The 64675-nt window shown below is 37.6% G+C and overlaps 1 protein-coding gene, 1 long non-coding RNA gene and 2 pseudogenes across 6 annotated transcripts; 2 read left to right on the top strand and 2 right to left on the bottom strand.

Annotated features, from left to right (window-relative positions):
* The first annotated feature begins 14270 nt into the window (after nucleotides 1-14270).
* Nucleotides 14271-20677, top strand: LOC149388523 (uncharacterized). Of its 5 annotated transcripts, none has more exons than XR_016301007.1 (8): nucleotides 14271-14400; nucleotides 14568-14696; nucleotides 15115-15245; nucleotides 18578-18657; nucleotides 19128-19297; nucleotides 19608-19657; nucleotides 20185-20246; nucleotides 20319-20677. It is a non-coding gene; the product is annotated as an uncharacterized LOC149388523 (long non-coding RNA). The 5 variants fall into 5 exon arrangements; XR_016301009.1 differs by having other exon boundaries at nucleotides 19595-19657; XR_016301010.1 differs by lacking the exon at nucleotides 19608-19657.
* An 816-nt stretch (nucleotides 20678-21493) lies between these two features.
* LOC149388522 (uncharacterized) lies at nucleotides 21494-23619 on the bottom strand (annotated as a pseudogene).
* A 20835-nt stretch (nucleotides 23620-44454) lies between these two features.
* LOC149388521 (protein argonaute 1D-like) lies at nucleotides 44455-45066 on the bottom strand. The gene is made up of 4 exons (XM_089623411.1): nucleotides 44978-45066; nucleotides 44800-44894; nucleotides 44680-44711; nucleotides 44455-44586 (listed from the first exon to the last, which is right to left on the bottom strand). The coding sequence occupies exons 1-4, from the start codon at nucleotides 45041-45043 to the stop codon at nucleotides 44468-44470; spliced, it is 312 nt and encodes a 103-aa protein (XP_089479537.1). The 5' UTR covers nucleotides 45044-45066; the 3' UTR covers nucleotides 44455-44467.
* A 3803-nt stretch (nucleotides 45067-48869) lies between these two features.
* On the top strand, nucleotides 48870-58916 carry LOC149388520 (laccase-11-like; annotated as a pseudogene).
* The last annotated feature ends 5759 nt before the right edge of the window (nucleotides 58917-64675 follow it).

Genomic DNA, 64675 nt, shown 5'->3' with positions numbered 1-64675 from the left:
AGCGAAGAAGAAGGCGCCAAAGGCTCCGAAGGTGGACAAGTCTAAAGACAAGTGCCACCACTGCAACGAGCCTGGTCACTGGCGTAGGAACTGTCCCGCCTACCTCAAAACCAAAGCTAAAGGTATTGTACTTGTTACTGAAGCCTGTTTAGTAGCTGATAATGTATCATCGTGGATTATTGACTCCGCTGCTACTAACCATATTTGCTGCTCCTTGACTGGTTTTAGGAAAAGCAAAAGCTTAGAGGATGGCGACTTATGCTTCAAGTGGGGTGATGAGAGCGTGGTGTCTGCGAAGGCTGTGGGATCCGTGACGCTATCTTTTGAAGATCGAACTTTAAATTTGAATAATGTTTATTATGTTCCTTCCTTTGGGAAAAACCTAGTATCTGTTGCTCAACTTTTCGAGCAAGATTATTATTTAAAGTTTATAAAGAATGGAATTCGTATTTCTTTTTCTAATTCTTTTGTCACTGATGCATGTATGAAGAATGGTCTTTTTTACATCTATCCCACTCAACCTTCTCTTTTAGACACCGAAATAGATAACGATCTAATTAGGGAGCCAAAGAGGATCAAACTTTCTGAATCCTCCGATCTAACAAAATCAACATACCTCTGGCACTTAAGACTTGGTCATATCAGTCTAGATAGGATTAAGAGACTTGTGAGGGATGGTCCACTCCAAGCCTCTGCAATAGGTTCACTACCTACTTGTGAATCCTGCATAGAAGGAAAAATGACTAAGCGACCTTTCTCCGATAAGGGTCGAAGAGCCACTGAGTTGCTGGAACTAATACATTCTGATGTATGTGGTCCGCTCAACCAACAGGCACGTGGAGGATACGAATACTTCGTTACCTTCACTGATGATTACTCAAGATATGGGTTTGTCTATTTGCTTAAACACAAATCCGAGACCTTTAACGTATTTAAGGTCTTTAGGGCTTTAGTGGAAAAGCAAACTGGCAAAGTGATCAAAACCCTTCGATCTGATCGAGGTGGTGAGTATATGTCTGGAGAGTTCGATGACTTTCTTAAAGAAGAAGGTATCGCTTCTCAGCTTACCGCGCCTGGCACACCTCAACAAAACGGAGTGTCAGAGAGAAGAAACCGAACTCTTATGGAGATGGTTAGATCAATGATGAGTTACTCATCACTCCCGCTTTCCTTTTGGGGATATGCCCTCGAAACAGCCGCTTATATTCTGAACCAAGTTCCGTCCAAAACGGTTCCTGGTACTCCTTATGAACGATGGACTGGCCGTAAAGTGAATCTTGGCCGCATCCGAATTTGGGGTTGCCCTGCACACGTGCTAAGGCAAAAGACTAGCAAGTTGGCTAGTAGGTCAGAATTGTGCCTGTTTGTAGGATATCCGAAGGAAACCAAAGGTTTTACTTTCTATAGTCCCGAGGACGATAAGACTTTCGTTAGCACGAATGCTCGTTTCCTCGAGGAGGACTTTATGAAGGATGCGAAACCTAGAAGCAAAATTGTGCTTGAAGAAAAGTTGGGTGAGGAAGCTTCTACCTCATCTGTAAGAACTGTTCTTACCCCAACTGAAACACAACCTAACTCGTCAGAATCTCGTCAAGTAGTACTTAGACGTAGTGGGAGGGCTACTCAAAAGCCTGACAGGTACATGTCTTATGGAGACTCTCTTGTAGCCGTCTCCGACATGGATGATCCTGTTTCCTATAGCCAAGCAATGGCTTGTTCTGAATCAAACCTTTGGCTTGACGCCATGAAAGTTGAGATGCACTCGATGTATGTCAACAAAGTCTGGAAACTTGTAGACCTTCCTGAAGGGATTAAACCCGTAGGGTGTAAGTGGATATACAAGAAGAAAAGGGGTCCTGATGGGAACGTTGAGACGTTCAAAGCACGACTTGTGGCAAAGGGTTATACCCAACAAGAAGGGATTGACTATGAAGAAACCTTCTCGCCAGTCGCGATGCTTAAATCCATCCGCATACTCCTATCCATAGCTGCAGCTCTCGACTATGAGATCTGGCAAATGGATGTCAAGACAGCCTTTCTGAATGGCAATCTTGACGAGCGCATTTACATGGCTCAACCAGACGGTTTCGTGGATAAAGGTCAAGAGACCAAGGTTTGTGAGTTGCTTAAATCCATTTATGGACTAAAGCAAGCATCTAGGTCATGGAATATTAGATTCGATGAAACTGTAAAGAGCTTCGGCTTTGAACAGTCAATAGATGAGCCTTGTGTTTACAAGTTAATACACGAAGGCAAAGTTGTGTTTCTGGTACTATATGTCGATGATATACTACTCATTGGTAATGACGTGAGTAAGTTATCTGAGGTTAAGGTCTGGCTAGCAAAGCAATTCGATATGAAGGATCTAGGAGAAGCCGCGTACATTCTGGGAATCCAAATCTTTCGAGATAGGAAAAACCGGACCCTGTCGCTCTCTCAAGCATCTTATATTGATAAGGTGATGGATCGCTTCTCGATGCAAGACTGCAAGAGGGGTCAAACACCCTTTAGGCATGGAGTTTCACTCTCTAAGGAACAGTCTCCCAAGACTGCACAAGAGATTGAAGACATGAGGAAAATTCCTTACGCCTCTGCCGTAGGAAGCCTCATGTATGCTATGCTTTGCACCCGACCTGATATATGTTTCGCCGTTGGCGTAGTTAGTCGTTTCCAATCCAACCCTGGACCCGAGCACTGGATTGCTGTTAAGCATGTTCTTAAGTATCTTCGAAGAACTAGGAACTTGATGCTTACATACTCAGGTACTGACCTGACTATGACGGGATATACCGACTCCGATTTTCAAGCGGATAAGGATTCCAGGAAATCCACTTCGGGATCTGTGTTCATCCTTAATGGTGGAGCTGTTGTGTGGAGAAGTATTAAGCAATCTTGCATTGCTGACTCCACAATGGAAGCAGAATATGTGGCTGCTTGTGAAGCATCCAAAGAGGCTGTATGGCTTAGAAAGTTCCTTAAGTATTTGGAAGTTGTTCCAAACGTCGACGAGCCCATGACCCTTTATTGTGATAATAGTGGGGCTGTCGCTAACTCAAAGGAACCTAGAAGCCATAAGCGCTCTAAGCATATTGAGAGGAAATACCATTTGATTCGAGAGATCGTGCAGCGCGGAGACGTGGAAGTGAAGAAGATCTCAACGGTGGACAACCTCGCAGATCCATTCACCAAGGCCCTAGCGAACAAGGTCTTCGACCAACATCGTGAGGGATTAGGCATGAAGGACTACACACACCTTCTTTGAGTCAAGTGGGAGTTTGTTGTCAATGGTGCCCACAAGAAGAGTTGTAGTCTTTATTTTGAACATTTGATGTAATAAAGTCTCATAAAGACTCTTGCTTGTAATTGCCTATTCATTCATTAATAAAGTTGAAACGTTCATTCAATCTTCCTTGTCTGAAGCTTTATGATAAAACCATAGTCTTTTAGTCCATAAACAAACTTAACAACTTACGAAGAGACAAATGTAGATTTGCATGAACAAACTCTTCGTAGTTTGCTTAAAACGATATATTCGCAATCTTAGGGTCAAAGGACTATTGACCTCAGTATGATTGTTAGAAGAATCTATGATGTCTGGTTATGAGGCATTGAGAGTTAGGAACTCTATAGTTCTTCTAGGTATCTTCCGAAGGTACTGAATTGACCAGTGCACTTCTAGAGACAAGATAAGAACAAACCATTTAACCTCTTATGTCTCGAAGTCACTATGTATGAATTGCATCATGCTTACCTTAATCCTGAAATGAGACATGCCATTTCACACCTTAGTATTCTCATTTGAGAAAGTCAAAGTTCGGACTCACTATGTGATTCTGAACAAGGCCTATTGGTGAAGTACTAAGTTGTGAGTCTGTCATGAGTAACTTTGTGAAGTTCTCATAGATATGGAATTCATGTACAAGATTGCTGAAATGCAATGTATGTCACCTCATGCTTTGTTCCTTGGAGTGTGAATAAATGAACTGGCCAGTGTCCAAATTGAGTCTTGACTTTTTTTGGATGAAACAATGTGACTTGTTAGCTCCTCGTCAATACATTGTTTCTAACTTATTCACAAGCGACAAAGGAGTTGAGGAAATAACAGCTAGAAGGGTAAAATGGTAATTTAGTAAATCCCGACTAGCTGATGACATTCATGAAGGGTAAACATAGATAATATTCAGTGGATCCGCTCATCATAATTAGGTCGAATTCTTGAGTAGAAAATAAATTCATTTGAACCGAGAGATTTTCAGTGTCAGCTCTTTAGTGGAGTCAGTTGGCATTAAGCTAAACTTGGAAAAGGTTTGTGAACTTTTGAGTCCAAGTGTTTAGCTAAAGCTTTGTTCATTTGGGTCCATGAGGTCACTGTCACGAATCACATCGATAGGAATAGTTAAACTGGAAGCTAAGCCAAAACAAGAACGAAAATAGTTAAAAGGGTATTTTTGTCTTTTGAGACATAAGGATGAAATGGATGTCAATAAATTTTGACAAGTTCATTTGATGACTTAATGTCACTCGGCCATAATATGATTAATTGGGCCTTGTGAATTAATTTCATTTCATAAGAATTTTATTGAAAACTCTTAATGGGCCTTTTTCATGTTCTCATGAATAAATGAAGAAGCTTCTAGAAGCTCCTTCTAGAAGTGAAATGGGCGCCCATAATACCCAAGGAAAGAGAGTTTATTTTGTGCATAAATGTATTTAGATACTTGTCAAAAGAAAAAGAGGAAACAAATTTCCCACACATGCTTGTAGGAAATTCGGCCAAGAGAGAGACAAGGCAAGCCTTGAACAAAATAGGAAACAAATCAAGGCTTCTAGAAGCCCTAGCTTGGCCGAGTATCTCAAAGGGAAAAAAGAGGAAATTGCTCATGAATATGTGATATTCTATAGAAGAGGAAACTACCTTATTGAAGGTGAGACCTCTCCTATAAATAGGAGCCTCATTTCCTCACAATTCATTCATCCAAGTTTAAGAGATTTGAGAGACTCTCTCTCTAGAACTTGGCCGAAGTCCTCTTCTCTCTCTCTCTAGTTTATTTTCGGTTTTCTCTTGTCTTGGCACCTAGGTCCTCACTCGACCTAGTCTTTAGCTCTGCGACTTCGAGACTCGTTCTCAAGTCGTAGTGTTTAAAAGTTCCCACTCACTAATTCCTTCTTTTCGAGTGATTTAGTGATAGAAACTTTCGTGGTTGCTCGAGTTCCCGAGGAAAGAAAAGAGAGACGTGCTGCGAGGGGAGACGAACGTTGCCAACCTTCCAAAGGCTCATCAACGTTCAAGCATCAAAAGGTTAGTAACTTTTATAGCTCATATTAGTTTTTATTTACATGCATATGCTCTTGTCTAGGTTAGTAAAAACTAGTTTTACTTAAAAAGAAAATTTTTAAAATTCCGCCGCTTAACGAAGCGTTAAACTTTTTCTCAAACCCTAGATCGATTCCAACAGTTAAGTCGTCCATTTGGGTTGTGCTGCTGATATTGTCCATTCTGAGAGGAAAATGATTTCGGACAATCCTTGAGAAAGTGTCTAGGCTGACCACACTTGAAACAAGTCATGGTTCCCTTCCGGCACTCTCCAGGATGCATCTTCCCACAAATCTTGCATACTTGAAAGGTCGTTCCCTCTACCTTGACCTTGTTGTTGGCGTTGCCACCATTTCCAGGATGACTTCTCTTCTTTTCATTCCCATTCCATTTGGGTTGTGCCTTGAAGCCTTGACGGTTATGGTTAGGCAGGGGATTTCCTGATTGGTTTGGCTTTCTGTTGTCGGGTCCTCTGCTTTGACCTTTCTCCTCTTTTCGAGCCTTGTAAAACTGAGCTCGTTCCTCCTTTACTTGTATCAAGTGGTATTCAGCTCGCATGGCACGTTCGAGGCAGTCGGCGACGGTGGTAGGTGGCTGACTTCCACTATCAATGGCTAAGGCCAATTCCGGTCGGAACATCCCCATCATCCTCCTAACTCTTTCTGTCTCTGCTGGAACCAAGTAAGGACACAGTCTGGCCAATTGATTGAACTTACTAACAGCTTCAGTCACAGTCATCGTCCCTTGCTTCAGCTCCGCAAACTCCTTCTGCTGAGTGTTCATCGCTCGCATGTTGAAATACTTACTGTTGAACTCCTCAGTGAAGTCTTCCCAAGACATAGCGCGTGTGTCTCTTCTAGCTGCTACTGTCTCCCACCAGTAGCGTGCATCCTTCTTCAGAACAAAAGACGCACATATGACTTTCTCAATTTCCGAGATATTCATGAAGTTGAAGATCTTCTTCATCTCTGACATCCACTCATTAGCCACTAAAGGATCAGTGGAACCTTCAAAATCTGGAGCTCTCATCCTCCTGAACCTTTCGAAAAGATCATCAGCCACAACAACTTGGCCCATCTGATGTACATTCTGGGGAGGTGCTGGTGGTGCTTGTTGATCCTCTTCCACATTTCCATTGACTTGGGGAAGATGGTTCCTCAACTCTTGTATCTCCACTTCTTGGGCTTCGATACGTTGCAGCAATGCAGTAACGAGTACCGCAAGATCTGGCTGGGCCGCTGGCTGAGGTGCAGGGGCTGGACCGTCGGGATTCACTGATGCTCCTTGTTGTGCGGGATACGGAGCGGCATGATGATCATCTTGCATTGGGACATCAGCAGCAACTCTGCCTCTTCCTCTACCTCGGCCTCGTGGCCTACCTCTACCTTGTCCACGAGCAGCTTGAACGTTTTCCATCTAAGATTTCGAAGACATATTCGCGATTAGGGTTTTTGGCTTCTAAAATTATTAGGATCGATTATAGAAAAGACTTAACATGCCAAAACACCCTCATATAAGGAACTTTATAAAACCATTAAGATAAGAGTAACTTAAACATATAATCCAAAAAAAAAAAAAAAACAAAACTAAAACCTCACAAAAAAATAAAAGGTATTTCAAACTTTAAGGAAAGACAAATAAAACCAAAAATCCTAGAATAGCAAGAAGAATTTAATCCTCGACTGGATCATCCTCAGAAGGATCTTCCTCCGATTCTTCCTCCACCGGGTCCATATTGGAATCGCCCTCTGGAGGTAGGTCATCGTCGACGAGCTCCATATAATGCTTAATGTAAACTCTTCGAAAGTTATTCCAGGCGCGGGTTCATAGGTGCAATACTTCCCTTCCTGTTTTTCAAAATCAGAAAGCCCATTCCAGTACACACTAATCGCGTCTTCATCATCCAAAAGAAAAGGAACGTGGGATAGCATGTCAGAGGTTCGATTATGGTACTCCTTTGCAGTCTCCCCATCTTTCATCTTCCATGACCTCAAAACATGACGATAACGCCTTCTTTCCATTTTCGCACGCCAGCCCTTATTGGTGAAATTTCGTATAACCCCATCCTTCATGTACTCCCATCCAGCTCCGGGGTGATCCCTTAGCTTTTCTTGCCAATACTCCAATACCTTCCAGTGGACCTTTAGTTGTGCAAAGGAAACTTGCAATCTCTCTGGAACTTGCAACACCTTAAAACGGATGTCTATGTTATTGCACCATTCTCGTGTGCCGACGATATCTGTCATCGCGCTGCTAAGAACTGGAGGATTTGTCTCTAAGAATTTGATCATGAGGTCACCATCAGCAATGCGGCTCTGGCTTTCCGCGATCACGTGTTTTGTTACTTCAACGTCCATCTAACAAAGAAGAAAGAGAAAAGCTAAACATACAACATAATAAAACAAAGTTAACTTACTTGAGTAGGGGGAAGCCGTGCGATCGATAGCGAAGAGAGGTCGTAGGTTCGTTGCTCTGATACCAACTGTGACGACCCGACTTTTCGGACCGTCTTACTTATCTTACTTTTTAAAACTTAAGAAAATTTGGGGTAAATTTTTTTTTTTTTTTAACATACTTAAAATATCAAGTTTGAAAACTCATAACAAAAAAAAAAAAAATTCATTTAAAACTTGATGAACGAAAACAACCAAAAAGTCGAAGTTGCATAATGGAAATATAAAACCAACACAATACCATCGTAAAATAAATACCATAAATAAAGTCGTAACCTCTTCTCCCACATTTGCTGATCGCTGATGAAAAAACATTTTTGTTTTTTAAATGACATAGTTTTTAAATGGCTATGTTGTGTAATTATTCTTTTTTTTATCTTATATAATGAAAATATAAAGTAAGCCTAGTATTATTGACCAAGTGTTAAAAGTTCACAATGATCTTTTTAAGCCTCGACGAACATATTTTTTTCATATATATATATATATATATATATATATATATATATATATATATATATATATATATATATGAAAGCGAAGCATATCTTAAGAGAATGTAGATATTTATTTATAATTAAATAATTCCAAATAAAAGTCATTACGATAATAAAAATTAAATAACTCTTGTATTATAAAATTATTACTCAAAAAATTTATGGCCTATCGAAATTTCCAAAGTTAATTTCCAGTTTTGTAAAGCTTCCATTTGGAAATTGAAATGTAATGAAGGGTTTTGTGTGACTTTTCGCGGTTAAGATTGTGGTTGTACGTAGATCGTTTTACAGTGTTCAACCGCGACTTTGTCGAGACTAGATATTTTTATCTTCAAAGAATGAACAGTAAGCTGGTGATGTACAATTGAATCGTTGAAATTTTAAACAGTCGTGACTACTCGCATAGGAAAAAAAAATAAGAACAATAAATATGAACTTTAGAGAATTTCCGTTGAATATGAAAATATGAATTAAGTTTTGTTCGAATGAGCTAGGCCTCTTCCTTCGGACCATGCTACATCTATTTATAGTAAAATTCTAATGTTCACAAAATTAATTCGTGTATAAACGTTCTATCCACATAAATTTTTGGATACGTAACGTTTCTCATGTTATATCGGTTATAATTCTCTAAATCTAATTTGAATCTTCTTCTATCTGGCTGCCATCGAACTGATCTTTTTATTAAGCTTAACATCAGTGGTCATCAATCCTTCATCGAGCTGATTATACGTTTCAGCTTGCTATCGAGCTGACACTTAAAATGGACTGAATTTGCTCTGTTTTCTTTAAATGTCTTCATTTAGGACTTCAAAAAATGGGTTTGAATCATTGTGCTTTATAAGTGGACAAAGTTCAGTACCAGCATTTAGCTGCAACTTGTTGCGACAAATAATGATCGTTGCTAGAGCTACATTTTGTTGTACTGTGATTTCTCCCAGGGGGCTCAATTTATACCCGATAGATTTCTTATATATATATATATATGCGTGAGTTAAATACAAATGTAAGAAAATAACATAATTAAAATAACAAAACTCTAAGTGGTACCTAGGATAGCCTTGGTAATTCTACATCACCTCCTGTGTGGAGGTCGTGGGTTCAATCCCCACTAAAAAAAATAACAAAACTCTAACCTTCAAGTGCCGCTCTTCAATACATTGTCTGATATTGATAGATTCTTCATCAATAACCACGGTTATTATTTGATTACGGTTGATCTTTTTTTTTTTCATTACTTGCACTGTTGCACACACAAAAAATATAACAATATGATTAATCGATGATTTTAAAAAACTTGTTTCAAGCAATACAACATATTTGTATGAACCATAGTTGATTAGTAATATACCATAGATGAGAAATAGATAATTATTTCCTAGAATTTTGCGTTTATTAAATTTGTCAAAAAATATGACAGGATACACTGAGTTAAGATTTTTTTTTTTAAATGAAAATTTATATAAAATAGTTATTTAAAGCTAAAGTAAGTTTTTACCAAAATAGGTAACTGTCAATATGTACAAAACTAAAAGTTCACACTGTTATCATAAATATTGACACTGTATATAAGTAATCTATTACTTTTAAAAAAATTAATTACACAGTTATAAAACTATTTTGCTAATTTTAAACAAATTATAACTATTTTACAAACCCATTAATTTCAGGTTACTATTTAGTTATAACGGTTGGCATTCCAGATAAATACGTTTATTATGAATATTATTGAGGTTAACTCTGAAAATTGCGCCTATCTTCGAACTCTAACCTCAGCCTCGATCTTCGATTGTGAGTACTACAATAAGCAATTAACGAAAACAACAAAGAAATCTTCAACGGAATCACAACATCTAAACCTTGCAGATAACATAAAAACCCCAAGCCGAACGCAAAATTTCAAACGAGATTGAAGAATATGAACAGGATTTAATAATAATAATAATAATAATAATAATAATAATAATAATAATAATAATAATAATAATAATAATAATAATAATAATAATAATAATAATAATAAGAAGAAGAAGAAGAAGAAGAAGAAGAAAAACAACAACGAATTGAAGGGGATAGGCGGAAATTCTAGCTCCACACGGTGCTCTGGCAACTTAAAGGACCACTCCGACAAACACTTACTCTCGCGTGTCTCTCATCCGTCACGTCTCTCTCTCTCTCTCTCTCTCTCTCTCTCTCTCTCTCTGCGATTTACTCTATATTTTTTTTTTCCTTTTGTTTAACGCTTTGAGGGAGGTAGAGCTAATAACGTGAAAAAAAATGAGAAAGAGAGAGGAAGAGAAAAATAGATCCTATTAATTAGGAGGATTTGATATAATTATTTAGGTATTTTTATTTCAAAAATATTTTTTAATCCTAACTTAATAAGGGTAATACGAGTATAAAAAATCTGCCACGTCAGCCTTATGGCTATTTTTTAAAAAGAAAACTAAAACGTTGGATAAAATAAAATCCACACATTTCAAGTGGCTTACTTTGTAACAATTCTCTTTATTTATTTAATTTTTTATATTTATTTATTTTAATTAAAAAATATTGGTTGAAATTAACTTCCAACTATAGTGAAACTAGTTAACTTAAACTTTTTAGTTTTTTTTTTAATGAAGTACTTGGGTAAAGTTTAGGTTTAAAAAAATTAAAAAATAAGGTTACTCAGACGTTGTAATAAAAATTATAATTAATATGAGCACTAATAAAAACTTCAAGATATATATAACAAACAAACTAATAAATTTACTCACGTGAATCATAGATGCCCAAATAATCACTTGACCAGAGTTCACTATTAGATAAAGTAACAAAGACAATAGACATTCGCAAGGATTGTGATACCATTTACTGATATTGCACCACAACTCCGATTTTATCAATAACGCGCGTGTAGCACAGGTGTATTTCGCATCCTATATTATATGTACATATAATAATTAAGATTCATCTTTTCCGTGGTTTTTGCAATTTTATACAATTTTTCGTTCAAGTTTTACCTGTAGAATTCCGGGACGGTACCAGTTTGGTTTAAATTAGTACCCTTCGTGCATTTTTTTTTGCGGAATTTCAAGTGAAAACATCGGTTCTCAAACCATGATAATTAAAAAAATTTAAAAAAAAATAGTACACTTGATAACCATGATAATTAGTACACTTATAGTTGCTAATTAAAAAAAATTAAAACAAATTTAAGCTAATTATTCAAAACGAATTTATGGTAGAAACTAATGATTTTCTTAGAAATCACTTAAATATTTCAAATAAAAGATTACCATACTAGTTTATGCGAAGAAGCTGCGAGAAACAACATAGTACTTATTGCTTTCCCATGTCCCTATATTATCATACAGAAATGTACAATATCAAGTTGTTGATTGTCTGTCGTCTTTGGTAGCCTCCCCAATCATCGTTAGTGTATATTTCTACTCTTCGTGTCTTCTCTTATTTTTGTTTAGAATAAATCTCATTTTTACCCACTGGACTCGTATTTCGGTTACATTACGCCCTCTGGACTCGAAAATATTGCAAAACTCAACTCACAACTCAAATACGTGTTACAAAACCCCACTTCCGTCATTATTTGGACGTTAACTTTCACGTTTTGATGACGTGACAAGATTTTAAAAGGTATAAGAGTATTTTTTATTCTTCTAAATACTTTTAATATTTATCAGATATATTAATTGTTATTAAATATTTATCTATTATTCTCTCTCTCTTTCCTTTCTTCTTCTTTTCTTCTCTGCATTTTTTCCTTCCATCAAAATACAGCATTATCAAATGCCAAACAATAACAATCTTCCTGAACCCTATAATTAATACAGCAAAATTACATGCAAAATCAAAGAGATCAAACTCTCAAACTTTCACAAATCAGAGAGCAATCTCTTTATTTTTCGCAGAAAAGAGCAAGTACACGCTCGTAATTGGTTAGAGAGCGAAACTGTAGTACTCGATACTGATGAATTCATATAACTCACCTTCAGAAGATTGTACTCACCTTATTATTGAACGTTCGTCGACCCAGAAAGTATTAAATACATAAATAAAACATGATCTCTTTTGTTTGGGAATAAAACTCTGCCAAAAATCACTATCCCTTGTACGGTACAAGTTGTACCCTTACTTTTATTTTTACCTTTCTTTAAAGCTTTCCGATTACCGATAAATAAATAATAATAAAATAAATAAAGACAGCTGGCTATTAATTTCAAACTTTCAAACAACACATGGGAACTATTGCTTCTCACGTACTGTAAACTGGTAAAGCTATCTGCAAAGTAAATAAATAAATAAAATACACACATTGGAAACAAGATTCACTCTGAGTTCAATTATTCACTCTCTTTCTAAAGACATCAAAAGAAAAGACTATTGAGTATTGACTACTCATAGCATGACTGGTTTTAACTTGTAAGTACTTTTACCCGTTAATCTCTCCATATTTTGTGGACTGCAAATAATGTGTTGTATATACGGTGTAACTTTTAACAAATTGAATAATTTATAAATATAAACAAGTAGATGTAGACCTCTGAACACTCATCAACTCATAACACGTCTCTCTCTCTCTCTCTCTCTCTCTCTCTCTCTCTCTCTCTCTCTCTCTCTCAGCTCTACGTCCATGAAGAAACTTATTACTTTCTAAACTGCATACAAGAGTTTTTTCAAGTCCATGAAGAAGCTCTGGACTCTACATATAGTCCCTCACAATAACTGAGGAGTGTTATATTTTCCTTCATTAACATTATCTATCTATATATATATATATATATATATATACAAGCGGAATAGCCCGCACGTTGTTGCGGGATGCTTAATGTGTTATTAATAATTAATTATCTAAATAATTTATTTTTTTGTGATGACAAACATGACATTAAAAAAAATTACAAAAAGATTTAAATTATATATAAGCTAATCTTATAAATAAAAAACTATGTTCATCTTAAAAAAATCCACAAATTTCTTTCTATTAAAAAATAAGGTATTTTATAGATTATCATATTCAAAGTATTATATATGTACTGAAATTTGAAAATTAAATATTATTTATCTATGATAGTAAAACATATACAAAATTTATTATGTATAGATTTTGGTAAATATAAATTAATGAACTGCAATAATAAATATGTAGTTGGAAGAAATAGAATATATTTATATGTACGTATTCACACATGCGAATAATATATTATTTAATAATGAGACCAACATAATTTATAAATTTATACATGAATATATTAAATTAATTAATATCAATAATAAACATATAGTTGAATGAACTATAAATATATGTATTCAAATAGTGAAACTATATATTATTTATCTGTGACATAAAAATATATAGGAAAAATGGCATGAACTAGCCAATTCAAACTATGGCTTTTGCAAAATAGCCATAGTTTCATTAGGTTAACCAAAATAGCCATTACTCTCATCCCTGGACTAAATTAATCCTGCCTGGATTAAATTTAATCCCGATATTTTGTGTGGATTAAATTTAATCCTGCCTGGATTAATAATCGCAGCTTGGCTATTTTGCTTATACTTGATAAACTTTGACTATTTTGCAAATCCTTAAGTTCTATTTGGCCATTTAGCCGCTTGACCCAAATATATATATGGAACCTATTACTTAATTAATTCCAATGAAAATGAGCTCCTTTTGAAGTAATTTTTTTTTTTTTTTTTTACTGTCAGTGGAAAAAAGTACTTTCTTGAATCCATAAAATAACATTGCTCCCATTAATACATACTCAAATAAAAAAACCTACTACTAATTAAACGGAATTGAAAGCCCAATATTAAGCAATATTAAGCAAAAAACAGAAGCCCAAATTATAAAGCCCGTATGTATATACTTTCCTTTTCCTTAGGGTTTTTCATCATTGTAGAACCGCATAAAATATAAAATATCTGATCTCTCTCTCTCTCTCTCTCTCTCTCTCTCTCTCTCTCACAATGCCGATTAGGTTGTCTTGGCTTTTTTTTTCAGTTTACTTTCTTAGATTTTCATAAGAGTCGCATAAAATCTCTCTCTCTCTCTCTCTCTCTCTCTCTCGCTGATTAGGTTTTATGCTGGGCTTTTTCAGTTGACGCGTTTGTATTCGGTTAATTGGATAAGGTAAGATTTTCTTCCTCTCATTTGTTTGCTTCTTTATCAATTTAGTTTCTGCTGATTTCCTATTTTACTAAATTCGTTTCGTGTATGTGTTGCACTGTGATTTATAATGAGAAACGCATTGAAATACTGACCTGTGATTTATTTTTTCTTTCTTGTTTGATGCGAAGCTATAAATTCATGGACATTCACGGAGCTAGTCTCGGCTTTCGTTGACCTCTCAATCGCGTACTGTTTACTCTGCGCTTCGGCTGTTTTTCTTTTCGGCTTCGAAGCTCCTCGATCTGTTCGGATTTTCGGTAATGTCTTCTTAATCAAGTTTTTTTTCGATCTATTCTCTTTTTACCTGTCCCTCTGTTGTTTAATCAAAGGTTTTGGTTAAAATTATCTTGAGTTGTGTATTAAATTTGAAAACTTCTGATCAAAGATTTTTTAGACATTTTTCGTGATTCTCTAGCTTCGTTTGTTCACCTAATTCTGTAGAAGAGACGGTAAGAAACCACAGAAAAAAAAATGGATTTTTTTAAAATTTTTTAGAGTGACGTTTAGACTATAAGAAAAGTTTAGAGTGAGGTTAAGTTGAATGAGAATAAATATGAGTTATGGTGTGATTTTAGAAACGTGAAATTCATTATCCATTCTTTGGATTTGTTACAAATAAGTCAATTTTTCTGCTCTGTTGAATAATCTTCTAATAGAAATAACTGACAATTACAGGTTTGAGAAGCATTATATGACCAAAGGAGTGTCATTGATCAGTTGGAAGGAAAATGGAGTGTTTGGAAGTGGAAGTGTTAATCAAGAAGATCCAAATTATCCAGATCTCAATCAATTTGGAAGTCTGTCAGGTTCGTTTATATGTTCCTGCTATGAATTAATTTTATTTTTATTTTGTGATTTCTTTAGTATTTGATGTGATAGTGGTTAAAAAAGCCATATTCAAGCGCTTTCAAATAGTATTTGCGCTTGAATATGTGATAGTGGTTAACCAAACTATAAATTATTTTTCGTGTGTGTGATGATGGAAAAATGTTTACATTGAGCCTCCATTTCATTCTTTTTTTCTATATGACTTCGTTGTTTGATTGGTTGATTAAGATGATAGTTTAAGTTTTTTATAACCATTTATTGGAGTCTGTTTTTTTTCCTGGAAAAGTATAATGCAATTTTCTGAATGGTTTGGTGTGTTTGGTTTTCTTTGCTGATTGATATACTACCGAGAATAAGAGAAGAAAATAATCCAGACTCATAGGTGAAATGAGAATGAGGGGAAAAGAATAACAAACATCAAAGGTAAACAAATTTTAAACTTTGTACTCTAGTTTTATTTTGAAATTGTCATCTGATGTAGATTTGAGCTTTTTTTCTGTTACATCAATGTTACATGGTTTTGATTCAATTATCTATGTTTATAGTGTGATCATGTTAATCCGATGGACATATGAACTTTATATAGAATATATATATATATATATATATATGTGATATTGATGTGGTAAAGTGGTACAAATTATTTTAGAGATCTGTGAAACAGAGGCAGAGAGAAGTGAATAGTCTTTTTTTCAGTAGTTATACATACAATGAAATGAGTTTTGTTCAGAATAACGCAATAAACTTTTTGGCATGTAAATTAATAATATAAGATTAGTTATAGTTCATATTACATTAGAGACATGTCATACACCAAAAGATCAAAATAAAAGTTCCAAAAAAATCAAAAAATTATTACAGCCCATAAATTTTTTTTGGTGTTCATTCAAAATATTTAAAAAAGGTGAAACGCATATTTTGAAATTAATCATCCTTCGATTTCCCTTTCTTGTTGATTTCTTTGAAACTGCAAAAAAAAGAAAAAAAAAAGGAAGAAGATAAATTATAAAAAATAAAAAAAGCAAATTCATTTTGACAATCAAAATGCGAACGATAATTTTTTTCATTTAAAATAGAAATATGAATTACCTGGATGATGTGCGTTTGCGTGAATCGTTCGAGCTGCATATTAACAGTGTGCAATCATATATTAAGAATTTGTACATTGTTACAGAAATTTGCTTATAGTATTTCAAAGTTATTACCTTTCAACATGGATTTCTGAATATGGAGTTTGTGAGAAGTTACGGTAAGATAAGTCGTTGGAATCTTCAGTTGATACATCGTGAAACATCTTTTTTCCAATCGCTTTTGTGTTCGCTCCTTTGTTCTCAAAAGCAATTTGGAATATGACATATTTTCCTATAATATCAATAATTGCGTCTGGGATTTTTTGCTTGTTATCGTGCGCGTGGTTTTCACGTAACATAGCGCATGATTGATTGACCATGTTTTCTACAACCTGACCAAAAAACATCACCCTCATCCTCCCTGTCTCATCCTCTATTATGGTGTTTAACTTGTACCTAAATATTAAATTCAAGTTAAATATAACATTTTTTATATATATAGATAATATCTAAACTACTAAGGTTGTATGTTCATATATGATAAAAGTAATAAATTAATAATATATATGATTGTCATTACCATGGTATAGGCCGTTCTTCTAGGTAACCATCGTTTGTACACCACCATGAGTCTTCAGCTGCTAACAATGTTGATTTGCATTTTGGACATGCAAAGTAATGCCATCCATCTCTTTGACAAATATCAACAATTGCTGCTCTGACTGTGTATCTAGTGTCCTGCTGAAAAAAAATCGTCATGTGTAATACATGTATAATTTAAATTTATGATAATGAAATAATTTGAAAACGATTCTAACCTTGTTGTTTTCTTTTATTTTGAGCAACTCGGCTATGGTCTTTCTGTTCTCAATCATTTCGTTTTTCTTTTAACGCTGACTTGCATGACCAGCTTCGACAAAGTTAATTGTTTCAACTTCATTCATAAATCTGATTAGAAAAAAAATAATATTTTTAGATATTTTAATGATTAAGGTATTCAGTTAGAATTGGAATAAAAAATATATGTATATATATATGTTGTATATTTGTTTAACCTTTTCTTCAAATCTTCAAGATCAGGCATGTGAGGGTCGAAGTAAAAAAGTGTAGATGCAGTACTTGAAAGACATGGTTTGCCTGAATTTGAAGTAATGAAATTTTATAAAATTACACTACAAAATTATAAAATCAATAATAAAATATTTAAAATATAAATTTAGTACTGACCTAAATATTTTTTTACTAAGAGAGATGTGAAAACTGCAATAACTGGGCTTTCAAGTGTTTTGAGGATGTTGTCATCAAATTGATCTGCTTTATATCCCCAAAGTGTCACTTGTAACTCCACATTTCTTAAAAATATATATATATATATATATATATATATATATATATATATATATTATTTCGAAATAAATTTATAAGCTATAAAAATAAATATGGATACAAGTAACATACTCAGTAGTCTTGATGATTATATTTCGCCGAGATGTGACGGTGTTTCTAATAGCGGTCCTCTCTAATTCCTCAACACAGGTCAGAACTCCAACGACATCTACATTTTTTTAATTTAGATTAATGCTATATAAAAAAATTAGATTGCAAATTGTTGTGTTTCCAAAGTGTTGAAGTAGTACCTGACAGTAGCTGAACATTGTCTATTCGTTGTTGTAATTCGTTAAAGGTAGCAAAATAAAATCGATGGTGTGGTATTTTAGTATTACCATCAACAACTACGAATGAAGTGGCTTTCGCAAAATGTATCATCAAGTCATTTGGAATAACCTTATAATTAGGCTTGCATACGTCCACTAAGAAATTTTTGATGTCATAGACATTGCCAATTTTAATTTTAGACATGATAATGTTCGCATCTCGACCTCGTATTACAGCATGTATCGCATCGTCCTAACAAAATTTTAAAACATGAAACATTAGAAATATCTATGATTTATAAAACCTGAACATATTTATTAAAATTAGTACTTACATTTTCATCAACCAATAGGAAATCTAAGGAAATAAGTGTGCCCGTCTTCATATTATGATTTCCCCACATTCTACAGACTCTTACTCGGATAAAATTGCATCTTTGCTTTGCCTTCAATTCTCTAATAGTGGTTGCCATTTTCTGAAATTTTTATATACATTTATTCAAAAATTAAAAAATATTTGTTAATATTGTGTGTTAATATTTTAATATACATATCAGATTTTTTTGTTTATGGGTCTTTATTCAGCTTCACGAAGCTGTCCGGGGAAGATTAAGGTTTTCTCACATCGATGAGCATCATGAAGTTTTTTTTCCCCCACATCGTTGGTGAGTCAATAGATTATTTTCATTAGATTAATCTCTGATGTGATAATTTAAATTTTTTGTTATTGTTAATGAGTTATCAAATAATTGATAACATTCTTTTTATGAAAAATTTAAATGTTGTCGTTTTCTTTTCGTTGACCGTCGCGTATATATGGCAGCTCTACACTTTATTTTCATTAGATTAATATCTGATGTGATAATTTAAGAGGGTCAAATAAACTTCAACATTCAATCTTTAATTTTGTAATGTTTTAGTTTTCTAGAAATATTTCAAACTGTAATGCTTAATTTACTTTCTGTTTATAGTTGACTGCAAAATGTTTGATTTTAAATTGTGATTATTTCTGATATTTGTTTGGTATCAACTATCAAATAACAAAAATATTATTATATATAGATTAGGCAAGCTAAGCAGTTTGATAAAAGAATACTTGCAACAACTATGAGTTTGACAGAAGAAAATTAAACAGATGGAGTGGAGACATACCTGATCAGAGAAGATTCAAATATTAAGAGCTGGAAATCTGGAAGAAAAAGCGATCCGAAAGAGTAAAAGAGAAGATCGATCAACTGAAAAAAAAAATAGAAAGAAGGAGATGGCAAAAGAGAAAGAAGGAGATGGCCAAGCGATTATATTAAGGTAAGAACAAATTTTAGGAGTTTATTTTTCTTGATTTTTTCATTCTGATTTGTATTTATTAGTTTGGTTCAAAATAAAAAATCATCCTGTCTGATTTGTATTTTAGGGTTTTATCCTGTTTTCGATTTTGATGGTGATTAACTTTGATTATTATTTTATTTTTTAAAGAACAAATTTTAGGGGTTTATCTCGTTTTAGGATTCAGTGGTGATTTATTTTTTCTTGAATGTGTTTCGATTTAAATTAGTAATAAACTTTGGTTATATCTATTAGTATTAGTATGGCTAAGATGAGTAGTGACTGCTTTCAGCTTATCGCGATGAGCGAGATTGGTATGCTTCCTGCTTTTGGCTCTTCTAGGTCAGTCTCTTTAATAAATTCATCTGTTTATGAGCCCTTGCTTTTTTGGGTAGTGATTAGATTGTATCAGAAAAATTGAGTCTGGATCGTTTGTTACTTTTTTATGTTGTGAATATAAATAAGAATATGAGTTGAATGATTATATAAGTTGATTATTTATGTTGTGAATATAAATAAGAATATGAGTTGAATGATTATATAAGTTGATTATTCTTATCTGAGTTGAATATGAGTTTATATTCAATCTAAATTCTGGATGATTGATAGGAGATTTTTGAATATGGAATGCTTCCTGCTTTTTGCTCTTCTAGGTCAGTTTCTCTTTAATAAATTCATCTGTTTATGAGCCTTTGCTTTTTTGGGTAGTGATTAGATTGTATCAGAAAAATAGAGTCCGGATCGTTTGTTACTTTTTTAAATTGTGAATATAAATAAGAATATGAGTTGAATGATTATATAAGTTGATTATTCTTATCTGAGTTGAATATGAGTGTTTATATTCAATCTAAATTCTGGATGATTGATAGGAGATTTTTGAATATGTGAAATCTGGGTTTTTAAAAGGAGAGCTGGAAAAAATAAACTAAAGGTAATTTAACAGTGTCTTTTTTAATAAACTTACCCAGATGAAGAGGTGATTACTAATTTAATCTGTGTGCAGCGTGCTAAATGGGGGAAGTCAATCAGAAGGAAGGTTGCAGATTTTATGAAGACAGATGATAAACTGTTGTAATATCTCATATTTATAGTTGTAGATGTCGTTTTCGAGAAAATTCTTGAAATGTCGTTTTCGAGAAAAATCTTGAAATGTCGTTTTCTAGAAAAATCTTGAAATGTCGTTTTCTAGAAAAATCTTGAACAGTCATTTTCTAGAAAAATTATGTATTATATTGATGTCGTTTTTTTTCAAAAAAATATTGTATATATTAGCTGTTTCTTTTAACCCAGAAGTTAAAATATACAATTGTTGTTCAGTGGCAAATCTGTAAATTCATAATATTTCAATCAGAATGTCAAGTATTGTAGTAATGACACTGCTGCTGCATGATGTTATTGATGTTAAACGATTGTTTGAAGTGTTTCATTATATTTTCTGAAAACAAATATGATACTAAATATTTATAAATATATGAATTACTTAAAACTACTTTTTTTAAACATTAATAACATGTTCGTTGTTTAAATGTTGATTTAAAATGACTCATTATAGAGAAAAAATTTGATTTTAGAGATGTTTTTTTACCTCGTTTAAAGATATGTCTTAATATTATAAACTTAGAATCAAAATTTTTATTATATAAAATAATCAACCCATTAAAATAAGATGAATGAAAGGGTATAGAGTAAGAATCACTGAATGCAAAAACTATAATAGAATTAATAAAATATACATATTTCATATGGACCCCTTACATTTTAAAATACACATATAAAAGACATTAATAATCAAGTAGAATAATACAAACATAATATTGCAACATGTCAATAAATGAATAAAAAAACAATACATACTTGGATGTAAGTATGAGATACAAAAAAATAATAAGATATTGAAATTAATCATTCCTTGATTGATCTTTCTGCTGTGTTCTGGTGGAAAATATTAAATAAGTACCTGAAAATAAAACATAATATTGTAACATGTCAATAAATGAATAAAAAAAATTGACATTATAAAATTAGTGATTTATAATAATGTAGAATTACTACTTACCTTTTTCATCTACGAATGTCGTAATTATATGATCTGCTCTTATATCATGATTCACCCATATGTTTGCAAATTCATAATCATAAGACTTGTAGATATTTGAACAGTGGATTTGTAATCAAATGTTAAATTAAATTGTGTAAAATTTCTTTGTAAACAATATTTTTTACATGATTGTCATATTTTCTCACAACATCAGTTATTAATACATGTAATCCATATGGCGATGTTGTTCTTGACAATGCAACATATAATTGTCCATGAGTAAAAATGTCAGAATCTAAGAATAAACTAACTTTTTTCAAAGATTGTCCTTGACTTTTATTTATTGTCATTGCATAGCATGTTTTCACTGGAAATTGTCTTCTTTTAATTGTGAAAGGCCATTTTGGTTCATGAGAAGTCATTTCAATACGTGGAATATATACTTTTTTCATTATAATTATCTGAATTTATTATTCGACCTTCAATTATTTTATCTGTTAATTGTGTTATTATTATTCTAGTTCCATTGCATAGACATGTAGCTTGATTTAAATTTCTTAACAACATAATAGGAGTACCAATTTTGAGATGTAATTCGTGAGGTGGCATGCCTTTAAAATTAAGAGTGTTCAAAAATTCCGATGGATACAAAAGATTTAGTTCATCTATATTATCTGTAGAGGATAATATGCTATCATAACTATAATAAGTCTTAAGTTGTTGTGGGACCAAAGAAAGTATGTGGTTGTTGATATTATCTACTGTTTTATTTGTTGGACACACGATAGCTCTTTCTTTAAAATAAGCTATATCATTGTAATTATTTAAAAAATCATCATATATTAATGATGAAATAGATTCAATGGGATTTGATTCGTAGTGAATTAAAAATTGATCTGGTATTTTAATCCATGTAGCATCTTCATTTTCATGATCTTTAATTCTTTCAACTGTTCCATTTCCGACATCCAATACCCAATTTGAAAAATATTCAATATTTTGTTTTTCAACTTCAGTGATGTTATTGCGTTTTAATCTCATATTTTATGATAATTGTAATACACGAAAATGTGACCATAAGTAGGAATTAGTAATTGTTGCATCAATAATATCTTCTTTTGATCCATTTGTTATAATTGGTAATATTTGTCTAAAATCACCACCAAGTACGATTGTCATGCCTCCAAAAGGTTCGTTCTTATTTTTTAGATCTTGTAATGTTTTGTCCAATGCTTCAAAACGATATTTATTAGTCATTGGTGCTTCATCCCATAAAATAATTGAAGTTTTTTTCGATTAATGCACATAATTGAGTACCTTTTTTTATGTGACATGTAGAAAATTTATCTATCGACAAAGGTATTCGAAATCTTGAATGAGCTGTTCTTCCTTTAGGCAGCAATAATGAAGCTATTCCTGAAGACGCAACCGCTAAAATAATTTCACTATTTGACCTTATTTTTGTAATGATTGCATTCCACAAATATGTTTTTCCCGTTCCACCATGTCCATAAATGAAAAAAGTATTATTAAGTTTTTCATGATAAGCTTGCAAAATTTCGTCATAAATATATTTTTGTTGAGGATTCAAACTTTCTACTAACACTTCATTTTCTTTTTTTAATGCACTTACATCATGGTTTAATTCCTCTCTCAAAAGTCTATTGTTTAAATCATTAACCAATGAATCAGTCGGAAAAGGCAAATTGAAATGTGATAGACTCGACGAATTCACGTTTAGGAGATTTTCTAATTCGTATAGAACAAAAATTTTCAAGTCTGTCTCAGGAATTTGAAAATTTGAATTGTAAAACAATTTTCTTGCTCTGTACACCACATCATCTGTCATTAGTTTCCAACATTTTTCAAACAAAGAATTTGGATCTCTGACATTGCAAAATAAAAGTAGAATAACAAATAAGTTTCGAATTTGAGAGGACGAAGAGAAAAATGAAGTTTCGATTATAGATTCTTCCCATTCTTTATCATCTCCTAATATACCTAGTGCATAACATGCAGCTTGATTAGTTGGATATAATATGTTATTCACGGTACGTAATTCCTCGAAGCTAGTAACACCTTTTTTATGATTTAATAACAACTTTAGGTAATATAGTTCTCCAGCACTTGGATGTAAGTAAAAAGTCCGACCAATAGTGTGCCCTTTACACCGAGGATACCATTTTTTATAATCTGATTTCCAGACATATTTTTTTGGAAATTCAGAATATTTAAGTTTTCTAGCATCTGGATCGTGTTTATTCATTTCCATCCATTCAGTGAACATTGTTTGCGTAATTCCAGGTCTATTCACAATATTTTCGAGTTTATCGTTTGATCTGAATGTAATATTTTGCATTGACGGTAGATGAACAGTTAATCTTTGGACAACTGGATTTCGATGATGTATTGGATACTCAAATAATCTCCAAATACCTTCGTATGGTGTTATATATCGACAATTTAAATATGCTTTTACTTCATCCACTTCTTGATAATTTATTCTTCCAGTATTATCAACAACAACATTTTCTTCGATTACAACTCGAACTCTATCAGGGCCTTTAGTTAAATATTTGAATAAATATTTAATTAGCATTGATTGAGAGCATACCTCAACATTTATATGAGCTTGAAATTTAAGACATAAGTCTTTATTATAAGGTACTACAAATCTGTGATCTAATCTGACTCTATGTCTTTCAACGGTAATATTTGTATCTCTTCGTTTATATTGAACAAAACCGTTCTCCTCAATTGTTGTTTCCACTCTAAATTGTTTGGGAAAATGTTTTGAACAATTTGCTGTTTTCATACATGGAGCATTTGGTTTAGCAATGCCACATGGACCATGTATCATAAATTCTGCAACAACATTATACTTAATTGGATTACGTGTTGGATCAGGTATTTCAGCAGAAATTAATTCGTCAATTTTAGATGGTTCAGTAAATTTATTTGATGAGTCTAACCAAAATAAGAAATGGGCATGTGGAAGACCTCTTTTTTGAAACTCAACAACGTATAAATCTGCAGCGGTAAAGATTAAATTAATAAAATATCAGATTTTGAAATTTAATATTAAGAAAAACAACAAATTAAATAACAAATACTAACCTGCTATAACGACGCCAAATATCTTATCATTTTTAATAAAACTTAGCATTTGTTCTAATTTCATCTTAAAAATTCTACTAATTAAATCAGGTCGATCTTCAGAATGTTGACCTTTAATTTTTTCGAGTGCTCGTTTTATTTCAGGCCATTTTGGATTGCACGTGAATGTTATAAATAAATCAGGATTTCCATAATGTCTACATATTGCCATTGCATCTTGATAGTTTTGAATCATGTATTTTGGACTTCCAGTATGATTGGATGGTAAAATTATTCGCTTTCCTATTCCTTGTGCATTTGTATCTCCTCTTGTGATTGCATCAACAATTCCTTGATATATTTCCGAGCTTAAATTTTTTTGATTTCGCTTAATATAATCCATTCGTTCTTCTTCAACACATGCATATGCATCGACAATATATTGTTGAAACAATCTTCCGGATCTTAATATTAATTTTTTTTCATTTACTCGTTCTTGTAACTGATAACAATAATACTCTCTCATTGAAATTTTTGTCCGTTTTGATTGATAGTTTCTATTTCTATTACATAGAATTCGATTTGATATGTGTCCATCTTCTCCATACGGAAAAAGAATAGGATATTGCAAAGCCATATAAGATGGATGCAACTTAGATACTCTTTGAAGACCATTAGATTTACAATCAATAATGATATCACGACTATACTCGTTATCACCAATATCTCCGACTATTAGACCACCTATGTCTCTAGATGTTGGCAATTCATATTCTGGGCCGTCAGTTGATCTTCGTCCAATAAGTCTTAATTTCATTGATGAAATATCATCGATTTTGTATTTGTCTCTTATTGAACGGAATAATTGAACTAATTTATTGTGTTTGTCAAACATTTGCATGAGCTGTTCTGCAATAATTGACACCATATTTTTGTCCTCATCATCCTGATTGAAAATAGAAATTTTGCAATTCATTATCAGTATCGTATATGTATAATTGTGCAAATTTGGGAGAGTTATTATCCATTGGTAGAAGTGAGCCAATTAAGTGATGTACTTGACCACTAATCTTGAAAATATATGGACCATCAGAGTTTGTAGTGTTATTATCTATTTTTCCTCGTATATGCATTCTTATGTTTTGACGGAAAAATGTACTTATCGGTCCTCCGTCATACTGAAACAAATTTTCTAATAATTGTGGAGGGTCTTTTTGTAAAGGAATTTTTATCTTACCATCTTTGCAGCATAGATTGAATTTTAAAACGTTTTTTTTACCTACGGATTCAAGTGTGTCCAGAATAAAGCACCGCAATGATGGCATGAATATGAGCTATCACCAATGTCAAGATAATATGCCAACCCTTGATCATCAAAACTTGTTTGCAATCCATGCGGTTTAATACGTACATTTCTCATCAAAAATGCTTCTTCACTTATAGATTCAGTTGGAGCTGATGAGTTTGGTTGAGAAATACTATCCAAACGGGTTTTAAAATCGTGTCGTTTTCTTTTTGTCATTTTCCTGTGGAAATAAAGCAAAAAAAATATCAGCCCAATAATCTTTTATTCACAAAATTAAATGGAAATTGAAGCCCAATATTTAATCAAACACAAAAGCCCAATTAGAAAACCCTTCTATATATGTTTCCTTTCTTCATTTCGTAGGGTTTCATCACATTCACGGCCGCATGAAATCTGATGAGAGAGAGAGAGAGAGAGATGAACTGACTTAAAGAGAAAAAAATTGCAACCATCGATCGATAGAAAAAAATCGAAAGAAGGAGATGGATTAGTCATAATAATGGAGGTTGGAGATTTGAATTTTTTATTTTTTTTTTATTTTTTTGTAATATTGATTATTCTTTCTCTCTTTAAAATCCCTAAACTTCTTAATCGTTTCCGTCAATTTTTTCAGTGAATGGAAATTCGACTGGCAATAGATTTTTATATATTTTTTTTTATGTATGATGTTTCAGTTTTAAATTCTGTAATTGATGTCTATTTATGAAAATCTCAGGAGATCCACTTGCGGGCGATTTATTTCTTCTTGGGCCGTGGTTCGGGTATAAAGGTTGTGGTGGTAGTCGATCTGGGTGTCGAAACTTAATTGCTCAAGGTAAGTCTCAAAATTATTTTTCTCCTACTCGAGATTCAGAAAAGCTAGGTTTATATTTTAAGTCGTTGAAATAGATGAAATATGAGGATGACTTATTCAATTGAATCTGAGATTGAGGGTTCAGGATTGTTGAAGTATTGATTATCAAGAGTTGGATTTGTTCCTATAATTATGGTACAGGTTTGAATGGGTCAAACTTAATTTCAATGAATGAGTCTTATAAATTCCTTTGACTGCATCCAATTTGAACTGAAATTTTGCGTTCGGCTTGGGGTTTTTATGTTATCTGCAAGGTTTAGATGTTGTGATTCCGTTGAAGATTTCTTTGTTGTTTTCGTTAATTGCTTATTGTAGTACTCACAATTGAAGATCGAGGCTGAGGTTAGAGTTCGAAGATAGGCGCCGCGCAAAGATCATCAACAACAAGTCTGAACTTTTTATTATTCTAAATCGTGTTTAGTTAATAATTGAAAATAACTGTTAATAGGGTTGTGAGTTTTTGGATTTTTGAAGTTGTGCAATTAATAATCGTTAAAAAATATGTTAATAGGTTTCTATTCAAAATTGTGTAGTTAATAGTTAAAGAGAAAAGATACAGAGACAGAACAAGTAAGTGTAGCAGCTTAACTTTATTGCTGGGACAATTGTTCTTAGAGTAAGGAAACATGCGCTAGGGTTTTACAATAGCCAATCAGGTATTTACAAGAAATATAAATTACAATTGTGAAAGGATAATGAGCTGTAGTTGTCCTTGTCTAGTACACAACGGTAACAAAGGTATATTCCTTTGGGATATACTCAGCCACCTCACCATGACAGCTTGAGGCAATGTGAATGTCGTTTGGCATTAGACTACTTGTCGTTTGCTACATCTTAACACTCCCCCTTGCTTCGAGCTGTCCCCATGGCATCACTCCGAGTTTGTTCCTGAGATTGCTAAAGAAATGGTGCGAGAGTGGCTTTGTGAGGATATCGGCTATTTGATCTTGACTTGGAAGATGTCTGACTTGAAGAGTCTTTTCAAGAACCTTTTCACGGACAAAATACAGATCCAATTCCATGTGCTTTGTGCGCGCGGTTTGGATTGGGTTTGCAGAGAGAAAGACTGCGCCCAAATTATCGCACCAGATGATGGGGCTTTGTGTCTTCTCGACCCGGAGCTCTTGCAGGAGTGATTTCAGCCACAATATTTCTGCTGCAGTTACTGCCAAACTCCGGTACTCTGCCTCCGTCGATGACCTGGAAACGGTCGGCTGCTTCTTTGAAGACCATGTGACTAAGTTCTTGCCGAGGTAAATACACGACCCACTTGTTGATCTTCTGTCATTGATATCTGTGGCGTGATCCGAGTCTGAGAAGCCAGAGAGTGTGAGCGATGGCGATCGATGAAGGAACAATCCATAGTGAATTGTGCCTCTGAGGTATCTCAGAATTCGTTTTACCGCTTTCCAGTGTGGTTGTAGCGGCGAGTGCATAAACTGACTGACCTTGTTGACGCTGAAGCTGATTTCAGGTCTGGTGATCGTCGCATACTGTAGGGCACCTACTACACTGCGATAAAGCGTGGCGTCTTCAACCGGATCACCGTCGTGAGCAGATAGCCTGAGGCCGATGAGCATTGGCGTTGGCAGAGGATTGGCATCAAGCATTTTGGTTCGCTGAAGCAGCTCGGTAACGTAGCGTCGCTGTGAAAGATGCATTCCCTCGGGCGAGTACTGAACCTCTACGCCCAAAAAATAACTAAGGGCGCCGAGATCCTTTAGTGAGAACACATGGTTCAGTACTCGTATGAGTCGCTGTACCTCTTTATCATCACTTCCGGTGATGATTATATCATCAACGTAGACCAGCAGGTACGTTGTTGTGGTTGGTGTGAAGCGAACAAATAGGGACGTATCTGCTCGTGATGCTTTGAAGCGAAATGTCAATAGAGTAGTGCTCAACTTGTTGAACCAAGCTCGTGGAGCTTGTTTCAACCCGTAGATGGCTTTGTGTAAGCGACAAACAAGAGGCTGTTGGGAGTGGGACTCAAAACCCGGTGGCTGTGACATGTAGACTTCCTCATTGAGATCGCCATTTAAAAAGGCGTTGTTGATGTCTAGTTGACCGACCCTCCATCTTCTGGCAAGGGCAATAGTGAGGATGACTCGTATGGTGACTGGTTTGACCACAGGTGAGAACGTGTGACTGTAGTCGAGGCCTGCGATTTGATCATACCCTTTGGCAACGAGCCGAGCCTTGTATCGTGCCACTGATCCATCTGAATGTCTTTTGACTTTAAACACCCATCTTGAACCAATGACTTTTCGTCCGACAGGTGGTGTTGTGAGAGACCAAGTTTGGTTTTTGTTGAGAGCTGCAAGCTCAAACATCATGGCTGCCTTCCACTGTGGAGCCGAGAGAGCTGATTCAACCGTCATGGGTTCTGTTTCAGAGAGGTCAGTGCCAATCTTATCAATAGCAACAGCAAAAATCTTTGGTTTTTTTATTCCTGCTTTTCCCCGAGTGACCATGTGGTGTTGGTTTTGAAATTCAGATTGATTATTAGTAAAAGGTTGATTCATCTCTATTATTGGTTGTTCATTCTCAGTGATATGTGTAGGTTGTGTGGCTGAATTTTGGGATTGTGGTGTGTGATATGTAGGCAAAGTGTGAGGCGAGGTATGAGAGGGTGTGGAAGGTGTATTGGAAATATCAGCACAAGATGTGGTTTCCGAGTGTACTGAGTTTTGGGCTGTTGAGAGAGGACTGTATCACGGTGAGTATCTGAGGGTGTTGACCTGTGAGGCAAAAAAGCAAAAGGAAAAACAGATTCGTTGAAGGTCACATCCCTAGAGATGTATAGTCTTCCATCCCGAGCTAAGCATTTGTAACCTTTGTGTTGTGGTGTATAACCTATGAAAGTGCAAGGTTGGGATCGAAATTCTAATTTGTGTTTGTTGTATGGACGCAGGTACGGGAAGCACTCACAACCAAAGATTTTGAGCATATGGTAGTTGGGTTTTCTGTTGAAGAGCTTTTGGTATGGACTGATGTAGTTGATGACACTCGAAGGCAGTCTGTTTATGAGATATGTACCGGAGAAGAATGCATCATCCCAGAAGCGTTGTGGCATACTGGCTTGTGCAAGTAAAGTAAGCCCTGTTTCCACAATGTGGCGGTGCTTTCGCTCCGCCACGCCGTTCTGTTCTGGAGTATGTGGACATGAAAGAAGATGTTCAATGCCTTGGTCATGAAAGAAGGTGGTAAGTGATCGATACTCACCCCCCCAATCCGACTGCACTTTTTTAATTTTTTTGTTAAACTGCAGTTCCACTTTTGTTTTGAACTTGAGGAAAATTTGGTGAACTTCAGATTTATTTTTGAGAAAGTAGATCCATGTGTACCGGGTAAAAGCATCAATGAAGCTAACATAGTATTTGTATCCATTTCTAGAAGATAATAGGCGAGGGTCCCCAAAGGTCGGTATGAATGATATCAAGAGGGCTGTTGACAATGGTTTCACTGTGGGTATAAGGTAGTCTATGGGATTTCCCTTGTTGACAAGCAACACAAACATTATTTGTTGGGAAAAAGGAGTGACAAAGAGAGACAATTTTTTTGATGACTTTAATTGTGGGATGACCAAGACGTTGGTGCCATGAGATTACATCATTTGACTCATTTTGATTGCTAGACTCACTAGGTACAGACTCTGTGGTCTCATGAACCATGTTGACACTAGGTTCAGTGACCTTTAGGGAATTTAAAACTGAATTTGAACACACATTACTGCCTCGGACTATTTTGTTGTTGACCTTACTGATTCTGAGAAGATGGACAGGTGAGAGATGGAGTTGATACAAGCCTCCTCTAAGCTGCCCTTGAAGAAGAGCTCGCCCCGTTGCTCGATCCTTAACAACACAATAAAAGGGATGAAACTCAAAAAACACATTATTATCATTGGCAAATTGTGCTACGCTAATAAGATTTTTTTTTTATTGCAGGGACATGGAGAAGATTTTTTAGGAGAAATTTATTTTGGGTATTTTCATGTGAGGAAAGAGCTGAACAACCAATGTGAGAGATAAGTAACCCTTTACCATTACCAATATGAACTTGACTGTTTCCTTTGTATTCTGTGGCCATGTTGAGATTGGTGAGCTCATTAGTCACATGATTTGTGGCCCCTGAATCTGGGTACCAGTAATCATCTGACAGCTGCTCATTGGGTGAGAACAACGCTGCCATGGCTGATGGGTTGTGACCCTGGAAGCCTCCATTGTTGTTGTTGTTGTTGTTGCTTTGATAGTTGCTGTTGTCGTTGTTGTAGTTGTAGGAACTGTTGAATCTGTTGAAGCATTTTTGAGCTGAATGCCCTTGCTTCCCACAGATCTGGCATTGAAGGCTCCGATTTGGATTGAAGCGACCTCTACCTCTGTTGGAGCCCCGACCACCACGGCTGTTGAAGTTGTTGCTGCTGTTGTTTGGTTGGTAGGACTGGTTGGAGCGTGGAAAAGTTGGCCTTCTTTGTGTAGTCAGGTTGACACTAGGTAGAGAAGTGTCATTGGTTGCTGTTGGGTTTCGGTCAAGCCTTGCCTCAAAGCTTAAGAGCAGAGCTCCCACATCGTTGATGGTGAATGGCTCGGTCCGTGTGGTGATGGGGACAACCACTGGGTCGTACTCGCTCCCGAGTCCTGCCAGAATGTGTAAGACTTGATCTTCTTCTTTTAGTTTATGACCTGCTGAAGCAAGAAAATCCATGCACGATTTCATTTTGGTTAGATAATCACGCATGGTCAGTGACCCTTTTTTCATGGTTTGAACCTGCAATTTGTATTGCAGGATTTTGGCACGGGATTCGCCTGCAAAGGCCTGCTCAAGGGCTGACCACACTTCATTGGAGGTGTTTAGACCAACGACGGTGGTCAAAACAGCCTCACTTATCGAGGCTAAGAGCCAGGATACCAACAACTGGTCTTGCCGATCCCAGAAGTCAAAGGCTGGGTTTGGGAGGTTGTTTAGGATTTCTGGTGGTTTGGTGGTTGTTCCGGTTAGATAGCCGGTGAGGCCATGACCTCTTGCAGCTGCAGTGACTTGCTGCCTCCAAAGAAGGTAGTTTGAATCTGAAAGGCGAATGGTGAGTATCTGGTTTCCTGGGTTTATAACTGGCTGTAAAGGTATGGCTATTTGTTGGTTTTGTGGAGCAGGGTTCATAATTTCAGGGTTTTCTGGCATTGGGTCTGCCATTGATGAGGCTACTGTAAAAGGCTGCTATTTCAGCTCTGATACCATAAAGAGAAAAGATACAGAGACAGAACAAGTAAGTGTAGCAGCTTAACTTTATTGCTGGGACAATTGTTCCTTCTTATAGAGTAAGGAAACATGCGCTAGGGTTTTACAATAGCCAATCAGGTATTTACAAGAAATATAAATTACAATTGTGAAAGGATAATGAGCTGTAGTTGTCCTTGTCTAGTACACAACGGTAACAAAGGTATATTCCTTTGGGATATACTCAGCCACCTCACCATGACAGCTTGAGGCAATGTGAATGTCGTTTGGCATTAGACTACTTGTCGTTTGCTACATCTTAACAATAGTCGTTAATATCTGTTAATAGTTGTTAATATCTTTTACCAGTCGTCTTCATCTTCTTCAATCAATTTTTTTTTGTGTAAATGAAAAGTCACGATTTTTTATTTATTTATAAATTTGAGTAATAATTAATTGTATCTATTAAAATAGGAAGCAGTTACTTAATTTGTGAGATTTAATTTATTATGTTTTATTTATTTATTTTATAATTTCTTAAAATAAAATAAACAATTATGATTAGTATATGGGTAAAAACTAACATGCTATGGCTACTTATCATATATTAATTAAACTATGACTATATTACAAATTCTATGTTTCAAAATTTGGCTAGATTCCTACAGGGTTAATAAATAAATAGCGAAAAAAAATCACTTTAGATGTCCCTTAATAAAGATTTTTTACTCTCCGTTCATGTATATAGTGACCAACAGAACTCTCGCTGCCACACAGACGATTCCGATGATACAGACAGAGGAAAAGAAGTGACGTCAAAGAACGTCCAGAAAACAGACCTCGCTCGACGTCGTGGTGCTTGTGCTTGTTGAGGTTGTTGTTGTTGTTGTTGCGGTGGTTGTTGTTGTTGTTGAGGTGGTTGTTGTTGTTGTTGTTCTTCTCGGGCACGTCGTTGTCGTCTTTGTCGGGTGTCCTCTTGTTGCTCACGTTGTCGAGGTCGTGGAACTTGAGTTCGAGGCTGAGGTGGTGGTGGTGGGACGTCTTCTTCTTCATCTTCCTCCTCCTCGTCATCATGTTGTTCATTTGGATCTTGGGTTTCGTCGTCGTCTTCTTCTTCATTTGGATTTTGGGATTCACGATAATGTTGCTCGAACACTTGAAACTCTTGAAAAGCGACTTCGGATGGCGGTATTTGTGCTTGATATGCTTGCTCGGGATCCATTTGAGGATAATATGGCATTTGTGTGTTTGGAATTTCGGTGAAATCCGAGTGGTGGAAAGTAGGAGCAACGTAATTTGGATCGAAGGAGTATTGGGTGTTTGGGTCGGGGGCGTTTTGAGATAAGTGCAACCAATTTTCTTCAAAACGGTGCATTTGTTGACCTCGGGAAGCTCTTCCCCTTCGACCCCCTCGGTTGTGGGATGAAGATGCCATGATAAAATATAAGCGTATGAGACTAAAAACGAGAGAAATTGAGAGAATTCGAGATTGAAATTGAGAGAGAGTTGAGAGAAATTGAGAGAATTGAGAGAGTTTGAGAGAGAGTGAATGAAAGGTGTGAAGAAAATGAATGAATTGGGGGGGGTATTTATAGATTTTAGAAATAAGTGGGTTAAAAAAAAAAAAAAAATCGGCCGAAATGAAGCAACGGCTCTTTTTTAAACGGTAAAAAAAAAACGGCTCTTTTTTTTGGGCCGTTGGATCAAAGATCCAACGGCCGAGATTAAATAAAAAAAAAAAATAGCGGGACTAACGGGATCACCGGATCCCGTTAGTCAAAGTAACGGGACGGGAGTCCCGTCCGTCCGCCTTAACGGGATGTCCCGTCCCGTTACTGTTCATACCGGTAGCGGGGATTCCGTCCCGTCCCGCTACCGGTAAACCAGGTTTAATGAAGACCAATGAAAAGATAACGCCAAAAGTAGCACCACAATAACCTCTCTTCGCTTCCATGATACACAATATCTACAGAATTATATATATATATATATATATATATATATATATATATATATATATATATATATATATATATATATATATATATTGGGTTTATTTGATCAGCTATCTGTTAAGAAAGCTTGAATATAAAGTAAATTAATGAAGTTTACTAACCTTGCTACTTGGTGAACATGAAGTGATGAAGATCGCGAGCTCTCATAAGTATAGTTCTGCAATTTTTTAAGTAAAGTTGGAGATGGAAAAAAGAATATCATTTTTTTTTTTTTTTTCGTTTTTGTGATATTTTCTTCTTTTTCGAAATGCTCATATAGAGGTTTCCCATTTACCGACTGCATGAAATTCTTATCAATAAAGGTCTTTTAAGGCAGCCGCGAAAGAACGTAAGAGGACCAAGTAATCAATTTATTGTATGTCCGTGAAAATTATATTTTTTATTTTTTGGGGTAGCTGGGTCTTTGCACAATATCACACGTTGAGAAAAGTTTATTACACAGAAAATAAAATCCAAAAATTAAAAAAAATAAATAAACTCATGGAAAAAACAAAAAAAGTATAAGGACATTTCATGTCATGCTAATTTTTATTTTTATTTTTTTGATATCGTGCATGACATAAAATTCAAAGTAATAGAATTTCTTGTTTTGTGTTTCAACTTTCAACTTCAAGAGCTGTCAATAAAACAGAGCATGTGGAAAGCATTGAACCACATAGTAATTTTACAGCCACAGAGACCAACTACCAAAATAGATTGATTTATGCATGTAAGTCTTACAGATCATCAGAAGAAAAAGTGTATTATAATAGTTATATTAAAAATAATTTCCAAAATATCCAAATAATTAAGTAGGAACATTTTTATAAATTGCTCAAAGTGTTTTTTTTTTAGATTAGTCAATTGAGCCCTACCAATATATAGAGCTTGAGTATAATAGATCTATCTTCTATGTATAATTATTTTTCTTATTTTTAAATTTACTAGTTAGAAATATAAAAAAAAAATAAAAAAAAAATAAAAAAAATTAAGAGACGAGGTTACCTGCAGCAAACTTTTTGTAATTTTTTTTTTTTAGTAAAATTTTCAGCTAAGACATTATATATCACTTTATTTTTTTGGCTTTTTCTTCTTTACTAACTTTCTCTCCAATGAATACCAAAAATCTCTCATATGTAGTGAACTTTTCTCCTTGCCCATTATTTTTTACCGTCGTGGATTTTCTACATATATCTGTGAGTTCTTGTTTTTTCACATCTTACGGATGTATTATCATTCGATTTAAAACAAAACAATCATAAGAACAAGCAAATTTGTATTTTACTCTAAATTTTAGCTTCTCAAAAAACCACGTTACGAGTAAGTTTCCTCATTATTTACCTAAAGTAGTAATAAGACAAGTCTAAAAATTATGGTTTCAATAATTTATTTGAGTAGTTTACGTTGAAATTGGAACCACTAGTCTATACTCTATAAATGGTGACGTTTTCAAAATAAAGAAGGAAAAAAGGGTGATAAAATAAGAATTCTTTAGTCAAAATGTTTTGGTAACTTTTTGTTTTAAAAAAAATAAAAATAAATAAATAAATTCACATCATTTGGACATCAATAACACGGTATAATGACCACCAAATTATAGTATGAGTATTGTAGGCCACGGTAATTTTTTTAGTGTGAATCATTGATGTTGATAATATATAAAATATTAGAGCATAGTACTGTTAGTGTACAAGAAATAACACATTTAGCGACGAAACTATTAGCCACGATTAAGTCGTCGCTAATAAATCGTCGCTAATCACCCTTTTAGCGACGATATTATCGTCGCTAATTCTTTGGTGCGAAAAATATTATAGTTTGGCGGCAAAGATAATTAGCGACGACTTTATCGTCGCTAATTCGTTTTTGTCGTCGCTAAGTTCGCGGGAAAATAATTAGCGACGATAAATCCATCGCTAATTATTTCTAAATTCATTTAGCGACGAAAATATCGTCGCTAAAAATGTTGAATTAATTTCGAATTTTAAAGAGGGAAAAATCCCTCCAATTTAATTAAGACGAAAACATTTAACGACGATTTTATCGTCGCTAAATAGTGTTTTATCGTCGCTATACAACTAGCGACGAAATAATCGTCGCTAAATGTTTTCGAATTTTGACGAATTTTAAAGAGGGAAAAATCCCTCCCATTAAATTAAAACGAAATGATTTAGCGACGATAAAATCGTCGCTAAATATGTGAAATTTACTAATAGCGACGATTTAATCGTCGCTAAATGTCTGGTTAACGTAAGTTCATTTAGCGACGAACTGAAATCATTTAGCGACGATAAAATCGTCGGTAAATGTCTTTAAATACCAGATCGCGACCCAGCTTCCCCATTCGCTCAGAAACCCTAAAACTTCCATTTCTCTCTCTAGTTTCTCCCTCCTCTGCCGTGTGCCTTGTCCGCCGTGTGTCGCCGACGCTCCTCCGCCGTGTGCCTCCCCGGTAAGTCTCTCTCCTCACTACTTCTCTCTCTCTCCTCACATCTCTCTCCTAAAGTCTCTCTCTCCCATTACAGCTCCTCCTCCGCCGCTCCGCCGCCGACGCCGACGCCGCTCCACCACCGACGCCGACGCCGCTCCCCTTCTCTGGCCGCGCGCTCTCCCTCTTTGTCCGATCGGTAAGTTTTTGTTTTAAAACTATATATATATATATATATATATTAGTTAGTTATAGGATTAATATATATTAGTTATAAATTTATTTATATATTAGTTATATATTAGTTATATATGATTAATATATATAGGATTATAAACTTTAGTTATATATTAATTATAAATTTATTTTAATTAGTTATATTTACATAATTTATATTTTTAGAATTATATATTTGTTATAAATTTTATAAATTATAAATGAATTAATTAGTTATAAATGAATTATATATTTGTTATAAATTTTATATTTGGTAAAATTATGTAAAAACAATTAGTTAGTTTATGTAAATTAAATGGAATTGTATTTAATTGTTGTTAGAAATGATTAAAAATGTGATGGATTATGAATTTTAATAATCGAACCACTGAGGTTGGATTTATTGTTAGTTTTAGGATGTTTTATGCAGGTTTTAAAGGGGTTGTTAAGTTTATAGGGGAGTTCTGCCGAAATTTCGGTAGGATCGATCGTGAAATTATAAAATAAAATCCGAAAACTACTAAATTTTGAAATGTTCAATCTATAGGTAAAATGAGTTATCCAAATAGGAATTGGATAATCGAGGACCAACGTTTAAGCGTTGAGTTTGCGGCTGGCATGACAGAGTTCATGGAAATGGCCCGACAACACGTAAATGTCGAAGGACGAGTTAAGTGTCCATGCAAGAGGTGTAACAACGTGTTGATGCAAAAAATTCCTGATATAGAGAATCATCTCTTTATCAGAGGATTTAAGAGGAATTACACGAGGTGGAACTTTCACGGGGAGGAAGAAGATGACGTATTGCAGTATCAGACGGAGTACAGAGGAAGAGAGATGTTTGATGCTGTACACGATATCTTAGATCACAACGACGTAGATGGTGACGATGACAGTATTGACCCGAATGCAGAATACCAGAGTGGACAGTTCGATGACCTTTTCAGCGACCTGAACACAGAATTATGGCCGGGTTGTACGGAGTATTCGTCACTCTCATTTGTTGTCACGTAGATGCATTTGAAAGTGATGAACAAGTGGACGAATAAGTCGTTTGATCAGCTACTGAAAGTACTGAAAAAATCTCATCCGATCGGCAACACGATTCCAGAGTCACACTATGAAGCAAAGGCGAAATTGCGTCGATTTGGTATGGGTTACGAGTCGATTCATGTCTGCAAACACGATTGCGCGTTGTTTTGGAAGGACAACGCCAATCTAGACGAGTGTCCAGTTTGTAATGAGAGCCGGTGGCTGAAGAAAGACGGTGGAAAAAAAGTAGCGCATAAAGTGTTGCGCTACTTTCCACTGAAAGATCGACTTAAGCGACTGTACGCGAGTCGGCACACAACTCTAGAGATGCAGTGGCACGAGAATGAACGCATTAAAGAGGATGGTGTACTGCGATATCCTGCAGACGGAGAAACGTGGAAGGAGATCGACCGAAAATATCTCATGTTTGCGGCAGAACCGAGGAACGTCCGGCTTGGACTTGCCGCCGATGGTTTCAACCCATTTGGTGACATGAGTTTATCGTACAGTATGTGGCCGGTAGTCTTGACTGCGTACAATTTACCGCCGTGGTTGTGCATGAAAACATCGTACTTGATGTTAACATTGCTTATACCAGGTCGTAGTGCGCCGGGAAAAGACATGGATGTTTTCTTACGACCGCTGATTGATGAGCTGAAGGAATTGTGGGAAACCGGTGTTGTGTTGAGAGATGGTTCGACCGGTGAGCTATTCAGGTTGTTTTCCGTACTTCTATGGACAGTGAATGATTTTCCAGCGAGAAGCAGTTTGTCGGGATGGAGTGGTCAATGGTACCTTGCTTGTCCGACGTGTAACAACGACACACCATCTTTCAAGGCTCGAAACAAGATTGTTTACTGCGATCATCGTCGATTCTTGCCGTTGTTACACCCGATGAGGAAGAGCAAACTGTACAAGGTACGAAATGAGAAACGACCACCACCAGTGAGAAAATCAGCGAGCGATATACTTCGACAATTGCGATTAGTGGGAGATACAACCCCGGGGAAGCACCCTGACTTCGGCGGGAAGAAACGAAAGCGCGATGAGAGTGAGCTGAATTGGACAAAGAAAAGTATTTTCTTCGAGTTGCCGTATTGGTCGAGTCTTACGCTGAAGCATAACCTCGATGTAATGCATATAGAAAAGAATGTATGCGACAATCTTCTGGGTACCTTGCTGAACATCGAGGGGAAGACGAAAGACACAGATAAGGCGCGGTTGACTTTGGCGGACTGGAACATAAGGCATGAGCTTCATTTGTACCAAGAAGGAGATAGATGGATGAAACCGCCTTCGTCATACACTCTGACACCTTCAGAACGGAAGCGGTTTACTGAGTTCTTGAGATCTGTCAGATTTCCCCATGGTTTTGTGGGGAATTTGAAGAAGAATGTTACCGCGGATGGGAGGTTCGATCTGAGCGTGCACGGCGCCCCGGGGTGAAGGAAGTCGTTATTTATAACGAGGACTTTCAGTCGTTCTTGCAGCCAGAGCGCGAGATGGATCCGGATATCGCGACGTTCGCGAACACGCTCGGGTTGGTCGTCCGAGACAAGATCTCGCCTACGGGGTGAAGGAAGTCGATTTATAACGAGGACTTTCAGTCGTTCTTGCAGCCAGAGCGCGAGATGGATCCGGATGTCGCGACGTTCGCGAACACGCTCGGGTTGGTCGTCCGAGACAAGATCTCGCCTACGGTCCCAAGGTGGACGACTGCGAACGTGGGGCCGGCGAAGAAGGCCGAGATCCGAGCAGCGATTCGAGACAAGTACGGCATTCGAGTCGATGGTGATGCAACCGGGAAGAAGAAGGCGATTGTCGATGCGGCAATCATTCGAGACGCGAAGACTCGTCTTCGCGATTGGAGGCATACATTGCGGTCGTGGTTCGACATCGACTGCAAGAGCAGCGTACATGTGGCGCGGTCGCTGAAACCGAAGACCGTTAAGCTCGACACCGAATGGGATACGCTGATACAACGATATACGAGCGATGAATTTAAGGTAATATCGAATCATTTACGTTAATCGAATGTTTATTAAACGATTTGTTATTTACGTGTACGTTTACTTATATTACAACAGGCTATACAAGCGAAGAATAAGGCGAATCGCGCGAAAAAGAAGACGAAGACTCGACAGGGGACGATTGGGTTCTCGACCCACCGCATGAAAAACGTAAGTTTTATGTTTATATGATACACCAAATCGTTAAAATTATCTAACACTTGAAGTTTTGTTTACATGCAGAAGAGCGCCGAGACAAGCGCTTTCGAGAGCTTGTTTGCGAACTACAAGCGCCAACATCAGTCCGACAAGTCCGAGTGGCTGACTCCTGAAGCCTCCGCACGTTATGTAAGTTTACATTTATTTTTCTTATTTTTCGATTAATAGATACTAACTAGTTAATTATATCAGGATCGAATGGTCGATAGATTCAACACGTTGCGAGCAGAGGCTGAGCAACAAGGAGCGGACGTCGATATTTCCGTCCTAGAGCAGCAGGCGATCCGCGATATTATGGGTTCGTGGTCTGATCACTTGATCGGCGTCGGACAAATGGTGCCACAGGGAGCACGGATGGCGGCTGAAGTCGCCGAAGTCTACGGTAGTTCGGAGGCTGGGACGTCGCATCCAGGATATATCTCCCAGGAGGTGTTCACGTCGACCATCGCCTCGTTCGCCGAGGCAGTACAGAGTCAGGTGCCCGGCCTCAACCTGAGCTCGTTTATGCCTCAATTTCCGCAGAGTTCGCAGCACGCTTCGTCATCCCACAGCCAGCAGACTCCGACGGCCGGCGTCCACACTCCGACGGGCGGCCAGCAGAGGACTCCCGACGCTATCCAACAGGACGCCTGGCGGACCAAGTCAGTCTACTCCGACGCCGCAGCCTGCAGAACTTCAGCGCCAGCAGAAAAGCGTTTCTCGTCGAGGAGGGGGAAAACGAGCAGCGTGACGACAAAGCAAATGTCGCGACTAGTGGTTTATTAGTTGTTTTGTGTATTTATTATTTACATATTTCTCGATAACCGAAAACGTACGTAACCGGATTTTATATAGTTGTTGATTTGGATAATATAATTTAGTTTTTATTTGATTTTTCATTTTAGAATTTCACAACAAAAAAACCGTATAAAATAAATAATTAACGACGAAAAAAAATTATAATAATATTTAGCGACGATAAAATCGTCGCTAATTATTATTCCACACAACGTTTTAGCGACGACTTTGTCGTCGCTAATTCACGCGGGAATTTTTCCCGCGCTAATTAGCGACGAAAAAGTCGTCGCTAATTGTCTGTTTCAAAATGAAAAAAAACTTCTCGTCACAACATTTAGGGACGACTTTATCGTCGCTAAATATTTACCGACGATTAAATCGTCGCTAAATATATTTAGGCACGGAGAATTAGCGACGATTTTTATCGTCGCTAAATACATTTAGCGACGATTTTAGGGTTATTACCGACGAAAAAAATCGTCGGTAAATGTTGTAAATGTTGTAGTTAAGTTTGATGTTATGGGTAGAATAGAAATAAAAATTTGGTGCTAAAATTATACTAAAATGATGTAATTTCAGCACTAAATTTAACGTTGAAAGTGAAACTTTTTATTTTATTTAAGATATGCACGTCGAAAGTGAGTTGTATAAAGTTGTCGCTATCACGGTATCACCCATGTCATTTATAGTTACTTTTATAAGGGTGTTCTACTAGCCTTTTTAAAACTTGGAATTGTGAAATAGCCAACGTTTTAGTAATATTTGATAATTAGTCAATTATTGATGTAATAAGACATAATTACCCTTATTTTTTTCTCCTAATTTTTTTTATCAAAAATAATTTATCTAGACCTAAATACTCTCTCTCTCTCTCTCTCTCTCTCTCTCTCTCTCTCTCCGTTACATTTTTCGCCATTACGAAAGTTGAAAAAAAAACAGCATCGCTGTTAACAGTCGGTAATAACTGTCAATAGGTTTCTGGTAGAAACTTATTAATAGTTATTAACGACTATTAGTTGAAGCAGAAACCTATTAACAGTTATTAACGACTGTTAACTGCATTTTTTTTAATGTTTTTGACCTTTATCACTGGCTAAAAAATGTGAAGAGAGAGAGAGAGAGAGAGAGAGAGAGAGAGAGAGAGAGAGAGAGAGAGAGAGAGAGAGAGTGAGTGAGATATCCAAGATCCTAATAACTAGAGATTTTAAATAATAAATTAGATTGTATTAATTTCGAAAATAAATTATATTGACTAATTAATAAGGGTAAAAATGATATAAACAATGTGCCACATAAGCAGAATGGCTAGAAATAAAAAAAATCTGAAATATATGACAAAATGAAATTTTTAAATTTGAATAAGTTTAGTCAGTTACAAATCTCTTTTATAATACTTATTTGTAATTATATATAACAATGTACATGGTAAGGTAAATTTCAACGAAAAGCACAACCAGAAACTTTGAATAAATAATTCCTAGCAAATAAAAGAAAAAAGGAATAAATAATTGTTTCTCAATACTTAGAAGCAAGAACGTCCATGTACCAGATTTTTAATGGAAAACAAATAAGAAATAAGAAATTACATACTAATTTAAGCAAGTTCAGGTTTCAAGTAACTTCAAACTCTTAAATTGACTAGGTACCAACCTTTTGTTACCAAACAAAAGAGTATTCATTTCCATATAATTTAAAAGAATACAAATTAATATTTAAAACTAACTGGGAGCGAAGAATACAAGTTTTCTTGTTCATAAAGAATATAAATGACGAGGCTAGGCTGTTGCTCGTGATTTAGACAAGGATTAATAAATGTACGGATAAATTATTGAAGGTTTGGTTTTATTGATATGTTAACTGCCGATAAAAATGTTGACATATATCTTAAAGTTATCGGTTAGAATTCCGCGGAGATACTACTAATATTTTATAAAGTAATATAATAACTCTTTGTAATGTTATAATGCTCATAACGGTGCTAAACTAGAAACTCCAAATCATGTATATAATACTAAAAAACGGATAAAAATAAAGGTGTTCTGTTAGCTAAAGGGAAATTTATGTGAACATTATCATTTCAATACTATTTTACCAAAATCAGCCATAAAGCAAATTATTATGGATCTATTAGTAAATGAGTTGTGAGACGAATGTTATACTTTCAATGTAATCGGTCACAAAATTACTAGATTTAACGGTCACGAATTCTCCAATTTCTGTGGCGGGTCAGGATTGCAAGATAGATCGGTCATGAAATATAAAATTTCATGACATATCATTCACGGAATTCAAGATCGGTCATGAAATTGCTAGATTTCGTGAGTGATCTATCAGAAAAATGTTGGATTTGGGACTGATCTTTCGTGAAATCTAGCAATTTCGTGACCGACTTTATTAAGGATATACGCTATTACAAATTTCATTTTCTGGTGCGGATACCCTTTCAAAAGATCAAAAATTTCGCTGATTTTAAATGGTATCGGGTGTCGCACTCGATGCCTCTATTTGTTCTAGTGATACTAAATTTTTCACAACTCATTTACTAATAGATCTGTATATATATAAAAAAAATTATGTTTGATTTTGGTAGAGTGGTGTTGAAATAGTAATATTTATGTAAATTTCCCTTTGATAAACCATACGAAAATATATGACAAAAACTAAAATTGGATAGCACGAACTACAACTAAACCAATCATGCTATTAGAGATGATAATGTAGCCGTAATTTGAATCATTTATTAGCCACCCCAATTTATTACTTATCGATTAAAGACACTATTAACCTTAACCCTATTCCCGACCAAGGACACGTGTATTCGAAGAAAAAAAATTAAAAGAAACGAAATAAATGACAATAACCAAGACGCGATTAAAGAGGTAAAATTTAAGCATTATTACACCATTTGAAAAATGAAACCCAAAGTCAAACCCATTTTACCCCAAAAATCGCATAATAAAAATCAAAGCTCTAAAAAAAAAACTCAGCATAATCAATAGCTCTCAATTTGATTTTTTTTTCTTTGTGTGTTACGAAAATCTCTGAAAATATATATATATATATATATATATATATATATATAAATATATATATATATATATATAAATGTATAAAAAATTGCATGCATGTTCATACAAACTATCTGATTTTGTAGACGTATTTGATACATACTCGGATTGTTCAAGAATATGGTCTTGGATAATAAAAGATCATATGATGTTTGTTTACTAATGTTTTTTTTATTTTATTTCAGATTATTATAAGGCTTTATTGTTGAACATGAGGACAAAAATAATTGCGAATAAAGGTTCTAGGTCGAGACCTAAGCAAATGGACGAAATCGATGCAGCAGAGTTATGGTTTAATTTTTTGTTTGTAACTATGATCATAATCATAAATATATTAATTAATCAGTAATAACTTTCAGATATATTTGGAAATTTAATTTATAATTGTTACTAATTTCTATTATTTATTATTAATATTGGATCAATGTATTAAATACTAACCGATTCCTTAAAAAAAGTCAATAAATATCTACTAATTAATTTAAACCATACGTAACCGTTTATTTTAGGAAAAAAAAATGTTATATTGTAACTGAAACTGTATTATTAAACAAAAGGTTAAATCAGAAATTTCAAGCATGAGAGCAACAGCCACGACTTTTATAGCAACAGCCACGACTTTTGTCGCGGCTGTTGCTAGTTTTTGTTGTAGTGAACCCTTTTCATATACCATTTCTACTCATGTACGTTCTCTCGCTAGTCATCTATACCCCAAAAGAATTGTTTCATCAGTTCACTCCGCTCAGTTAAATCTTCCACCAGAACACCCCCAAAACGCAAATTTAAATATCCAAGAAAAAGAAAAACATTGGAAGTTTCCCACCAAAAAAAAAAAGAGCAGCTGAGATGGCTCAGCAGTAAAACATGACGTCTTTGACATTGGCTTTAATTTTGGGTAGGCCTCAGAATGGGGGTGGAGCACCGCCGCTGCCACCGCTCAAAAAACCAGCATCGGAAGCATCCATGTCAAGGTAACACCTGGCACGGAACGCCGCAAGATGTGCATAGAACGCCGGTAGAACTGCAATTACCAGATCATTTTTGTAAGAGGGAATATTTGTAACCAACAAAAAAGCCGGAAAAATTTCAAGAGAAAGGGATTTATGAGATATACCAATCGAGACTGATCTTGTGCAGCGCACATATCTGGGAGTGGAAAAGATGGCGTTAAGAGATGTTGATAATAATATATACCTATTCGTAATAAATTTTAATGGACGGGAAAAGAAATTACGTGTAACATAAGATGTTGGTCAAAGATTGCAGAGCATCAGCAGTGAATCGATTCTCATCATACAAGACGTGGTAGTGAGCGGGACGGCTCGTTCCCTGACAAAGTTCAACCATCTTGTTCAACACAAAAATTCAAAAAATAAAAAAGGCTTTTGAATGTGTTAGAAAGCAATCCAAACCTGGATTCCGGCGTGACTATTGAGATAGAAATCGAATTCTGTTGGGTGGCATATCTGGGTATCCATGACGGTGCCTACGAACAATTCAAAGTAATTGAATGTGTTAACCAGAGCATTTTTAAAGGGAAATAAAAAATAAAAAAAAAAAAATACCTGAAATAATGTTTCCACTCTTGTCCGTCTGTCCTCTTTCTACTGGGAAAAGGCGTGTGTGGTGTCGTTTTTGGACCACAATGAAAGTCACTGGAGGAAGATAATCCGACTCGAGTGATGTACATGCCTGTTAATAACAAACAAACAAAATATACTGATCTTCTCATTCATATTCTTAAAGTATCATACTTGAGAGAAAAACAATATTGAAACTCATACACTAGACATTCCACTCAACATCTAATTTATCACTGCCATTCAGTACCGATGCTCTTTGACATGGATGCTTCCGATGCTGGTTCTTTGAGCGGTGGCAGCCGCGGTGCTCCACCCCCATTCCGAGGCCTACCCGAAATTAAAGCCAATGTCAAAGACGTCATGTTTTACTGCTGAGCCATCTCAGCTGCTCTTTTTTTTTTTGGTGGGAAACTTCCAATGTTTTTCTTTTTCTTGGATATTTAAATTTGCGTTTTGGGGGTGTGTTCTGGTGGAAGATTTAACTGAGCGGAGTGAACTGATGAAACAATTCTTTTGGGGTATAGATGACTAGCGATCCCTTACCCCCCAGGGTCGGGTCGAAAAAAAGACCCCCGAACAACAGTATACCTGCATAAAAAAAACATATGGGGTATGACATGAGAAAACAAAAACATACATGACTACAACAATCACTCATAGTATTTAAACACTCTAAACAGACATTCATCCTTACTTCATTGCTTCCAACACTTGTATGGTTTCTTGCGGCATATCGTGCTGTCTTCCTTGAAGAAACTGGCGCAGGTGATGGAGGTCGGGCTTCGACGCAAACTTGACGACTACCTTGAATTCCCGGTCTCGCCTACACATGCTTCAAACGGCCGGAATGATATATTAGTATGCATATTCTTAAGAAAATTAGAAGAAAAAAAATAGAAATAAGAGACACCTCTTAGACTTGGAGGATCCAGATGGTTCATCGTTGGACCGGAATGGAAGTTCTCCTGCAGTGTACAGACTCTTCATTCCATCATAGGCAGGTTTCTTACCACCCATGTTTGATTCGCTAAAGAGAGTAACCATCTTCCCTACCACCTTTCTATTAAGATTTTTCGATATAACCTCGGGAGTTATGGTTACCTAAAATGACAACCAACAAAATCTGTCACACTTCAGAGATAGAGAGAACACAATGCAGCTAAGTTTACAAATAAGATCAGGACGTCAAACAAACTAGTGATGATTTCCTTCTGTTTCATTAACTTAAATCCGACAGAAATAGTTTTATTAGTGAAAATCCCGTATGCATTTTACATATCAAGAAAAAAAAATACAGAATGAATACTACACTTATAGAAACGGTAAGAGAATCATCCTTAAGAAATGTACAGTCACAACAAAATAGAGGGAGATTAACATTATACATAGAACGAGAAAACAAAATTGAAATTTATGGCTGGTGATATATAAAGAAAAAAAATAGAATTAGATGAGAGGAGAAATATCATAGATTATCATAAAAGTCACACAGAAGCCGTAAATAAATTTATATTAAAAATAAATAAATACACAATCACAAGCTTAAAAAAACTTTGAATAACTCTCAGGAACCAAAGAGATCAACAAAAAGACTACAGAAACGGGACTATACCGTGGACGTGGACAAAAAAACTTTGAGTCAAGGCCGGTTCTGGTGTCGGAGATGGCACCGCGCGTGGACGTGGACGCGGACGCAGCGCACCTGCTCAAGGATCAAGACCCGCTAGTGTTGTCGGAGATGGCGCCGCGCGTGGACGTGGACGCGGACGCGGCGCACCTGCTCAAGGATCAAGACCCGCTACTGTGTCGGAGAGGCTCGCACCACCGGAGCGGGTCTTGATCCTTGAGCAGGTGCGCCGCGTCCGCGCCACGTCCACGCGCGGCGCCATCGCCGCCGCGAGCAGCCGCCGGAGCTGGTTGATACTGGCGTGGAACGGATCCTCGACCGCCGCCGCGACGGGACATTGTTATTCCTTGCGTTGGTGTTGGCAACGGAGAATTGAGAGAGTGAGTTTTTAAGAGCAGTTGGAGAGAGCGAGGGGGTTGTGGCTTGTGGGAAAATGTGCGTGGGTCTATATATAGACTTATAGAGAGAGAGTGTCTGTGTGACGCTTCGACGAAGAGAAATGAGCGGGTCGTTGCATTGGACCACCTCTACCCCCAAAACCATATAAATTTTTTATACTCTAAATTCGTCTAAAATACAATTTATGTACTTTTATACTCTATTTTTTACACCAAAAAATTATAATTTATATTTTCTTAATATTTTAATAATTTTAACTTTTTAATTATTACATTATGATCTATATACCTTTACTTGTATCTTTTGTATCCATGCTTCCAGCGATCCATTTCCTTTTATCAATTTATTTAAAAGTAATTAAATGACGAGACAAATCCCCTCGCAAATGGTAGCAAATTTAGATATTAATTTCATGAAATAAAATAAAAAAGAGCGCGGCAAGACAGCCCTCTTATCAAATTTCCCACCAACCAGAAGCCAATCAGGGCTACATCCGTAATTTAACCAAACGCTCCTCGATATTTTTCTTTTTTGGTTTTAATTTCTTCAAACTCAGCCCGCGAAAACCCTTGTCTCAAGCTGGCTTGACGGACGGCAGAATCACGGAAGGAAGCTCTTCCGTCGGTTTTGTGTGCCTCACGGTACTACCGTGTACCGTGAGTTTCGGTAACGGCAGAAGGACTTCCGCCACGTCTCGGTTACATATCTATACTTTTTTTATAAAAAAAATTAATAGTTTAGTCCATTTCATTTCCCATTTTTTAAAAAAATTAAAAGTTTAATCCCTTTCATTTACCATTTAAATTTAATTTTTTATTTTTTTAATTTCTTATTGGAAGTTAATGGAAATATGGATTTCCATTAAACTTAACGGAAATTACATTTCCAATAAGCAATGGAAGGCACCAAAATGCCAAATGGAAATGTCATTTCCAATAAGAAATGGAAGGTGGCTTATTGGAAATGGAATTTCCATTTCCTTCCAATAGCCAGGATGTAACCTACCTAATTACTTCTCGTTGATTAAAAATAAAAAAATAATAAAAACACATAATTACTTCTCCAAAAAATAAATTAGTGAGTTTTTTTCTTCTAAGTTTTAGCTGAATATAAGTATCTCTTAATCCATACAAATTACAATCTTCTAGAAATTATCCTATCAGATTTTTTATTTTGCTGATTTTTAGGAGTAGTTTTTTTTTTTTTTTTTTAATTAAGAAATCATGGAGAGAACGCAAAGAAAAAAAAAATTGTGAACCAATAAAAAAAAACGTGGGTATATATACCTACCTAATTACTTCCCCAAAAAATAAATCAGGCAAAATAACAATAAATTAATATCATTTTTCTTCTAAGTTTTAGCTGAATATAAGTATCTCTTAATCCATACAAACAAACTACAATCTTCTATAAATTATCCAATAAGATTTTTTATTTTGCTGATTTTTATATGTATTTTTAAAAATAAAAATAAAGAAATCATGGAGAGAACACAGAAAAAAAAAATTGTGAACCAATAGTGGATTATTTTATCTAAAAGTAAGAGGGTATTATAGTGATCCCTTTTAAACAAAATTAGTAAATACACAAAAATATAACATGATATTTTCCCGGATAGTTACAAATAATTCATTTGTCTAATTAAGATTATTTCCCATGCATTAATCTTACTCTTAAGAAAATGATTTAACTAACATGAATTATCCACTCTTAGATACTTTTGCTATGGAAGTTGAACAAGGAAAGACATATCTCCTACGTGTCATCAACTCTGCACTCAACGACGAGCTATTCTTTGGCATAGCGGGCCACAATCTAACAGTGGTAGAGATTGACGACGCAAGCCATTTTGATTGCTCCGGGTCAGACGACAAACGTTTTAGTCCATGCTAATCAGCCTCCAAACCGATACTTCATGGGCGCTACGGCAGTTATGGATGCCCCAATTGCGGTGGATAATAAGACCGCAACCGCAATTTTCCAATACAAAGGCGTCCCAAACTCTGTTTTGCCTATCCTTCCATCTCTCCCCAGCCAAAACGACACTGCATTTGCCCTAGCCTTCGACGACAAGCTGAGGAGCCACAACACTCCTCAATTCCTAGCTAACATGCCTCAAAAGGTCGATCGGAGACTTTTCTACACGATAGGGTTAGGGATAAACCCTTGCCCTAGCTGCCTCAACGGGACGAAACTCACTGCCTCTATAAACAATATAAGCTTTGTGATGCCTCAAACCGGGCTTCTTCAGGTATAAAATAGACGAAATAATTTTTTTTCCTATTATTATTGAACTATAGATCGAGAGAAATCACGTATAACAAAATACAAAATAGTTGAGTTTATTTTTATGGAATCTAGATCGTCTGTCTCTTTTCGTGTATCCAATAAAAATAAGTCACATTACGGTTTTTTTTTTTAATTATTATTCTAAAATATAATAACAATAAAAAGGTGATAACGTGATAAATTTTGATTTGAGAGTCATGTAGCGAGATAGAAAGAAAAAAAAAGATAGATGATTCGGATTCATTCTTACGCAAATGAAAATATGAAGAAGTACTTTATTATTGTCTCCCAAAATTTGATTGATGTATTTAATTGTATATAACTTTCAACTATCTTATTATACGATATATAATGTTAAATTGTTCAGGCTCACTACTTTGGAATCAAAGGGGTTTTCGCGACCGATTTCCCCGATCGCCCACCAGCCACTTTCAACTACACGGGCGCCCCATTGACCGCAAATCTCGCAACCAAATCCGGGACGAGGGTCAACAAACTTGCTTTCAATTCGAGCATCGAGTTGGTTTTACAAGACACTAATCTTCTAACTGTGGAATCACACCCTTTCCATCTCCATGGATATAACTTTTTTGTGGTTGGAAGCGGAGTCGGTAACTTTAACTCTAGTAAAGACCCACTTAAGTTCAACTTAGTTGATCCTCCTGAAAGAAGCACCGTTGGAGTTCCCACCGGTGGTTGGACCGCCATCAGATTTAGGGCTGACAACCCAGGTAATATTTATTTTTCATTGTCATTAAACCACAATTAATCATGCAAAACAAACAATTTTTTTTCACTTATTGATTTCACATTCCAAATACAACTCTTATACATGCCAAATAATATTTTAAGAATAAAAAAGTCAATTATCTTTGAACTTTGCTGATTAGAATTAGATAACCTAAATTAATATATTTATTAATATATAAACAATATAGTATTTTAATCTGTTGATGAATGATTAGCCAAAGTTGACTTTAGCCAACAATAATAACAGTCGCAAAAATACTTTTCTCCTTTCACTCACTCACCTATGGAACCCTTTTTTTTTTTCTTTTTTTCTTTTTTTTTTTTGTCAAAATGGAGAGGAGAAAAATATTTATATATCTGTGGCAATAATTGATGGTAATTATTTGCAGGAGTGTGGTTTATGCACTGTCACATTAGTACAAAAAACAGCATTGGGTGCGACTTTTTTCGCACCCAAAGGTCGAAAGTCGCACCCATTGATACCTTTAGGTGCGACACAGTCGCACCCGAAAGTTCGCACCTAAAGGTCATGGGTGCGACTAGTCACACCCGAAGGTCATGATTTTTAGGTGCGACTTTTAGGTGCGGATATTCGCACCCATATTCGCACCCATAAGTCAGAAAAAATGTGCGAAAAAGTCCGCGCGAAGGCCATTGGGTGCGACTAGTCGCACCCATAAATTTGGCGGGTAGGCCAACGGGTGCGACTAGTCGCACCCAATTTCATTCGCGCCAAGTCTGTGGGTGCGACTAGTCGCACCCAATGGCCTTCGCGCCAAGTCTTTGGGTGCGACTAGTCGCACCCGTTGGCCTACCCGCCAAATTTATGGGTGCGACTAGTCGCACCCGATAGTTGTTTTTAAGTTATTTATTTATTTATTATTTAATATTTATTAATTAGAAATTCATTAATTACGAATTCTATAATTGTAATCAAATAACTAAATAGTTTATTAATTAGAAAAATTCATTAATTAATATTTATAATCATAATATATTACGAATTCTATAATTGTAATCAAATAACTAAATAGTTTATTAATTAGAAAATTCATTAATTAATATTTATAATCATAATAAAAACTAACCATTTGTTGTTCGATTACAATAATTATTATAATGTACGACAAATAATTAAAATAAATGTTCATTCTTTTCCCTTTCCTTTTCCTCGGTTTGTAAACCAATCCTTGAACATTTTACTCCCTCTTCCACCAAATCTTCCTCCAGAACTGCTGCTACCTCCTCGTCCACTTCCGCTCGTACGCTCACTGCCGCTCGTACGCTCTCGCTGGTAATCTGCTGAACCTGGCGGCGTCGTCTGAGCATCTGCCATTGAAACTGATGGCGGCGTTGTCTGATGCATAGGGTGCATCTGAGGCGGCGGCGTCGTCTGAGGCATCTGTGGCATCATGCCGGGCGACATCTGCGGCATCTGTGGCATCGTGCCGGACGACATCTGAGGCAAGGGCGAAAACTGCTGCGTGAACGCGAACATTTGTCGCTGCATCTCCTCCATCTGCTGTTGGTGTGCCGCCATAGCGAGTTGTTGTGCCGCCACCTGAGCTTGGAGCTCGCCAACCACTGGATCTGGAACGCGGCGCCGCGACGAGCCTGAGCCTGACGACGAGCTTTCGTCCTGAGCCTGAGCAATAGCCCAAGATGTTCTCGGGACCGTTGGACCTATTCCAACGTACCAATCTTGACGGTTCCCGAGAATTTCTAGCATCGCGTGCTCCTCTGCGGCGTCCTGGTCAAAGACTACGCCTTGCTCTTCTGCTTGTCGCTGAAGATCCGCCAGTAGAGTAACTATCCGCGCCTTTACACATAAAAAAATTATTAAAAATTAATTATTATGTAAGTAACGTACTCTTAATTATAACATATGACTTACATGTGCTCGTCTCGCCCAATCTGTCGTCCATTCACCTTTTCTATTATGGTGTTTTTGCTCCCACGTCGTTAACGCGGAGCCCAAAGTCCCATCATACTTACTCTGTAATTGTTATGAAAATATAAGTACTGAATTTATTTCAAATTAAGTATTTCAAAATTAGAATAATTTACGTTCAAATGACGATGAGCCAAGAAAGAAAGAGATCCTTGAGTCGACCTCGTCTTCTTCTTCTTCGAATTCTCCTTGTTGCGAGTAGATTTTTTCTGCAAATAATTAATTTTGTCATTATTCAATCTGATAAAGATATTGTGATTTATTACAATCATACATTACGTACCTTCCAATCGTCAGTCGCGAACTCGTCTACCACCGCCTCCCAATCCTCTTTCTTATATCCCGGTGGTGTTTCCGCCTTAGCGTTTTCTGTGCTCCCACAAAACTCCAATCTGAACTTCTCTGATAGCTTGGACTTCTGGTTGCGTCGCCTGATCTTGGCATTCCGAATGATAGCCTGATCAATCGTATTCTGAAAGCAATCCGCAGGCAGATCCTCGCCGGTGTCAAGATCCGTGTACACAAATCTGAACTCGGAATGAAGTGCGCTCAAAATAGCAGCCAACATCTGTGGCGTCACTTCACTCCAATCACGAGTCGTAGGCGGGATATGTGCTTTCACCAAAGCACCGAGGCGGTTGTTAAATAGTCCAACTTTTTTATTTTCTTTCATTATCTCTTGATAGAATGTTTGGTTTATTGGGTCCCACTTGACCACCTTCGCACCCGGTACACCCTGTGTTGCTCGCGCCGACGTCGAGCCGGTTGTTTATAAAAAACCGGGTTATTGTGTTATTACCTTGTTCGCAAACCAATCTTTGAATCCCTTTCTATGCTCCGCTTCAATATCGCGAACTCCAGATTCGTTCAGGAAATCCAAATGCTCGTTGTTGCATGTTTAAAACATTGCGTAAAGAAAATACAACAATGAAATAAGTTAGAGAAGCAAGTGGATCGATTACTTACACCAAATACGGATCCACTTCAGGACAGTTGGTATAGATGTACCACTCCGCTTTTTCTCTTTGCTCATCGTCTAATACTATCGCGTTCATCATCCCATAAGGCACACACATCTCGGATCGAAAAACGGAGAGCTCTCGCACTTGAACTTCTTCAACTACCTTCTTATCTTCAATATACATTGCAATGAACGTTAGAGCTTCTTCTACAACATAAGCTTCAGCAATAGAGCCTTCTGGTCTAACTCTATTTTTGACAAAATGTTTTAACGTCCCAAGGTATCTCTCAAAAGGGTACATCCACCGCATATGCACCGGGCCGCCGTGCAACGCTTCCTCTGGTAGATGGATCGCCACGTGAACCATGATCGTGAAAAAAGCAGGTGGAAATATCATCTCAAGCTTACATAAGATCTCGACGATAGACTCTTGCGCTCTTTCAAGATCTTCAGCTCTTAATGTTCTCGAACTTATCAACTTGAAAAAGTTGCAAAGCTCAGTGATCGTATCATGTATTGGTTGTGGCACAAAAGGACGAATACCAACAGTCAACAATCTTTGCAAGATCACGTGGCAATCATGCGACTTCAAACCTGTGAGTTTTCCATCAGTTGTCACATTTTTTTTTAAATTCCCAGCGAGACCATCGGGAAATTTGACAGATTTTAAGTACTCTGTAAATCGCTGTCTCTGCTCAAGGGTCAAAACGTACGACGCTCGCGGTTTGTAATACCCACTCCCATTTGGTTCCAAGTGCAAAGCGGTCTTGATGCCCAAGTCCATCAAGTCAAGCCTTGCCTTCTCGGTGTCATAGTTCTTCTTTTCCAAGCTGAGCATCGTCCCGAGAAGATTCTCACACACGTTCTTCTCTACGTGCATCACGTCCATGTTGTGTTTCAACTGCGACTCAGACCAGTACGGCAACTCGTAAAAGATGCTTTTCTTGGTCCAATTCAGTTCGCTCTCAGCTCGCTTTCGTTTTTTGCCTACAGAGGCAGCGTGTTTGCCAGTAGTCGTGCAAGAAACACCAGCCAACTGAGCGAGTATGTCTTGCGAAGTCAACTTCTCGGGTTTATTTCGTTTCTCGTGCTTATCTTTGTAGTGATCGTTGCTTTTCCTCAATCGGTGACGCCTTTTTAAGAACCGACGATGGTCGTAGTAGACGATCCTGTTTCTGATTTTTAGGGACGGCGTGTCAAAGTTGCACGTAGGGCAAGCGAGATACCCCTGGCCGCTCCATCCCGATAAATACGATCTAGCCGGAAAATCGTTTATCGTCCAAAGTAACGCGGCACGCAACCGAAACACTTCATCTCTGGCTCCATCACGAACGCGGACTCCATTATCCCACAGTTCTTTCAACTCTTCAACCACAGGCTGCAAAAAAACGTCCATGTCTTTTCCTGGTGAATGGGGCCCCGGGATCAGAAGCGTTAGCATCAGGTACTCTTTCTTCATGCACAACCAATGCGGCAAGTTGTACGTCGTAAATACTACAGGCCACATGCTGTATGATAGGCTCATATCCCCAAACGGGTTGAATCCATCTGCAGCTAGCCCAAGCCGCACGTTCCGAGGCTCTGCAGCAAAACCTGGGTATCTCTCGTCCAAATTCTTCCACGCGGTACCATCAGCAGGATGTCGTAGAACGTCAGCTTCCCTGACGCGATCTCTTTCGTGCCACTCCATATGAAGCGTCGTGTGTCGAGATGCGTACAGTCGCTTCAATCGATCTTTCAAGAGAAAATATCGCAATATCTTCTGCGGTATCTTCTTACCAGTTGGCTTCCATCTACTCTCGTTACATATCGGGCACACGTCGACGTTCGCGAGATGTTTTCGGAATAGGACAGAGTCATTAATGCACGCGTCGATCATCTCGTATCCCATGCCAAAACGCTTCAGCTTTGCTTTTGCCTCGTAGTGCTTCTCTGGTATTCGATTACCGGCTGGATGAGACTTCCTCAAAAGCTGCAGCAGTTCTGTGAACGACTTGTTCGTCCAATGGTTCGTGACTTTAAGGTGCATCAACTGAACCAAGAATGACAACGACGAAAACTCCTTGCATCCAGGGTACAATTCCGCTTCCAACTCAGCGAACAAGTCTTCCACTTGCTCCTCCGCACGCACATCGCTCGGAGCCAGCTCCGTAACACCATCGAAATCCTCGTGATCTCTTATATCCTCCACAGCAGCATGTATTCCTCCTACTCCTCTCTGGGTTGTTTCTCCGATGGGGACTTCTTCAAGATGACCGACGGAACGCACGACCTCGCCATGATGATACCATTCTGTGTAGCCCGGGGTAAAACCTTTGTTTAGCAGATGATGCCTTACAACCGCAATGTCGTGCCATCTCACGTTGTTGCAAGGCTTGCATGGACATCGATATTCGTAATTATCGTTCGGAAATCTTCTTGCAGTGCGGATAAATTCATTAACTCCGAGTTTATACTGCAAGGACAACCGATTGTTCTCGGTGATCCAATCTCTACTTGGATTGGACATTGATTTCGCTAAACGAAATGAAAAAAGAACAATTATTAAGAGTTGTTGCTAAGTGACGAAGACGAATGAAGTCGATTACTTATTGCTACGGGACGAAGATCAATGAATGAAGATGAGATTATGAATTTTATGTTATTTGAGAATAATATGCTAGAAACTCAATCTAAAATTCGGCAGAGTTTCCCCTATAATACTAACAAACCAAAAACCTGCAAACTCATTTAAAAGCATATACAAATCATCTAAAACTATCATAATAATCAACTAAACCCTAAACAGAACCTTCGTGGCTCGTTTACAACAAACTAACTAATTATATCAACTTAAATTAATTCAAACATAACATATGTTAATTCAATCCAAACATATCATTTACTAAATCACAAACCTAAGCATGTTACTATACCAAGGTTTAAAATATCGATACCGATATCCATACCGAGGTTCTGATTTTACGGATATATCGAATATCGACGGATATATCAACGGATATTTTATAACAATTTCAATATCGATTACCGAGTATATCGGTGATATATCGATGATATATCGATTACCGACGGATATATCGACAAAAATCTTATAACAAAATATAATTTTAAAAATCTAAAATAGATATATTCAAATTTAAAAGATAAAATAGTTCTTAAATGCTACATATTAATATATATATATATATATATATATATATATATATATTCAAAAGCTTGATTTTTATTTTATTTTACAAATATATATAGTTAAATTGTAATAAATATATACATATATAAATAAGTATTTTCCATATATATGATTATATATACACTTACATGTATTATAAAATATTTACACGAATCTATTAACATAACATTTGTTAATTCAATCCAAACATATCATTTACTAAATCACAAACCTAAGCATTTTATTATACAATCTATACATGTTATTAAATTAATTCAAATTAACATAACATTTGTTAATTCAATCCAAACATATAATTTACTAAATCACAAACCTAAGCATTTTACTATACAATCTAAACATGTTATCAAATTAATTCAAATTAACATTACTAAAATTAACATAACATTTACAATATAACATTACTAACTAAACTAAAATGTCTAATTAACATTTCAAATTAAGTAAACTAATGATATCATTTACAATTTACTAATGTTATATATTAAGTAATAATTTCAAATTACAATTAACATATAAAACTAACCTAACTAAACTAAACTGGCTATCTAATTAACTTTCTAATTAATTAGAGTACATATAAGAATATAAATAAATGAACTAACCTCTTGAAGAGCCGACGAGCAAGGACGGTGGCTTGAGGCTGTGAGCGACGGAGCAACGGAAAAAAGCTCGGGGTTGCGGTGAGGCGTGCTCGGACGAAGCGAAAGAGGCTGTCGGAGTAGGACTGTCTCGCAGCGAGAGGCACCGAGAGCCTGTTTTGGGCAGCGAGGCTCGGCAGCGGCTGGGACTAGGCTGAGACAACAAGAGACGGGACTAAATTGAGAGGAAGAGAGAGAGAGAGAGAGAGATTGAGAGGTACACTAAGAGAGAGAGAGATTACCGGCTGGAACTGAGAGCAGCGTCGACGGAGAGAAGCGCGGAGAAGGCTATGCACCACACCGGAGCTGGTGGCTGCGACGGGGTGGCCGGAGAGAGAGAGGGCAGTGGCGGCGGTCCTCGTGACGGAGGCTGAGAGAGAGAGGGTCGTGGCGGCGGTCGGAGGAGCGTAGTGGTGGCGGCGGCGACGGGGTGGCCGGAGAGAGAAAGGGCAGTGGCGGCGAGAGGTTGGAGGTTGGAGTGGTGGCTGCGACGGGGTGGCCGGAGAGAGAGAGGGCAGTGGCGGCGGTCCTCGTGACGGAGGCTGAGAGGTCGTGGCGGCGGTCGGAGGAGCGTAGTGGTGGCGGCGGCGACGGGGTGGTGGCGGCAACGGGGTGGGAGAGAAGGAGAGAGTCGGAGATAGAGAGATAGAGGCGCAAAGTCGAATTTGGGTGTTTGAATGAAAACCTATCGAGCATGCTTTATATATAAAGACTTTTAAATTTGGGTGCGATTTTGTCGCACCAAATGACACCTTTGGGTGCGACTAAGTCGCACCCAATGACCTGTGTCAGTTGTTTCGGGTGCGACTAAGTCGCACCCAATGACATTTTTGTAAAAAAGGGGGAAGTTTTGGCCGCCGAAATTTTTTTGGACATTTAGGTGCGACTTAGTCGCACCTATAAGTTTGGAGACAGTATTGGGTGCGACTAAGTCGCACCCAATATTAGTACCACACTATTGGGTGCGACTAGTCGCACCCAAATTCAAAAAATTTCCCGAAAATTTTTCAGCGCTTAATTGATTTTTGGGTCCGACTATTCGCACCTGAAAGTCTTTTTGGTGCGACTTTTAGGTGCGAATAGTCGCACCCAAAAGTCAACCGCACCGGAAAACTGTATTTGTAGTAGTGTCATTTGAAGGTTCACACGGGTTGGGGTTTGAAAACAGCATTTGTGGAAAATTAGAAAGGTAAAGATCAATCTGTTTTTCCTCCACCAAAAGATCTCCCACCTTGTTAAGTACATTAAATTTGGGTGAAAAAAAAGGATTAACAAATCTCCCAACTGAGCATATTATACATACATGTACAATTAATTCCTGCTTGTTTCATTTTGAATTCAATCCGAGATTTATGCGACTGATCCGAGCTCCTCCGCGATGGCACGGATCGCCACCGATTCGTAGCCTTTGTTCGGCTTCATCTTCTAGGAGAGGAGCCTATATCGCGGCGGCGAAAAATTCCGTCGGAGAGCTCTCGGAGAATCTCAAAGTTGGCTGTTCTGATTGCCATAAAGGATTCAAACGGTGAAGACGTAAACTATATGGATCAAAGGATTCGAATCGACGAACGACATTTTGCCTTCATTGATTTTGAGCCAAAGATCTGCGGGCTAAGACTCGCACGGTCTCCGGACGCACTGACACAAATCTGCGGCACCAGTAGCGAGACGACCATCATGCCGCCGATATATGTAAGAAAATTTGTGTTGATTCGTGTTAATGCATGAATTCAGTTTATTTCGTAATTAATTCATGTTAATTCAGTTTATTTATGTTTATTCGTATTAATTTCGATTTATTTGTAGGAGAATCGGCGACTCTGTGTCTCCCGTCGGAGAATTGGCGGTTCGAGACAGATCAGCGGTGAAGATCGGCAGAAAATTACGCAAGTTGGGACCGACGGTGAAGATCGTCGGTGAAGACCTCGTAATATCTTTAGAGAATTTCTTAATATATTAATGAAAGAGTTATTTATTGTAATATTTTTCATTTATTTATTTATTTTTATTAACTAATTTATATTCGGTAACTCTTCAATTTAAATGAAAGGTATTATTATCTCTTCAAGTGAGTTTATGTGGTTTATCGACTATTGTACAAAATAAACATAACGTTGACTATTTTGACAATTTCTCCCTTTTTTTTAATGGTTTGGTTTATAATAACACAAATACATATATAATACCATACATAAATTCCATAGACATACATATATCTTATATGTTTACACATTACAAGTATATACTTATAATCATATTTTTTAATCAAGTGAACAATTAAATGAGTTGAAATAATTAAGCATATGATAAAATAATTATTTTAATTTACCCTTATGAAATAAATTTAGACACATCTGCCTTTCCTGAAATTTTATTTTAGCTCAATATATACACACACACACACACACACATATATATATATATATATATATATATATATATATATATATATATATATATTGGTGTCGTATTATATATAATGTTTCATGCCTAAACATGGCTTTTTGAATAGAAAGTGGATATTTATTTTAGTTCACATTCATGTGTCTTGAAACTTCACAGTGGCACTTGCATGGTTAATTCTATTCGAACCATTAGTTGTTTGGTTAGAGTGAAATGTCATTTAATGTTATGTCCAACAAAATAACTAATAAAACGAGGTGGGACATGAATGAAATGTAAAAAAATTCGGTTGGCAGAAGATAAAAGCATTGAGGTAAAAAAAAAAAAAAAGGCTGCAAGAGATAAGTTTTTTTTTTTTTTTTTTTTCAGAAAGAGATAAGGTTAATAATTAATGTTACAATGACAACACTCACGTTGCCAAGAGATGACAACACAAAAGAGAATCCCTCGTCACAGCTTGTCTCATTGATTCACACACATACGGGTTGATAAAATAAAGAGAGTATTCAATCAGAAGTGTACTCAAAATCAAAGTTGAAAATGCCATTTTGGACCACTGTGTGAATGTAATGCGGTGGTTGAGTTTGTTGACAAGTTATATATTAATATAATTTCTTCCATAGTTTCTTCCACGCAAATATTCGTATACCTTTATATTTGCTTCGTTCACGTTATTTTTTTTTTTGAGGAAACGTGGTCGGTGCCACGGAATGTCATAAAAGCCCTCACTTATGGCGGAGGAATACCGTGGTTACAAAGATAAGAGTGAAACAGAAACCAACGGTAAGGAAAACAGGAGACTAAAAAAAACAGGCCCCTAGGAGGCCGCGCGGGACCTCAACTCGCGATCATCGGCTCTAATGGCCTCTTCCGAACAAGGCGGGACTAAACCCAGCCAGGTCGAAGACGAGAGATGGTTAACCGCGTAGCGCGCTAGATTATGCGCAGCAACATTACAAAGACGGGAAATGTGCAAAATACGAAAGACCTCAAGCTCCCTCACCTCTCTGATGATGCGATGCAGGATCGTCCCAAGCTCTGTCGCAGGTGTCGCGCCATCATCGATCATCCTCACCACCCCTAAGCAGTCAGACTGGATCTCCGCTCTCCTGCCACCAACGCTGCGAACTAGCTCTATGCCCTGGAGGACAGCATATGCTTCCGCAAGCTGGGGGGAGAACCCCCTAGCCAGGAAAAGCGTCTGCGAGGCGATCACCTCTCCGGTGTGGTTTCGAACTATACAACCGACACCGAAGCCTCCACGGTCGCGAGCGAGTGCCGCGTCGACGTTAATCGAGAGGGTCCCGTCCCTAGGGGGGGTCCATCTGGGGGTCGTAGACACCCTCATGCTCGTCGGAGTATCCCCAACCGTAGCCGCCCTGTACTCCTCGAGGAAGCTCACCGTCCACTGGACTAGCTGAGGTTGGCTCCAAGCTGATCTCCCGGCCAAGACGTTGTTCCTGTGGTTCCAAAGTTCCCAAATAATGGTAATGAAAAGCTCATGGAAACGAACCTCAAGGGTCTCCGTCGCTCTGAGGATAGCGTCGAAAGCATCGCCGTCTCTGAAAGGCGGAAGAATGTGGCCGAAGCCCACCTCTTTCCAGACTCTCCTGCTCCACCTGCAGCCCCAAAAAGTGTGGAAAACCGTCTCTCTCGCCTCCTGACAGACAGGGCAACTGTCGTCGGAGGTGATCCTCTTCTTGGCTAAGACTGCTCTGGCCGGGATCTGGCCTAAACAGACTCGCCAGGAGAAGAGTTTCACCTTAGGAGGAGCTCTCAATTGCCAGAACTTCGTCCACCACTTCTCCATCACCGTCGGATCGGAAGAGCTGGCGACCGGAGTACTGGCTCTCTCCATCGCGACACGGAAGCCACTCTTGACGGAGTACTCTCCGTTCTCAGTGAACCGCCAGCGTCGCACGTCAGGAATGCCCTCACCCCCACACGGAATGCTCAGAATCGCCGCAGCGTCCTCCTCCCCGAACATCGCAGTGATAAGATCAACGTCCCAGTTACCGTCAAGTCTCATAAGCTCAGCTACCCGCATATCGGGGGGGATCCAAGGGGGGTCGATCCAGGTGGCCGGTCTGTCCCTCGGAACCCAACTGTCGCCCATGACCAACACAGACTCCCCGTCCCCGATCCTCCATCTCGAACCAGACTGAATGATATCACGGCCCCAAAGAAGACTGCGCCAAATGGAGGAGCTACACGAACCAGGGAGAGCTGTCATAATATCACCGTCGGGGAAGTAGCTCTGTCTATAGACTCGACCAACCAGACTATCCGGTCTCCTGAGAAGTCTCCAGACACTTTTAGCCAGAAGGGCCTGGTTGGACTTCTCCAGATCTCTGAAGCCCATCCCGCCCTCTGACTTGTGGCGCGTGAGGACCTCCCACTTACACCAGTGGATCTTCTTCGTCGCCGTTCCGCCCCCCCACCAGAATCTGGCGATCGCCGAGTGGATGTCTCTAATCAAACGCAGCGGGATCCTGTAGCACGAGGCCACGTAACTGGGGATCGACTGAAGGACGGATTTAATGAGGACCTCTCTACCAGCCTGCGAGAGGGAGAGGCCATTCCAGCTTTTAATCTTATCCCAGACACGGTCTCTAACAAACCCAAAAAGCTCCGACTTCCTCCGACCAGTGAACGCGGGAAGACCCAGGTATCGCTTATGGCAGTCCGTCTTCCTAACACCTAGGATCTGCGCCAGAGCCTCACCCTCCTCATCGCTAACCTCCGTGCCAAAACAGACATCAGACTTATGAAAGTTCACCAACTGGCCCGAGGCCTCGGAGTAAGTCCGTAAAATGTCTGTAACCCTCTCACACTCGTCAGGAGTTGCTCGGCAAAAAACCAAGCTATCATCCGCGAAGAGAAGGTGAGACACATGGAGATCCCGAAACCGGACCCCAGAAATCGCTCCAGAATCCTCGCTCGCACGAAAGAGGCTCGAGAGACCCTCAGAGCAGAAGAGGAAAAGGAAAGGAGAGAGAGGGTCCCCCTGGCGGAGGCCTCTGAAGGGGGTCACACTGCCTCGGGTGGAGCCGTTAATATTGAAAGCAAATTTGACTGAGGTAACGCATCTCATGATAAGGTGTACCCACCGCGTGCTGTAACCCAGTCTCAGCATCATCGACTCCAGGTAGGTCCACTCAACCCTGTCAAACGCCTTCGCCATGTCAAGCTTGAGAGACGCACACTTTCCATTTCCGAAGCGTTTCCGCTTCATCGTGTGGAGAGCCTCGAAACCAACCATGACATTATCGAAGATCAGTCTACCACCCACGAAAGCGCTCTGGGACTCAGAAATAGCATCATGCATAGTAGTCTTAAGACGATTGACCAAACACTTGGCCACTATCTTATAGATCACATTGCACAGGCTGATCGGTCTGAAATCACTGACCCGTCTCGGGTCCTCAACTTTGGGGATAAGGGTGACCACAGTATCATTAATGGTGGTCACCTCGTCCCCGTCGTTAAGAATCCCGAGGCAGGTCTTCAAGACCGAGTCGCCTACTACATCCCAATATCTCTGGTAGAAAATCGCTGGAAAGCCGTCACTTCCCGGGGCCTTGATCGCATCCATCGAGAAGAGCGCCTTTTTCACCTCCCCTGGCTCAAAAGGACGCTCTAACTCGGCGTTCAAGGCTTCCGAGATCCGAGGCCGTATGCCCGCTGAAACTGACTCGATACTCTGCGGAGATGGCATCGCTGAAGAGAAAATATCTCCAAAGTAACCAGAGACAATCCTCTCTATCTCAGAGTCTTCACTGTGCCAAACCCCGTGCTCGTCCTCCAGCCCTCGGATAGTGTTCCTTTTCCTCCTAGCAGAAGCCTTGCGGTGAAAAAGTTTCGTGTTCTTATCCCCGCACCGCATCCAGGACACTCTGCTCCTCTGTCTCCAGTACTGCTCCTCTCTCTGAACTAAGGCGTCAAGCTGTCGCTCCTCCCGTCTGAAGGACTCCATGCAGAAATCCGGGCCCGATAGACCCGCAAGCTCAACGATCTTCTTCTGCTTCTCAATCCTGTCTCTGATCTCTTTGTTCCTCTCCCCGCCCCAGCGGGAGAGGCTCTGTCTGCACTGACAGATCGCCTCTGCTAAGCTCGGACTCTGATCACCACTCTGGCCCGGCTCCCAAGCTCTACGAATCCGCTCGTCACACTCAGGCTCACCCATCCAAGCCTCCTCAAAAAAGAAACGCCTCGGCCTCCTGCTCCGCCTGCGATCTCTGAAACCCGCTGTAAGCAGAAGAAGAGGTCTATGGTCCGAATTCCAGAACCTCAAGTGTCGAACTGTGGCCGAAGGGAAGAGATCGCTCCACTCGTGACTCGCAAGGCATCTATCCAAGCGCTCCTCTATACTTCCTCTGCGCCAGGTGAAGGGGTCTCCCTCGAAACCTAAGTCATGGATGTCGCAGTCCGAAATCATCTCTCTGAAAGCAGATAACTGGCCGGGACCTCTGTCTCTACCTCCTCTAATTTCTGAGTTGGAGGCGACTTCGTTCATGTCGCCCCTGACTAACCAAGGACCCATGAAAGAGCTCCGGAGGCGACGAAGGAGCTCCCAAGTATGTCTCCTCTGGGTGCTCACTGGATCACCGTAGATCCCCGCAAATCTCCAACTTTCCCCTAACTCGTTAACCAGATCTCCCTCTATGTGATATCTCGAAAAGGTCCCGAGTAGGAATCTCACAGGCTCTTTCCAAAGAAACATCAAGCCTCCACTCCTACCAAGACAGTCCACCGTCATACAACCATCGAAACCCAACAAAACTCTCACCCGTTCAGCCCCCTCCCGCCGTAGTCTAGTCTCCGATAGAAAGATAAAATCGGGACTATGATCGCGAACGTGGGCAAGGAGGGCTGACCTCGTCCCGGGGTTTCCTAACCCCTGGACGTTCCAAATAACGCCTATCATCGCGTTCGGCGGCCCTCACTCTCGAGGGGCGCCGCTCTCTCATCAGTAACAACTAAGGTCGAATCTAACGGGTTAGAAACTTCCAAAGAACGAGTAACAGAAAATAAGTCTCTCCCTAGGTCATGTGTGGCAGGAAGTAAGTCTCTATGTCCTATATCAAACTGGGGTACACAAGAAAGATGGGTGATAGATGGACATACCTGTGTGTCGAGCGTGGAGCTCGACACTCTCACTAGCCCAGTCGCCTCCTCCGAGCTGCTCTTCCCTCCGCCCCCGGCTTCAAAGAGGCGCGCCATTCTTTTGACATTGCCTATCCTGAGGCGCTCGCTCGACTTTCTCTTTCCGGTTCCCTTAACATCTTTCCCCTCCATCTCTGGCTTGGGCTCAGA

Source organism: Urtica dioica, chromosome 8, assembly GCF_054948205.1.
Source record: "Urtica dioica subsp. dioica isolate 48M chromosome 8, U.dioica_male_clone48M_v1_H2, whole genome shotgun sequence".
Lineage (NCBI taxonomy): Eukaryota > Viridiplantae > Streptophyta > Magnoliopsida > Rosales > Urticaceae > Urtica > Urtica dioica.
Note: the sequence above shows the minus strand (reverse complement) of the source record. Positions and strands in the feature narration are given on the sequence as shown.

Excerpts from the sequence above, each read along its gene's own strand:
- LOC149388521 (XM_089623411.1), bottom strand. The coding sequence starts at position 45,043 with ATGGATACCCAGATATGCCACCCAACAGAATTCGATTTCTATCTCAAT. Across the intron at positions 44,712-44,799 it reads ACCAACATCTTATGTTACAC|ATATGTGCGCTGCACAAGAT; the intron begins GTAATTTCTTTT and ends TTCCACTCCCAG. Across the intron at positions 44,587-44,679 it reads CACAAGATCAGTCTCGATTG|TTCTACCGGCGTTCTATGCA; the intron begins GTATATCTCATA and ends TGGTAATTGCAG.